This window comes from Mastigoproctus giganteus, chromosome 7 (assembly GCF_048544385.1).
Source record: "Mastigoproctus giganteus isolate SK-2022 chromosome 7, ASM4854438v1, whole genome shotgun sequence".
Taxonomy (NCBI): Eukaryota; Metazoa; Arthropoda; class Arachnida; order Uropygi; family Thelyphonidae; genus Mastigoproctus; species Mastigoproctus giganteus.
In genome coordinates this window covers 229663668-229735756 of record NC_143581.1, presented here as the reverse complement: position 1 = coordinate 229735756, position 72089 = coordinate 229663668, and the positions used below count along the sequence as shown (strand labels likewise).

Here is a 72089-nt window from a genome sequence, read left to right as displayed (position 1 = left end):
ATCAAGAAGCATGTGCTGCGCACTGCTGCTCCTGCCCACCTGGCTACAGAGGCTCTATGGATATCACGAGTTGTATTTTTGAATGTATTAAGTTAGGAGTAAATGATGGGAATTTGTAAACTAAATCTTCAAATGTTGGCAACACTGCCATCAGTCATTTGTTTCTTGATCTTGAGAGCATTCAGCAGTTTTTATCAGTGTGAGCTCTGTATAATTTTGAGGTCACCGTGTCAAACTTGTGCTGAAAAGTGAGTAGTTTACTCTACTACAAAAGTATTTTGTATTTTATTCACAGTCTTTACTTATTTTATTATAATTGTGGAAGTTATAGTTCTCAAGCAAATACAAGACATTACAGAATTTATAAAAAAAATATATTAATTTGGAGTGAAACTCTGTAAGCAAGATAAACAATGGGCTCCAGATACAGTTTGCCAAACGTGTATTGAAGCACTGAGATTTTGGAAAAAATGGTAAAAAGAAGGCTGTACCATTTGCCATTCCTGTGATTAGTCGGGCGCGTACAAACAACTGTGATGGCTGTTACTTTTGCTTAGTAAAGTAGAGGGATGCAATGAAAAGAGTAAGGACATTTTACACTGAAAGGACAGAATTCCCAGGCAATGCGACGCTGTCAACCCTCTCGGTAGTGGACAAACCCACCGCTTGGCAGGTATAGGTACACTGCATTCACATAGACGGAATGTCAGTATGAATAAACGTCGTGAGTTAGACGACAAAAGAGCGGTGATAGTGGGTGGCCGACACATGGGTCACTCTATCGCGGAGGTGGTATAGAAATTGCACTATCCCAGTTCGACAGTATCAAGAGTGTATCGGGAATACACAATTTCTGGAATAGCATCTCATCGTGGGCATCTTGACGTATGTCTCACATCGTTTCAGCCAACTGGAGAACGACAGTGGCACAGATCACAAACGACTTCAACGAGGGAGGTGCCAGAAACGTCTCCACCAAGACCGTCAGGGATCATTAGCCTCAATAGGTTACAGGAGCTGCTGACCCACCAGAGTCCCATTGCTAACACAACAACACAGGGCTCTATGCCTCAACTGGGTGAAAGAACATTAGCGCTGGACCTTGGATGATTGGAGACGGGTCTCCTGGTCCGATGAGTCCCGTTTGCAGTTATTTCGAGTGGACGAGAGGGTGCGTATCTTGTGGAAACGGCATGAAGCTGTGCACCCGTCATGTTAAAAAGGAACTGTTCAGGCAGGACAGTCGGTAATCGTCTGGAAGGTGTTCATTGGCACACGTCTAGACGGACCTCTGGTACGTCCAGACGCATCTCCAAATGGTCCAGGTTACGTATCCATCCTTGCAGACCATCTGCATCCCTTCATGGTCATCGTGCACCCATAGGGCATTGCACTCTTCCAGCAGGACAATTCGAGACTTGAATATTATTAAATAATATTAAAGTCTCGTAGTTCAAGTACAAGGCCAATTCACATTAAATTATTATGTCGTTCATTATATTATAAAATTTATGTAGAGCTTTATTCCAAAGCATTATAAATAAATGAAATATGAAGTAGCAACTTGTTTTAATTCATTTAATATTAATTTATTTAATTTAATAATTTGGTCTGGCCCTTGACTTGGAGACAGAATGATAATTTGGCCTCCGAACTAGGAAAGGTTACCCATCAGCCAAAAAAAAATCAAATTTCACCCATCCACTCGTTCAAAATGTTTGGCTAGTTCTGCCTAACTACGAGGCTGGTCTCATTTTTGAATATTCCAAACAATAAGTAGCCATAGATAATTAGTTTTTAGTAAGCTATTATAATGGAATCTACATAAATGATTTGAGGTTTTCTTCTTTTTTTTTTCACACTGGTGATAACTTTCCTTCGGGATTGCTACTGGAAGTCCTCCCCTCTATTTTGTGATCATCCATTTTAATTTCAGTTGATGACTGATGAGGATAATAGACATTTCAATATTTCGAGACATTACATTTTAATAGACATTTCTCAGAGTGACCATGCCTTCCTTTGTAACAAAGCTCAGAGGCTATAGATCTCTTGATCCTCCTTTGTGAATTGCGGTCACATTTGCACTTCTCCAGTCTATGGGTACCTCCCCTGAGTCCAAAGAAGCTGTCATAATTATGGCTAAGGGTTTGCTTACTTCCTTTGCTGCCTCCTTTAATATAACTGGATAGATCCCATCCACCCCAGGTGTCTTTTTTATGTTTATCCTCAACAATTTCACACAGATATAAGAAATGCAGAACTGGAATTTGGGGAGTACAATGTGTACAGAAAGGATAGACAGGATAGGAAGGGAGGAGGGGTTATGCTATTAATTAAGAAACACATAAAATCCAAGGAAGTGAAGCCAGTCGACATCGCTGGACAGTGCAGTGTCGAGTCAGTTTGGTGTGACATAAGCATTGGGAGATCAAAATTGAGAGTAGGAGTGTGCTATAGGCCTAATGACTCTGATGAGTATAATAAGAAACTGTTCGGAGAAATAGAGTGGGCCAGTAAATCAGAGAGTCTTATAATGGGGGATTTTAATTTCCCAGATATTGACTGGAATTTGGGGGCTGGTCACTCACACAGTAGCAAGGCTTTTGTGGATTTATTGGATGATTGTTTTCTACATCAGCATGTTCGGGAGGCAACTAGAGGGAGTAATACTCTTGATTTGATTATCAGTAGTGATTCTTCATGCATTAAGAATCTGCAGATAAATGAACCACTTGGTGGCAGTGATCACAGTGTGCTGAAGTGGGAGTTACTCAAAGAGGTAACTACCATTAGGGGTAAAGGGAAGGGGTATTGCTTTCGTAAAGGCGACTACAATGGACTGAGACAGTATTTAAATTCTATACAGTGGGATCAACTGATGATATTGCCAACAGCAAATTCAAAATGGGAAGCATTCAAAGAACTTATCTTGGAAGCTACTAGGCTTTACATACCAACTAAGAAATATTGTTCAAGGTTTAGGCCTAAATGGTTGTCAGATGAACTAATGAGGCATATGGCAGAGAAGAAAAATGCATGGGATACATACAAATTAACACGTGACACGGATGCCTATGATAGATACAAGTTGATCTGTAACCAAGTTACAAAGGAGGTTAGGCAGGCGAAGGCAGATTACGAGAGATCCTTGGCAAGGGATGCGAAGAAAAACAGCAAAGAGTTCTTTACTTATGTAAACTCTAGAAGGAAGGGGATGAATCAGATTGGTCCACTTGAGATCGATGGGTCAACTGTTGATGACCCTGCTCGGGTAGCTAACAAACTAAATGAATATTTTGCATCGACATTCACACATGAGGAGTTATTCAGCGAGGGGAATGCCAGAGGTGTATTCAACTCTAGCAGTAAGCTAGAGAATCTTGTAATAACTGAGAGCAAAGTGGAGGAGAAATTGTTGAAGATAAACACAAGAAAGGCACCTGGGGTGGATGGGATCTATCCAGTTATATTAAAGGAGGCAGCAAAGGAGGTAAGCAAACCCTTAGCCATAATTATGAGAGCTTCCTTGGACTCAGGGGAGGTACCCATTGACTGGAGATGTGCAAATGTGACCCCAATTCACAAAGGGGGATCAAAGGCTGACACAAGTAATTATAGACCTGTGAGTTTAACTTCTGTTCCCGGAAAATTAATGGAGGCACTGGTGAAAGAAGCACTGCAGGATCATCTAGACAAGACTTCAGTTATAGCTAGGACACAGCATGGTTTTGTTAAGGGGAAGTCTTGCCTGACCAATTTGATTGGATACTATGTGCAGTCACAAAAGAACTGGATGCAGGGAATAACTTTGATATTATATACTTGGATCTTAGAAAGGCTTTTGATACTGTTGCACATGGAAGACTGCTGCACAAATTGGAGCAGTGTGGCATTGGAGGCAAGTTGCTGCTATGGATAAAGGGGTGGTTGAGGGGGAGAAGACAGAGAGTGGTAATCAATGGACACTGCTCATCGTGGACTAATGTTATTAGTGGAGTCCCTCAGGGTTCAGTATTGGGGCCTTTATTGTTTTCTGTATTTATAAATGATATTGATGATGGTATATCAGGCTTAATGTCCAAGTTTGCAGACGATACGAAGGTTGGCAGGGTTGTCAAGGACACTACTGACACTATGCTGCTGCAACAGGATTTGGAAAGGTTGAGCAGATGGGCTTCGAGGTGGCAAATGAAGTTTAACATTGACAAATGTAAAGTACTACATATGGGAAACAGCAACCCCAGAGCAACGTATCAACTCTGTGGTACTACACTGACAGTGGTAGAGAATGAAAGGGACCTGGGGGTGGTGGTGCAGGCAGATATGAAGTTCTCTGAGCAGTGCAGACGAGCTGCAAGAGTAGCTCATGGTGTATTGTCAATGATATATAGGAATTTTTCTAGCAGGGATAAGGAGGTGATTATTCCCTTGTATAAGGCAATGGTCAGGCCACACCTAGAGTACTGTATACAGGCCTGGAGGCCTCATTTCAGGAAGGATGTAGAGCTGCTGGAACGAGTACAGAGAAGGGCAACTAGATTGGTGAATGGGACAAAGGGGTTCTCTTACGAAGAAAGGCTTAAGTTTTGCAAATTACAGTGTCTGGAAACTAGGCACCAGCGGGGTGATCTGATAGAGGTGTACAAAGCCTTGAATGGTTTGAGCATGCTCAATGCTGATGGGATTCTTCCTCTAGCTCAGAAAAATCACCTGAGAGGGCATAAATTCAAATTGAGGAAAGACAGATGTAGGATAGATGTGCGGAAATTTGCCTTTAGCCAGCGGGTGGTTGGTGGGTGGAACAGACTTCCATCCCTTGTCGTGGAAGTTGATAGCCTAAATAAGTTTAAGGCTCAGCTGGACAGGTATTTCGAACGAACAGAGGGGTGAAGTGGAAGTGGTTATTTTTATTTATTTATGTTACTTTTTTTTTTTTTTTTTTTTTGGCTGATGCTGCATAAGCTTGCTTTCTTGCATCAAATGCCTCTACTAATGCTAATGCTAATGCTAAAAAAATTTCTCCTCCACTTAACTCTCAGTTATTACAAAATCATCTAGCTCAATGCCAGAGTTTACTTCACCTCTGGCATTCCCCTTCTTGAATAACTCCTCATGTATGAATGTAGATGCAAAATACTCGTTTAGTTTGTTAGCCACCTGAGCAGGATCTTCAACTGTTGAACCATCAATATCCAGTGGACCAATCTGATTCATTCCTTTCCTTCTAGAGTTTACATAGGTAAAGAACTCTTTTCTGTTTTTCTTTGCATCCTTTGCCAAGGATTTCTCATAATCTGCCTTTGCCTGCCTAATCTCCTTTGTGACTTGGTTACAGACCAGCTTATATCTATCATAGGCTTCCATGTCACCCATTAATTTATATGTATTCCATCCATTTTTATTCTCTGCCATATGTCTCATTAGTTCATCTGACACCCATTTAGGCCTAAACCTTTAACAATATTTCTTAGTTGGTATGTAAAGCCTAGTAGCTTCCAAGATAAGTTCTTTGAATGCTTCCCATTTTGAATTTGCTGTTGGTAACATCATCAGTTGGTCCCACTGTATAGAATATAAATACTGTCTAAGACCATCGTAGTCGCCTTTACGAAAGCAAAAACCCTTCCCTTTACCCCTGATGGTAGTTACCTCTTTGAGTAAATCCCACTGCAGCACACTGTGATCACTACCACCTAGTGGTTCCTTTATCTGCAGACTCTTAATGCATGAAGAATCACTACTAATAATCAGATCAAGAGTATTACTCCCTCTAGTTGCCTCCCAAACATGCTGATGTAGAAAACAATCATCCAATAAATCCACTAAAGCTTTGCTAGTGTGTGAGTGACCAACACACAAATTCCAGTCAATATCTGGGAAATTAAAATCTCCTCTTATAAGACTCTCTGATGTACTGGCCCACTCTGTTTCTCTGTACAGTTTCTTATTATACTCATCAGAGTCATTAGGCCCTATAGCACACTCCTACTCTCAATTTTGATCTCCCAATGCTTATGTCACACCAAACTGACTCGACACTGCACTGTCCAACGATGTCGACTGGCTTCACTTTCTTGGATTTTATGTGTTTCTTAACTAATAGCATAACCCCTCCTCCCTTCCTATCTGTACACATTGTATTCCCCAAATTCCAGTTCCGCATTACTTATATCTGTGTGACACCACATCTTTGATATCCCAACAATATCTGCTTTTGATGTTTTGAGCAATACCTAAATTCATCAAATTTATTTACCAAACTCCTAGCATTGGTGTACATGCAAGTATACATGCACCTGTTCCTATTCTTAGCTACCCTAACACAACCCATGTGTTTACTTGTACCGTAATGACTTTCAGCAGTCTCTGAAATATCCTGCATCTTGTTTTCCAGGCTTCTGCTCATTCCAATAGAAGCAGTGCAAGAATCACTTTCACCTCTGCCAGTGGCTACTGTTAATCTATTAGTCCTTGTATCCCCCCAAGCTAGCAGTTTTCCGACCCACCTAACACTGCCTCGATAGCATCAGCAAATATTTCTATTTAAGTATTTCTATTTAACCTTTCTATTTAAGTGTATCCCATCCCTGTAGAAGCAGTCTCTCCTGTTAACAAGTACAGACCAGGCTGAAAAAAATTCTACCCCTTGAGCCTTGCACAATCTTTCCAGGGCCGAATTGATCAACAAGGCTCTCATCATATACTCCCTCCTATTTTGTCTGGGCAGAATTGCAGACACTTTCAAATTCAACCCTAATTCATGGCTTTTTTACAACAGTGACCTGTACTTGTTAAGTAATTCTGCCGGTCTCCTACACCTAATATCATTAGTGCCATCGTGTACAACTATATCACCTTTAGTGCCCTTAAAAGATGATATCCGCCCTACGTCATCAACCTATTTACTTGTTCCACTACGACTCCCAGCAGTCCTGGAAATCCCCATTGCCTTGCTTTCCAAGCTGCTGCTTAATTGCATTTCAATAGAAGCAGTGCAAGAATCACTTTCACCTCTGCCAGCGGCTACTGTTAATCTATTAGTCCTTGTATCCCCCCAAGCTAGCAGTTTTCCGACCCACCTAACACTGCCTCGATAGCATCAGCAAATATTTCTATTTAAGTATTTCTATTTAACCTTTCTATTTAAGTGTATCCCATCCCTGTAGAAGCAGTCTCTCCTGTTAACAAGTACAGACCAGGCTGAAAAAAATTCTACCCCTTGAGCCTTGCACAATCTTTCCAGGGCCGAATTGATCAACAAGGCTCTCATCATATACTCCCTCCTATTTTGTCTGGGCAGAATTGCAGACACTTTCAAATTCAACCCTAATTCATGGCTTTTTTACAACAGTGACCTGTACTTGTTAAGTAATTCTGCCGGTCTCCTACACCTAATATCATTAGTGCCATCGTGTACAACTATATCACCTTTAGTGCCCTTAAAAGATGATATCCGCCCTACGTCATCAACCTATTTACTTGTTCCACTACGACTCCCAGCAGTCCTGGAAATCCCCATTGCCTTGCTTTCCAAGCTGCTGCTTAATTGCATTTCAATAGAAGCAGTGCAAGAATCACTTTCACCTCTGCCAGCGGCTACTGTTAATCTATTAGTCTGTGTTTCCCCCCCCCCCCGCCAAGCTAGCAGTTTTCCAACCCTCCTAATTCTGCCTTGATAGCATCAGCAAATATTCTTGCACCGTTTCTATTTAAGTGTATCCCATCTCTGTAGAAGCAGCAGTCTCTCCTGTTAACAAGCTCAGACCAGGCTGAAAAAATTACAATACAAGAGTGCTTGCAATGAATCAGAAAGCTGAGTTGGTGTAGATATGCTGTGTACCTTACATACCATTCAGTATATCTAAAAAAATAAAATTAAAACAATTTGTAATTGTTTAATTTTAATTTTTATTTATTTATAATTATTTTAATTAACTTGTTAAAAAAATTTTTAATATTTGTTTCTGCCATAAAAAGTTGTACACAAACAAGATGAGGCAATGTGCACAGTACATCAACATTGAGAAAATTTTTTTAGCAATATATTTCTAGAATTTTAATATAACAATGCAAAATCCAGTCAAAAGTACAGTAAAGGAACACTAAAATTCATATTGTATTATACAGTAAAGGAACACTTTAAAAAATCTTTAAAAGTATTATTATTTTTATGTTTTTTGGTTCCAAATGTATATTAATACACCTGCTTGGTGGTACTGCATATGGCTAGCAATAACATTCCAGCTATGCGGTACCACACTCAGGTACTGGAGAATGAAAAAGACCTATGGGTTATTGTGCAGCCAGATATGACATTGTATGAGCAGCACAGATGGGCTGATAGGACAGTGAATGGTTTTGTCAGTGATATACAGGAATTCTGTTAGCAGAGATAGAGCTGATTATCAAGTTGTATAAGGCAATAATTAGTAATCTTGAGTAATGTTTGGAAGCTTCCTTTTAGAAAGGATGTGGATCTGTAGAACAGGTGCAGAGAACTGCAACAAGATTAGTGAGGGTAACAACAGGTGGTCTTACCAGAAAAGGCTTCATTTCTGCAAACTGCAGCATCTGGAGACTAAACACCTGTGAAGAGATTTGAATGAGGCTTTGAATGGTTACTCAATGTTGATAGCACCCCTTCTCTTTCCAACTATACATGGGGGGAGGGGGCATAAATTCAAACTGCGAAACGATGGCTGCAGGTTAGATATGCAGGAATTTGCCTTCAATCAGGGCATAGTTAATTGTTGTGGAAGTGGGTAGTTTGAATAAATTCAAGGAAGAACTAAAAAAAGTATTAGAGGGCATGGACAGGTATGGGATGTGGTTTTTTTTTTTTTTTTTTTTTTTTGCTGATGCTGTTTCTTGCAGCATTTGCTACTACTAATTCTAATACAAAACAATTACAACAAAAAAAATTAACCTTTCAACATTTGTACACCTAAATAAAATATAGCTACTCGTGTGGTGTCTGACAGTTTTTTTTTATAAAAATTTAATTTTTAGCCTTATTGTTGAATTGAAAATTGTATTTTATTAATCAGGATTTTCATAGTTTATCCACTTTTTATTGTTTTAAATTTCTTACAGTTGTATTTTATTTTTCACTCATCATTTTATATTATTCCCCCAACACAGCTTTCCTTCCAAATGGATGGGTGGGAAAGGCCAAATTATATTTACTGTATGAGTGGTGCTTGTACACTCACAGTAATTACAAAAACACACTCAACCATATGACATCTGTCAGACATTGAACAAACAGTTAAGCTCTCAAAACTCAGGAATAAAAACTAAAAATATCGTTTGGAGAATACTGGCGGAAAAAAATATAAGGAGTGATTTATTTAAAAAAAAAAAAAAAAAAAGAAAAGAAAAAGAGAAAAAAAGTGATTTCTATCAGACACCACATAATCAGCTAAGTATACAGGTAGTACTCAAATTTACAAGTTAATTCATTCCTAACGTGCTCGTAAAGCAGGCATTTATTTCCCATAGACGTAATGTTAAAATCAGGTGTTATGTTCTCAACAATGAAATTTGACCATAGCAATGTTAAATAAATGTCAACAAAACAGTAGTTTATGCTTAAACAATGATTTATTTATCTAAATAAATGAAAGCAGCCTTTGAAATCAAGCAAATTATAATAATTATTTATGTCATACATATATTAAAGAATGTTTATTCTTCATCATCATCGACTAAATGCACACTGGTTGGTTCTTCGCTCATTGTTGGAGGCCACCTCCACAGCCAGGTGGGCAGGAGCAGCAGTGCATAGCACACACTTCTTGATTAGACCGGGGTTCAAGCCCGTGACCACCAAATACGGAGGATGCTGAAAGGTCAGGGAATGACCACCGCATAACCCCGGAGCAATATGGCCTTAGTTGATAATGCTCCTAAAAACCAAATAACAACAACTCATTGTTGGCTCAGCATTCAGTTTATTGGAAGCACAAGAATGCTTCAAGAGTTGATTGTTTCCAAGACAGTCTTCTCTTTTCTTTATAAATTTTACAATAGCATGCATAAACATGTTTTAAAACTGTAGCAACTTTTCCAGCATGCTCGAAATTTGAGTCTTGTGACTGGAAAATCTCAATTGCTTTTCCAATGGGTAGAAAAGCTTTGTCAAGCACCTTGACAGTGAAGGAATGAACAGGCGTTTCAGCTGTTAAATCTGCTTCTTCACATTTTGCCATTTCAAGGAGGTCTTCATTTTTGAGCTCTCCATTGTGTTTGAAGCAGATCAGTGACATCAGTTGTAGAAACCTCAAGCTGCAATTGGTTAACAATATTAAATTAATTTAATTTTGTACGATCTCTGCTGGTTCTTGAAATCCTTCAAAATTATCAATAAACTGATGACAGAGTTTACTCCAAACACCCTTCCGGTTCTTCTTTGTAATTTTGTCCCAGTCTCATTTCATTATATTTATTGCATCTAAAATATGGAATTCTTTCCAAAATTCTTTAAGAGTTGGACCTCCCTCCCTCCTTATCTTTGCCTGAACAAATAAACACATGCACAGTAGTTATGTATTGTATAGCTACGTGCATGGTTTGAAATGCCATATTTATGAATGTTTAGCATTTATTAATTGCAATTAATGTTCAATTAATGATTGCAATTAATATTGCAATTAATGCTTAAGTTCTGCACATTGCAGCTCCTGGAGAGTAGGCACCTGCGAGGTGATCTGATTGAGGTATATAAGGCCTTGAATGGGTTGAGTAAGCTGAATGCTGATGGGATTCTTCCTCTTGCTCAGATTAAGAACCTGAGGGGGCTCAGATTCAAATCGAGGAAAGACAGTTGTAGAATAGATGTGTGAAAATTTTCCTTTAGCCAGCGGGTAGTTGATTGGTGGAACAGACTTCCAGCTTTTGTTGTGGAAGTTGATAGCCTAAATAAATTTAAGGCTGAGCTGGAAAGGCATTTGGAACGAATGGAAGGGTGAAATGGGAGGGGTTTTTTTTGGCTGATGCTGCATAAGCTTGCTTTCTTGCATCGTATGCCTCTGCTAATGCTAATATTTTTGATTCTGTTGATACTTGATATTTAAAAAAAAGAAATTGTAAAGCGGAACTGCCCGTACTGTATTACTGTATGGGTATCAGAAGTACAACACACCGCCCATTATCTTTTGCCTCCAATTTCAGGCATCGACCTCCTGATGCGGCAGGACTCGAGGTGTGGCGAACTGCAGTGCCCGGCTGCAATTTGATGCTTAATGTTCCCCCGACACACACACCTTTATATACAAGCTCTATCTGATATGTTATGTCACTCTTCTCTCCTGTTGTGCAGATTTGCATATTAAATTCCTCTCTGTTTTGTGCATGCACAGAACATACACGAAAACTCTTTAATGGAGTAATATGCCCACAACTGTTTTGAGTCATGTGCAAGTGTGTGTTGCATTTTGTAAATAGTATTGTGGATTTTATATACCAACAAAGTCAAGCATGACCATGATGTCATATTATTATTATTAGCCATATGCTGGAAGGAAGGCTGAGGCTTATGCTGCACCAGGCAAAAAAAAAAAAAAAAAAAAATTCCAGGAGTTCCCTGTGAGAGAGAGAGAGAGAGAGAGAGAGAGAGAGAGAGAGAGAGAGAGAGAGAGAGAGAGAGAGAATCAGAAGTAGAAAGGAATCACAAAGAAAGAGAAGAATGATGATATCCAGCTCAGGGCCCTGAATACCATTAGCATATGACACCTTCATCTGTATGTTGTTGTTTGGTTTTTAGGAGCATTAGCAACTAAGGCCATATTGCTCCGGGGATATGCGGTGGTCATTCCCTGACCTTTCTGCATCCTCCGTATTTGGTGGTCAGGCTCAAACCCGGGTCTAATCAAGAAGCATGTGCTACGCACTGCTGCTCCTGCCCACCTGGCTATGGAGGTGCCTCATCTGTGTGAAACTCTTAGTTTTAGAGAATTTAGCTTTTATTATTAATTGACCTTCCTTCACAATATTTTCTGATAATTAAAATCTATAGAAATTCAAGTATAACATCGACATGTCTTCTCAGTCTTCTAATTGTAGATAGTACTAAAGTATTGTAGCTTCTTAAACCTTCCATATAAGAAAAAGACAATTTAATGAGGTCGGTTCAAACATCTGTAATAAAGTTACCAACTAAGAAATATTGTTCAAGGTTTAGGCCTAAATGGATGTCAAATGAACTAATGAGACATATGGCAGAGAAGAAAAATGCATGGGATACATATAAATTAACAGATGGCACAGAAGGCTATGATAGATATAAGTTGATCTGTAACCAAGTTACAAAGGAGGTTAGGCAGGCGAAGGAAAGGATACAAAGAAAAACAGCAAAGAGCTCTTTACTTATGTAAACTCTAGAAGGAAGGGGATGAATCAGATTGGTCCACTTGATATCGATGGTTCAACTGTTGATGATCCTGCTCAGGTAGCTAACAAACTGAATGAATATTTTGCATCGACATTCACACATGAGGAGTTATTCAGTGAGGGGAATGCCAGAGGTGTATTCAACTCTGGCAGTAAGCTAGATAATCTTGTAATAACTGAGAGTAAAGTGGAGGAGAAATTGTTGAAGATAAACACAAGAAAGGCACCGGGGTGGATGGGATCTATCCAGTTATATTAAAGGAGGCAGCAATGGAAGTAAGCAAACCCTTAGCCATAATTATGAGAGCTTCCTTGGACTCAGGGGAGGTACCCATAGACTGGAGATGTGCAAATGTGATCCCAATTCACAAAGGAGGATCAAAGGCTGACACAAATAATTATAGACCTGTGAGTTTAACTTCTGTTCCAGGAAAATTAATGGAGGCACTGGTTAAAGAAGCACTGCAGAATCATCTAGACAAGACTTCAGTTATAGCTCGGACACAGCATAGTTTTGTTAAGGGGAAGTCTTGCCTGACCAATTTGATTGGATACTATGATGCAGTCACAAAAGAACTGGAATAACTTTGATATTACAGTCGATTCCGGTTATTTGGGACACATCGGGACTAGTGCATTTTGGCCCGATTAAGCGGCTGCCCCAATTATCCGAAGTTTCACATAAGTAGCTAAAAATACAATTTACCCCCCCCCCTTTACAATTAGTTCACTGTACAATCAAATCACGTTACGATGAACTCAACATAGTAAAGTACCGTTCACTATACGATGTGCAGTAAGCGCCGGTCATTGTGATCACGTTTGTGAATTGAATTTTAATTCTATTAAACAGCGATTCTAATGAGCGAAAATAGGAGGAATATTATCAGGCTATAAAAGTAAAGATATATTAAGCGCAAATTTACTCTTTATTACCTTACTAATTAAAAAAATTAAATGATACGTGAAAATCGGAAGAATATACGTGATAATAGGAAGAATTAATACGTACTGTAATATGTACATACTAACTAAACTAGTTGACACTTCTGTTCACTGACATTTGTTGGTGGGGGCTGAAATTTAAAACAGTAAAAAGATAAGCAATCAATAACAAAGAACACGGCACACACAAATTGCAAGTAACACAACACGCGCAAGTGAGAACGGAGTAACAAATTAGGAAGCTTTAAAAATAGGAATGTAGAGAAGATTCTGAAAATAATTTTTTTTTATATGATTGAAGATTCCATGGAAGTGTAAACATATTTTACCATAATAACCCACAGAATTCCAGCTGTCGGTATTACCGCAAATTCAGTAAGATCGAGTTTACTGTCCATTTATGATAGATTGCACTAACAGAAAAGCCCAATAAACAGGTGACTGCTAATTGTTTTTATTGTTTTATGGTCGTGACCTCCAGAAATCCGACCGAACTACATGGTACGGTCGGAGACAATCGTAGGGTAATCTCCAGTGCTGAGGTCTCCTGCCCCGATTAAACGGCATTTTGTCCCAATTAAGCGAAGTAAACTCTGGCTATTTTCTCGATTGGTTTTTGTTTTTTAAGATTTGCCCCAAATAAACGGCTGCCCCGATTAACCGGTGGCCCAAATAACCGGAATCCACTGTATATACTTGGATCTTAGAAAGACTTTTGATACTGTTGCACATGGAAGACTGCTGCACAAATTGGAGCAGTGTGGCAATCGAGGCAAATTGCTGCTATGGATAAAGGGGTGGTTGAGGGGGAGAAGACAGAGAGTGGTAATCAATGGACACTGCTCATCGTGGACTAATGTTATTAGTGGAGTCCCTCAGGGTTCAGTGTTGGATCCATTTTTGTTTTCTGTATTTATAAATAATATTGATGATGGTATATCAAGCTTAATGTTCAAGTTTGCAGATGATACAAAAGTTGGCAGGGTTGTTAAGGACACTACTGACACTATGCTGCTGCTGCAACAGGATCTGGAAAGATTGAGTAGATGGGGTGAGAGGTGGAAAATGAAGTTTAACATTGACAAATGTAAAGTACTACATATGGGAAACAGCAACCCCAGAGCAACGTATCAACTATGTGGTACTACACTGACAGTGGTAGAGAATGAAAAGGACTTGGGGGTAATTGTGAAGGCAGGTATGAAGTTCTCTGAGCAGTGCAGACGGGCTGCAAGAGTAGCTCATGGAGTATTGTCAATGATATACAGGAATTTTTCTAGCAGGGATAAGGAGGTGATTATTCCCTTGTATAAGGCAATTGTCAGGCCACACCTTGAGTACTGTATACAGGTCTGGAGGCCTCATTTCAAGAAGGATGCTGGAACGAGTACAGAGACGGGCAACAAGATTAGTGAATGGAACAAAGGGTTGCTCTTACGAAGAAAGGCTTAAGTTTTGCAAATTACAGTGTCTGGAGACTGGGCACCGGCGAGGTGATCTGATAGAGGTGTATAAAGCCTTGAATGGTTTGAGCATGCTCAATGCTGTTGGGATTCTTCCTCTTGCTCAGAATAATTACCTGAGAGGGCATAAATTCAAATTGAGGAAAGACAGATGTAGGATAGATGTGCAGAAATTTGCCTTTAGCCAGCAGGTAGTTGGTTGGTGGAACAGACTTCCATCCCTTATTGTGGAAGTTGATAGCCTAAATAAATTTAAGGCTCAGCTGGTGGTATTTCGAACGGAACGGAGGGGTGAAGTGGAAGTTTTTTTTTTTTTTTTTGCTGATGCTGCATAAGCTTGCTTTCTTGCATCATATACCTCTACTAATGCTAATGCTAAAAGTCACATAAATACACAAAAAAATGGGCATTTTATGCAATATGCAAATAGGCTAATATTGCTAGAATTTTATATTTTTTAGAATATTTACATGGTATGCCACTGCAAAATGGCAGTGGCCACTCCTCTGATTGCAAGTTGTACTTCTAAGAGAATGATAGTTTGAATATTATATAAGTAAAACATGTATGCTATTTTTCAGAATTTAAATATTCCTAAATGATAACCAGCAACCTGCTGAGGAAATGGAAGTCCAACACTGAGCTAAGAAATAATAATGTTGTTCAATAATTTCTTATTGAACGACAGCAACAGATGTAGAAGGAATTGATGGACCTACCTGCAAGGAAGCGAGTAAGGCAATAGATGCAGTGTGTGGATTTACTTGAAGGTGTTCCAGCTGTCAGAAAATTTCACAATAAATCATACTGAGAACTTTGAGGAATGGAAATCAATGCCTAAAATGCAACAGACCATTCTTACTGAATATTTTAATTAAAGTGAAGTTTTACTTTTTGCATTTAATAATTTAAGTTATTACATTTCATAATTGATGTTGTTACATTTAATAATTTAATTAAAGTCAGTTTTATTTTATATTTTCTAATTATTTAAATTTTATTTATTCACATTAATAATGTATCATATAATATAAGGTATTATGTGTGATATTTGTATACTGTATTTTTGAACTTTTGTTTATACTTATTTTTAATTAAAAAAAAAAAAAGCAGTAAATTTGAATAAACACTATAAATTTTCAATAACATTGTTATTTGGTTTTTTTTTTAGGAGCATTAGCAACTAAGGCCATATTGCTCCAGTGATATGCGGTGGTCATTCCCTGACCTTTCTGCATCCTCCTTATTTGGTGGTCATAGACTCGAACCCCAGTCTAATCAAGAAGCATGTGCTACACACTGCTGCTCCTGCCCACCTGGCTATGGAGGCACCCTACAGTAGTAGTGTTTTTCATCTCCCTTCAACTTTGAGTTACTGAGAGCCTACTACACTTTTAGTTGGGTATGGCAGGGATCACTGCCCAAGTCCATCCCAGCTCCTAAATCATGTAAGAATTAATAGCTTGCCAAAATTCATAAATGTTTCCAACATTTATAGTTGTTGGTTACCTTATATCTTTCATTTAAAGATGGTCTTCTTATTTTACAGACATAAAATCAAGTTAGTCGGAAAATCAAGTGGGATATCATTTCCTCAGGAAATAATATCTCAATGTATTTTTTAATATTTAGACTTACATTAAGTATTATGAGGGTTTTTTGATACACAGTCTTCTTCAGAATATGCATACATTCCTTGAGAACCAAACATTTCATAAATATCAATACCAGCACTATCTTGAATTATGAACTATACATAAAAAAAGCAAAAAGAAAAAAAATTCTTAGAATACTTTTAACTAAGGTTAAGTGACTGATTTGAATACACACTAATCAGAAATATCCACTAATTTCTATATGTAAAAAATAAAATGTATATACAAAATGTACATATTTTTAAAAATATGACCTGCATATTTATTACATAAAAATTTATAAAAAACAATAAGTAAATTTTCCATGACAGTTCAAATATATAATTAGAAATTCATCAGTAATATGAATTGTAGCAAAAACTCTGCTGCAGAGAAAAAAAAAAAAAAAAAATATATATATATATATATATATATATGTGCAACTTTTCAGAATGAGCCTCTTTTAGATTTTCAATATTTGAAATCATTTCACATAAAGATTCTATCCAGTGCAATCTTCAATTATTAATTTCTAAATGGGGACATACAAGTTACTTATGACAAAAACAAATGTCTCTCACTAGCACGAGCTCTTTTGTTGCTTTTAAAGTGTCTCTAAGGAAATGATTTGCCACATATAATTTTGCAAATTGATTTCTGGTACGTCTTTTAAGATGGGCAGTTCACAAGATCAACTTCGCATAGGTTTCACAGATGTTTTCTTAATTCTTCCTGTCACTCTCAAGTGTTCTTGGGTAAGTAAATATCACAAATTTCACAATTTTAGGTCTTGTTAGTGAAAATTTGCGTTAAAATTTGAAATTTGTGAAAATGATTTTGCACAAATTTCAGGGGCGAAAGGTTCCCTACTGGCATGAATTCTTTTGTGTTTTTAAAATTTCCTAATTGTGAAAATGATTTACCACACATTTCACAGGTAAAAGGTAACTTGTTACTGGGAATTCTTTTGTGTGCTTCAAGAGTTTTTGCTAACTATGCTAACTATGAAAATCATTTAGTAAAATTTCACACATAAAGAGATTTGTCATTATTGTGAACTCGGTTGTGTTTTTTAAGGTTTGAAGACTGCGAAAATGATTTCCCACAAGTTTCACATGTAAAAGGTTTCTCATTATTATGAACTCTGTTATGTTTTTTAAGGTTTGAAGATTGTGAAAATGATTTCCCGCAAGTTTTACACATAAAAGGTTTCTCATTCATATGAATTCGAATGTGTGCTTTAAGACTTACTGAATGTGAAAATGATTTACCACAAGTTTCACAGATGAAAGGTTTCTCGTTAGTGTGAATTCTCTTATGTGCTTTAAAGTGTGAAGGCTGTGAAAATGATTTCCCACAATCTTCACATGTGAAAGGTTTCTCGTTAGTATGAATTCTTGTATGTATTTTAAGAGTTACCAATTGTGAAAATGATTTTGCACAAATTTCACATGTAAAAGGTTTCACATTACTATGAAGTCTGTTGTGTGTTTTAAGATTTGAAGATTGAGAAAATGATTTCCCACACGTTACACATATAAAAGGTTTCTCATTGGTATGAACTCTTACATGTGATTTAAGATTTGTCGATCGTGAAAAAGATTTTGAACAAATTTCACAGGAAAAAGGCTTCTCTTTGGTGTGAGTTCTGTAGTGCTTTTTAAGGTTTAAACAAAATGAAAATGATTTTCCACAAGTTTCACATGTAAATGGTTTCTCACTGGTGTGAATTACTGCATGTACTTTAAGCTGATAAGAATATGAGAATGCTCTACCACAAGTTTCACAGATAAAAGGCTTCTCATTTGTATGAATCTGTTGGTGCACTTTAAGTTTTTGAGACCCTGAAAGAGTTTTACCACAAATTTCGCACATAAAGCATTTTGCATTAGGGGGAAATATTGCACGTTTCTTTTTTGCATTCCCAAAAAGAAGACATGCAATTCTTCTTTTTCCTTTTTCATTCTGGAAGCTTGAAACTGAATTTGTAACTGTTGCAATCAAAGAATTTTCCATATTATTCATTCAATTTGTGGAGAAATTAAAAATGCTTCAGTCTTATGAAAAATTAGCATATGAACATCTTGGTGAACTTCATTTTCCTCTAATAACAAAAGATTGCCTAGTGAAGAGAAAAAAAAAAATTAGTTTGCTATACAATTAATTCAGAAAACAGTTCACTATAAATTTTAAAAAAATAAATAAAATTATATATAATTTCTTAGTTTATTCAGTAAACTAATTAAAATACTTCACAAGGAAAAGTCAATTTATTAAATCTTTTTTCCTTTATACAAGCATGCCATATCAATATCAAAAAAAAAAAAAAAAAAACCCCTTCCATAAATACTGTTTTATGACCAATTTCATTCATTATCAGAGTGATATGTGCAAATAAAAAATTTAAATCTAAGCAAGGTCAGTAATGCCATATCCATAATATATATTTTGTGTGGCATTGTAGCAATGCAACAATGTCACACAAAAAAACTGTTATTGAATTTTAGAAGAACTTTGGCTGCTTTCAGCTCATACAGAGCAGGGTTTCCTCACAATGGAAGGTGAAATCCCGATGAGATATCAGTAAAATTATGCACAGGCTATCCCAGTCACTGAACAAATATACTTAATAATAGCTTTTGATACTGTTGCACACAAAAGACCGTTGAATAAAATGTAGCTATGTAGCATTAAGGGAAAGTTACTGATATGGATATAGGGTTGTTTGAGTGGGAAAAGACAGAGTGGTTATCAATGGACACTGCTCTTCATGGAGTGATATCATTAGCGGAGTTCCGCAGAGTTCAGTGCTGCTTTCCTATATTTATTAATGATATTGATGAAGTATATCAGGCTTAATGTCTAAGTTTTCAGATGGTACAAATGTTACCAGGTTAATAATAGTAATAAAGGTAAGCTACTGAGCATGACCTAGAAAAATTACACAGAGTAGCTGAGAAATGCCAGTTGAAGTTTAAAACTGACAACAAAAAGCAAGGTACTGCATATGGGTAGCAATAATACTACTCAATGTAGTGGAAAATGAAAGACTGGGAGTAATTTTACAGTCAGATATGAGTTCTCTGAGAGTGTAGATAGGCAGAATTGCCTGTCTACACTCTCTTCGACAAAACCCCATGAGCTGGCATAATAACTTATGGAGTTTTGTCAATGATGCACAGAAACTTTGCTAGAAGGGTGATTATCCCATTTTTTAAGGCAGTGGTTAGGTCATTTGTTGAGTAGTGTATACTGGTAGGGAAACTCATTTTAGGAAGGATATGAATCTGTTGGAACAGATGCACAAAAGAACAATGAGATTGGTGAAGAGAAAAAAGGTGGTCTTACCAAGACAGGCTTCACTTCTGAAAATTACAGCATCTGGAGAACTAGGCACCCTGCAAGTTGATCTGATTGAGGTCTCTAAGGCTTTGAATGGATTGAGCAAGCTCAATGCTGCTGACATTCTTCCTCTTGTTCAGACTATAACACATGAATGGGCATAAATTCAAATTGAGGAAGGATGGCCACAGGATAGATGCAAAGAAGTTTGCTTTCAGCCATCAGGTGGTTGATTGTTGGAAAAAACCTCCATCTATTTTTGTGAAAGTGGGTAGTTTGAATAAATTCAAGGAAGTACTAAACAAACTATTGGAGGGGATGAACAGGCGATGCGGGAAGTTTTTTTTTTTTTTTTGGCTGATGCTTAATAAGCTTGCTTTTTTGCAAGAACTTTATAGAAGAACTTTATGACATATACCAGCAAAAGCCCAGAAATACAAAGCAACTGCTTCATTGGACAAAGTCATTGGAAAAGTTTCCCAACCTTTTCCAATGACTTTGTCCCAAGGTGAGTAACATAAGCCAAGACATCAAGAGTGGTTGTGATTTTTGGTCAGATGAAAAGGTTTGAGATATTGTTTAAAAAAAAAAAAAAAAAAAAAGAGCCAAGATAAGGGCAATGGGATGACAACTGTAAGGAAGTGATTTTTCAAATTTTTTAGAAATTGGCTGGAAATAAGAATGGGCATGGGAAAGAGAGGCTCCATCATAAGAGAGAACATCACCACATTGTGTACCTAGCAGGACAACTAAGATTACACGTATACATTGAAGAGTCAATGACGAGGAAAAGATCAGGTCTGTTAGGTGTAGCTAGAATTGTTTGGAATCCTAGTTATATATTAAACAAGTTATAACAGTAAGTTAAGTATACAGGTTTATTAAGTAATTATAAGCTTACACAAGGTTTTACAGGTTATATAAGTAACAACGAATAGAAAAGTCTCAACATCTCTACCAGCTGGGTCAGCAGCTGAAAAACTGAAACCAACTGCAGTTTGATTTTCAGCTTCCTGTCTAGGGAGGTTGAAAATACCAAAGGACACATATTAAAGTATCCATATTAGGGAGTGTCCATCTTGAAGAGGTCATCTAACAAGTAATTTCTAATACTTCTGGCTGAGACAAACCTGAGTATTCACAACAGGAGGTTCCATTATTTCAACTGTTCAGGTAAAGTATTTATTACAAATTTTTAATACAATATCTTCAGAAATATCCATTTATTTTTCTAATATGTAAAAAAATACATTATTCATAACATGTTTAAGTTAAGAGAATGAGATTTCAAAACACTTTATTCAGAAATATGACTGATTTTCTGTGTCAAAAATAATATACAGTATATATAAAATATATTTTTATTTACTTGAACCTATATACAAAATTGAATATAAACAATAAAGAAAATTTATACAGCAATTGAAATGTAAAATTTGGAATTCATCAGCAATATGAAAGTAGACAAGTTGCACTAGTGAAGGAAAAATACTTGTACAACTTCTGGGCAAAACTTTTATAAAATTATCTGTATCTCAAATGACTGCACAAGTTCCATAAAAAGCTCTTAATGCTGTGAAATGTTGAACTATGAATTTCTAACATTAACTTATCACTTTTTGGAAAAATTACAAGATACTAAGGATAGTGTAGAAAAAGGAATTTGCAATATACCACAAAACTAATGCAGCAAATTAATGTTACAATTAGTGATATACAGCAAGGTGTGACTCCTGTCACCTGATTATACATATAATAAACAAAATAATAATAAAAAAAAAACCATAAACAAAGAAAGAAAGCAACATTCACCACAGCAGTGCAAAAGTAAGGCTCCCCCAAGGAGATTCACCTTCATACTCAACAAATTATATGTGCTACATTCACAATAAATGAACTTAATTAGGGAGCTCACAAATGCCACTTCTTCAGGAGAAGATCAACCCCTTGTACACTTGAAAAAATTATTTTTATGGTTTTATTTTCATTATAACTTAGTATTCAGGATGCATATAATTCAAAATTATGCCCATTCTGATACACTTATCAAGTATAAACTTAATTGCAGCATTATTTTGTTGAATATTTAGTGTTTCTTTAACCTCATTTCTCTTTACAATAAAATCACAGATGAAAACAATGCCTTAATGCACAAGTAATTATAGACCTGTTAGTTTAACTTCTATTTCAGGAAAATTAATGGAGCCACTGGTAAAAGAAGCACTGCAGGATCTTCTAGACAAGTTGTTATAGCTCGTTATTTCAGTTATAGCTCGGACACAGCATGGTTTTGTTAAGGGAAAGTCTTGCCTGACCAATTTGATTAGATACTATGATGTGGTCACAAAGGAACTGGATGCAGGGAATAACTTTGATATCATATATTTGGATCTTAGAAAGGCTTCTGATACTGTTGCACATGGAAGACTTCTGAACAAATTGGAGCAGTGTGGCACTGGAGGCAAATTGCTGCTATGGATAAAGGGATAGTTGAGTGGGAGAAGACAGAGAGTGGTAATCAATGATCACTACTCATCGTGGACTAATGTTATTAGTGGAGTCCCTCGTGGTTCACTGTTGGGTCCATTGTTGTTTTCTGTATTTATAAATGATATTGATGATGGTATATCAAGCTTAATGTCCAAGTTTGCAGACAATACAAAGGTTGGCAGGGTTGTTAAGGACACTACTGACAGTATACTGCTGCAACAGGATCTGGAAAGGTTGAGCAGATGAGCTGAGAGGTGGCAAATGAAGTTTAACATTGACAAATGTACAGTACTACATATGGGAAACAGTAACCCCAGAGCAATGTATCAACTCAGTGGTAGAGAATGAAAAGGACCGGGGGTAATTGTGCAGGCAGATATGAAGTTTTCTGACAGTGCAGACAGTCTGCAAGAGTAGCTCATGGTGTCTTGTCAATGATATACAGGAATTTTTCTAGCAGGGATAAGAAGGTGATTATCCTGTTGTATAAGGCAATATTCAGGCCACACCTTGAGTACTGTGTACAGGTCTGGAGGCCTCATTTTAAGAAGGATGTAGAGCTGTTGTAACAAGTATAGAGATGAGCAACCAGATTAGTGAATGGAACAAAGGGTTGCTCTTATGAAGAAAGTCTTAATTTTTGCAAATTATAGTGTCTGGAGACTAGGCACCTGCGAAGTGATCTGATTGAGGTGTATAAAGCCTTGAATGGTTGAGCATGCTCAATGCTGATGGGATCCTTCCTCTTTCTCAGAATAATCACCTGAGAGGGCATAAATTCAAATTGAGGAAAGACAGATGTAGGATAGATGTGCGGAAGTTTGCCTTTAGCCAGCAGTTGGTTGGTGGAACAGACTTCCATCCTTTGTTGTGGAAGTTGATAGCCTAAATAAATTTAAGGCTGGGCTGGACAGGTATTTGGAACAAACAGAGGGGTGAAATGGGAGAGTTTTTTTTTTTTTTTTCTGGCTAATGCTGCATAAGCTTGCTTTCTTGCATCATGTGCCTCTACTAATGCTAATGCAAATTTGTGTTAATCTTTTATGATTCTCATTCCAAAACATGATTTTACATAGGTTTTTGCCAGTAATATGATTCTCGCTGGTGTGAGCTTTGGTGTTTTTAAAAAATCCCAAAGAAAATGATTTATTAAACATAGCTTATGATTTCTGAAGTATCTTTTAAGATGACTGGTTTGTAAGAGTGACTTCATAGCTAAACAGGTTCCAAATAGTATGAACTCTTCAACATCTTTTAAGTGTTCCAATTCAGTAAATACATTGATCTGAAACATATCTTGTTAGCATGAATTTTTATGTTTTTAAAATTTGAAGTCTGTGAAAATTATTTTCCACAAGTTTCACATATAAAAAGGTCTCTTGATAGTAATTATTTATCTGCAGATTCTTAATGCATGAAGACTCACTACTGATAATCAGATCAAGAGTATTACTCCCTCTGGTTGCCTCCCAAACATGCTGCTATAGAAAACAATCATCCAATAAATCCACAAAAGCCTTGTTAGTGTGTGACTGACCAACCCACAAATTCCAGTCAATATCTGGGAAATTAAAATCCTCCATTATAAGACTCTCTGATTTACTGGCCCACTATTTCCCTGTACAGTTTCTTATTATATTCATCTGAGTCATTATTAGGCCTATAATACACTCCTCCTCTCAATTTTGATCTCCCAATGCTTATGTCACACCAAACTGACTCGACACTGCACTGTCCAGCCATGTCGACTGACTGTACTTCCTTGGATTTTATGTGTTTCTTAACTAATAGCATAACTCCTCCTCCTCCCTTCCTGTTCTGTCCTGTCTATCCTTGCTGTATACACTGTACTCCCCAAATTCCATTTCTGCATTCCTTATATCTGTGTGACACCATGTCTCTGATATCCCAGCAATATCTGCCTTTGATGTTTTGACCAACACCTCAAATTCATCTACCAAACTCCTAGTATTGGTATATATGCAAGTATACGTGTACCTGTTCCTATTCTTAACTACCCTAACACAGCCCATGTGTTTACTTGTTCCACAATGACTCCCAACAGTCTCTGAAATCCCTTGCACCTTGTTTTCCAGGCTGCTGCTAATTCCAATAGAAGCAGTGCAAGAATCACTTTCATCTCTGCCAGCGGCTACTGTTAATCTATTAGTCTGTGTATCCCTCCAAGCTAGAAGTTTACGAACCCACTTAACACTGTCTCAATTGCATCAGCAAATATTCTTGTACCCTTTCTATTTAAGTGTATCCCATCCCTGTAGAAGCAGTCTCTCCTGTTAACAAGCAGAGACCAGGCTGAGAAAAATTCAGTTTTTTCAACATTGACCTGTACTTATTAAGTAATTCCGCTGGTCTCTTACTCTTAATATCATTAGTGCCAATGTGTACAACAATAATGCCTTTTGTGCCATTAAAAGATGATATTTGCCCCTAGCAGATATACCCTGGTCCTGTTCCACCTATCCTTTTTGCCCAATATGTTCCCCGTTTCTCTGACAATAGAGTCACCGACAACAACTAGGTCCTGTGGGACCAGCACATTCTGCCTTGGGGATTACTGCTGTGTTGAGTGATGTTCAAGCGCAAGCTGTGTCGGTCGATGCTTATCTGGTGGCTCTTTTGGTTTCAAGGAAGAACTAGACAACTATTGGATGGAATGCAGGGTGAAATGGGGAGTTTTTTTTTTTTTTTTTTTGTTGATGCTGCATAAGCATCAAATATAAAATATAGTTTGTAATAGTATCATAAATTATAGTTTGTAAAACTATAATTTATGACACTATTTTTTCTGACTTTGGAAAATATCCGTTTATTATAATTTTTATTTTTCTATATTGCTTTAACTTGTCTGGTGTATTCTCTTCTAACTTTAACAATATTATTATAATGTGAATGTCATTAGTCATTTTATGTTTTGGCCTCAAGCCAAAAAAAGGATGGACACCACTGTCAGTCAAATGATACACATCACTTTTAATGTTAATTTAACTTCTAAAAAAATTTTAGTTTCAGTCGGGGTCTGATATTTCTGAATAGCAACTTTCAGCATTTATTTAATAACACTTCAAAGAAAATGCACAAATGAAGAAGAAAGTTGTTCAATTTACACACTGCTCTGAAACTTTCCCATGGTCATATAGTATATAATTTGCAACTGTTAAATTTTACATGAGTGAGTGCAGGATATACAAAAAACAACATTAGTGTAGACTTCTTATCTGACTCTTTAGAGACACTTCTCCAATTATAATGCAGTGAGGCAGAATGAAACTACAATGAAGGAATATTAAAATTCATATTAACCCAGAGTTAGCAGCAGGTCACACCCTCAAAAATGATGATCCTGAGTTAACTGTTAATTAGTAATTATAACCTGAAATATTCTCTACTTTCCTAAATATCAACAAACTTTCACTGCAATCATCTCTGATGTGATTTTTTGCAGTTTTCACGAAGTAACTAAGTAGCCTGTTATGTGACCTGCAAAAAGGTTTAAATTGCTTGTTTGCTTATAGTTTCAAACCATTTGTTTTACTCTCCCACCTAGTTCAGTAATTGTCTACAGCCTTCCCTAGTTGTTTTTGCAAGATTACTGTTTTCATATAGTAAAGATGAGAATATAATGAAAATATAATGAATATATTTTCTAATAATGAGAATATAATGAATAATGAAAACTACTCTGTGGAATGCAACATACTTAATTTGAAACTTTGTGCTGTGAAGTGCCCCTCATTTGAAATAAATTTTAAGAAAATTTGAAAATGGACCATGTAATACACGCACATATATATATACACACACTGTGCTGCCACTTAATTAGGTACACCTATATAGTAGTGTGTTGAGCTTCCTTTAGCCTTCAAAACAGCCTGAATTCGTCTAGGCATGGATTGAACAAGATGCTGAAAATGTTGTGCATGAATGGAGTACCATGCACATGAGTGTGTCACGCAGTTCCTTGAGATTCGACGGAGGTGTAGGCCTGCAGTGAACAGCCCTTTCCAGCTCATCCCAAAGATGTTCAATAGGATTGAGATCGCGGGACTGGGCGGGCCACTACAGCAAAGAAAAGTCATTGTCATGTTACTGGAACCATTCCACAGTGATTCAGGCTTTGTGCACTGGCGCATTATCCTGCTGGAAGTATCCATCTGACTGAGAATAAACTGTCAACATGAATGGATGCACTTGGTCAGCAACGATGTTTAGGTACGATGTGGCATTCAGATGTGAATCTATGGATATCAATGGACCCAACGTGTGCCAAGAAAACATTCCCCACACCATAACATTGCCTCCACCACCTTGCACAGTAGTCGTCAGACATGACAGGTCTATGGATTCATGTTGTTTTCGCGAGCCTTCCATCAACATCATGCACCATGAACTTCGACTCGTCAGACCAAGCAACTGTTTTCCAATCCTTGATAGTCCAGTGCTGGTGTTGCTGTGCCCACAGGCAGCGTGCTCTCTTGTTCTTCATTGATAACAAAGGTACGTGATGTGGCCATCAGCTGTTGTAGCCCATTCGTGACAAAGTGCGACTAGTGGTCTGTTGTGATATTTTGTTCTGCGCACTAAGGTTGTATTCTGACGTGATGTGCGACATTGTGGTCTGTCTGTTTGCTTGCACAATTCTAGCCATCCTCCTCTGACCTCTCTCATCAACAAGCGATTTTCTTCCACAGAGTGCCGTTGAGAGGATATTTTCTGTTCATTGCACCATTCTTGATACACCCTTGAAACTGTAGTGGGTGAAAAGTTCAGAACTGCCATTTCAGAGATGCTTTTTCCAGCACATCTTGCACCTACTATCATGCAACGTTCGAAGTTCGTTAGATCACTCCTTTTCCTCATTCTTGCTACAGTTTGTACACTTAACTGATACTAGAAAGGTTGTTCTGCTGCACTTATATCCACAATTGTGGTCAAGTGACTTGCAACGTTGTGAGAAAAACCATTTATGTGCACAGCAGGGGGTGTACCTAATAAAGTGGCAGCACAGTGAGTGTATATATATAAATATAAATTTTTAATTTTTTATATTTATTTGTACACACAATTAGCAGAAATATGTGCACAGAGAGTGGTAATCAATGGACACTGCTCATCGTGGACTAATGTTATTAGTGGAGTCCCTCAGGGTTCAGTATTGGGGCCTTTATTGTTTTCTGTATTTATAAATGATATTGATGATGGTATATCAGGCTTAATGTCCAAGTTTGCAGACGATACGAAGGTTGGCAGGGTTGTCAAGGACACTACTGACACTATGCTGCTGCTGCAACAGGATTTGGAAAGGTTGAGCAGATGGGCTTCGAGGTGGCAAATGAAGTTTAACATTGACAAATGTAAAGTACTACATATGGGAAACAGCAACCCCAGAGCAACGTATCAACTCTGTGGTACTACACTGACAGTGGTAGAGAATGAAAGGGACCTGGGGGTGGTGGTGCAGGCAGATATGAAGTTCTCTGAGCAGTGCAGACGAGATGCAAGAGTAGCTCATGGTGTATTGTCAATGATATATAGGAATTTTTCTAGCAGGGATAAGGAGGTGATTATTCCCTTGTATAAGGCAATGGTCAGGCCACACCTAGAGTACTGTATACAGGCCTGGAGGCCTCATTTCAGGAAGGATGTAGAGCTGCTGGAACGAGTACAGAGAAGGGCAACTAGATTGGTGAATGGGACAAAGGGGTTCTCTTACGAAGAAAGGCTTAAGTTTTGCAAATTACAGTGTCTGGAAACTAGGCACCAGCGGGGTGATCTGATAGAGGTGTACAAAGCCTTGAATGGTTTGAGCATGCTCAATGCTGATGGGATTCTTCCTCTAGCTCAGAAAAATCACCTGAGAGGGCATAAATTCAAATTGAGGAAAGACAGATGTAGGATAGATGTGCGGAAATTTGCCTTTAGCCAGCGGGTGGTTGGTGGGTGGAACAGACTTCCATCCCTTGTCGTGGAAGTTGATAGCCTAAATAAGTTTAAGGCTCAGCTGGACAGGTATTTCGAACGAACAGAGGGGTGAAGTGGAAGTGGTTATTTTTATTATTTATGTTACTTTTTTTTTTTTTTTTTTGGCTGATGCTGCATAAGCTTGCTTTCTTGCATCAAATGCCTCTACTAATGCTAATGCTAATTTAAAATTGAGAGCTTAGGTCTTTTAAAAACAGAAAAATGAAAGTGATTAATAGATTCCTGTTTTTATATTTGTGTCTAAAATATATATTTAGATTAATTTTTTTTGTTTTTGTTTTTTGAAAATAAAACAAAACAGACCTCAGCAGTCACCTTTACAAAAGCAAAAACCTTTCCCTTTATCCCCGATGGTAGTTACCGCTTTGAGTAAATCCCACCTAGTGGTTCCTTTATCTGGAGATGCTTAATGCTTATCTGTGTGACACCACGTCTCTGATATCCCAACAATATCTGCCTTTGATGTTTTGACCAGCACCTCAAATTCATCTACCAAATTCCTAGCATTGGTGTACATGCAAGTATACATGCACCTGTTTCTATTCTTAGCTACCCTAACACAGCCCATGTGTTTACTTGTACTGCAGTGACTCCCAGCAGTCTTTGAATTTCCCTGCATCTTGTTTTCCAGGCTGCTACTCATTCCAATAGAAGCAGTGCAAATTTTTGATATGTCATTGAATTGAATTACTGGCATATCACAAAGTTTTGTAGAATGCACAACACTAGATGCATATCAGTCTCAACAACAACGCTAAGGCCAACTTTAATGTCAAAATAGGTATAATAACTACTACTAAGCAAGAGTGAGATCACATACGATATCAGATGAATGTTTGGGATTCGGAACACAACACCCATCATACAAAAACAGAAATTATCATCTTCATTATAACACCTCTACATGTAGCTGCCGACATCAGACCTCACAGGCCTCAGACTAGTCAGTGGGTACATCCATGAACTTTATGTCCATCTAAAATGTTAACTAGCAACAGGAACACACTTTAGGGTTCTCATATCTCCATAATCCTGTCAATATATATACACTATATTCCACCATGTATTAAAACACCACACCCCTAAGGAAGTAATTGTTCACTTCTGGTCACATGGCAGTACCAGTTATTATTATTACTATAATTAGCCATATGGTGCAAGGAAGCCTGAGACTTCTGCTGCACCTGCCAAAAAAAAAAAAAATTGAGTTACCTTCAGAAAGAGAGAGAATCACCAAGAAAGAGAAGAATGATGATAACCAGGTCAGGACCCTGGGTGTTCCAAGCCAATACTCAACAGGTGTGAGCCCCTTGAATTAAAGTAGTTATAAAAGTCATGCACACTCAAGTACTAGTAGAGCAAACAAAATGGTGCAATAAAAGAACCACGAACCATTCAGAAGGGGCTTGATAAATTTTTGCATCACCTCAGCATCCAAATGTTTCTAAACAAAAATTTAGTAAAATGACAATCTTGCATTTTATTGGCGGAAGCCGGTTCAACAATATGTCAACAGATGTCACCACCATACTTGTCCTCAACTTTATAGTGTACATGTTCTGCTTTTCTTTATATACAGTATATTGATCTGAAAGATTAACTATATTTTTCAGAAAAATATAAAAATAATTAAATATCTGCACACATTAAAAAATAAATATCAAATATGGGAAATATGGGAAAACAAAGAACTCCTGCCAGAGCAGACTAAGCAGAATTCAACTTTCTTTGAACCAAAACGAAAAGATAACTATAAAAAGTTATAACAATTTATGAGAAATCTGAATTTTGCCATATCCCCCATAGGGTATATGACCACGATTTTTAATATTCCATTAATTAATTATGTGTTGTGTTAAGTTTGTTAATACTAGTTAGATTTAACGCAATTTATATATTCACCTATTAAATCCTATAAGCAGTTCAATCTTTCTCTACTCTCGCGTGCAAAAAAGACCGTGTGAAAACGAATGAAACGGTGTTGCATATCTAATTACTTACGAAAGAGTATTTAACTGGTTGACCACTAGGAGCGCTATAAGCAATTCATTTTCATATATGGAGGAAGCATAAGAATCACATAATGGTAATATCACACAGTATTTTACTACTCTGTGGGCAATACATAGCACAGATCACAGGATGTTAGTGCGCTTTTGATAACAGTAAATCATTGAATGGAGTAGTTTCATTTCTGAGAATATATTCTTTTCAGCATAAAAACGCATTTTCGGAAATATATAAATAACTCTAAATTAATAATTCTCTGGGTTTGCTAAATGTTAATAATATACAGTATACTCACCTAAATAACTAAGCAACCAGCACATTAGATAGGAACCTTATCTAATCTTTGTTAGCAAATATACTAACAAAAGATCAAGAGCAGTGAATAAAACAGAGATACTTTAATTTCATATCATGAAGAAACGGTACGTTACTTGTTTGGATGCTAGGAACGTTACCGGCATTGCATGCACAGTAATTTAGCCAAGGAAAAGTTCGGGCATTAGCATTAGTAGAGACATATGATGCACGAAGGCAAGCTTATGCAGAATCAGCCAAAAAAAAAAAAAAAAACCACTCCCATTTCACCCCTCCGTTCGTTCGAAACACCTGACCAGCTGAGCCTTAAATTTATTTAGGCTATCAACTTAGTCTGTACCACCAAACATCTACCCGCTGGCTAAAGGCAAATTTCCGCACTTCATTCCTACATCTGTATTTCCTCAATTTGAATTTATGCCCTCTCAGGTGATTATTCTGAGCAACAGGAAGAATCCCCCAGCATTGAGCATTCTCAAACTATTCAAGGCTTTATACACCTCAATCAGATCACCTCGCCTGTGCCTAGTCTACAGACACTGTAATTTTCAAAATTTAAGCCTTTCTTCGTAAGAGCAACCCTTTCTTCCATTCATTAATCTTGTTGCCCTTCTCTGTACTCGTTCCAGCAGCTCTACATCCTTGTTCAAATGAGGCCTCCAGACCTGTATACAGGACTCGAGGTGTGGCTTGACCATTGCCTTATACAAGGGAATAATCACCTCCTTATCCCTGCTAGAAACGTTCCTGAATATCATTGAAAAGACACAATGAGCTACTCTTGCAGCAAGTCTGCACTGCTCAGAAAATTTCATATCTGCCTGCACAATTACCCCCAAGTCCTTTTCGTTATCTACCACTATCAGTGTAGTACCACAGAGTTGATAAGTTGCTCTGGGGTTGCTGTTTCCCATATGTAGTACTTTACATTTGTCAATGTTAAACTTCATTTGCCACCTCTCAGCCCATATGCTCAACTTTTCTAGATCCTGTTGCAGCAGTGTACTGTCATTAGTGTCCTTAACAACCCTGCCAACCTTCGTATTGTCTGCAAACTTGGACATTAATTTATATACCATCATCAATATCATTTATAAATACAGAAAACAACAATTTTTCTGTATTTATATGCATAAATATCCTCATCGTGGACTAATAACATTAGTCCACGATGAGCAGTGACCATTGATTACCACTCTCTGTCTTCTCCCACTCACCACCCCTTTATTCATAGCAGCAATTTGCCTCGAATGCCACACTGCTCCAATTTGTGCAGCAGTCTTCCATGTGCGACAGTATCAAAAGCCTTCCTAAGTTCCAAATATATAATATCAAAGTTATTCCCTGCATCCAGTTCTTTTGTGACTGCATCATAGTATCCAATCAAATTGGTCAGGCAAGACTTTCCCTAAACAAAACCATGCTGTGTCCGAGCTATAACTGAAGTCTTGTCTAGATGATCCTGCAGTGCTTCTTTAACCAGTACCTCCATTAATTTTCCTGGAACAAGTTAAACTCACAGGTCTGTAATTACTTGTGTCAGCCTTTGATCCTCCTTTGTGAATTAGGGTCACAATTGCACATCTCCAGACTATGGGTACCTCCCCTGAGTCCAAGGAAGCTTTCATAATTATGGCTAAGGGTTTGCTTACTTCCTTTGCTGCCTCCTTTAATATAACGGGATAGATCCCATTCACCCCGGGAGCCTTTTTTTATGTTTATCCTCAACAATTTCTCCTCCACTTTGCTCTCAGTTATTAGCTCACTGCCAGAGTTTACTTCACCTCTGGCATTCCTCTTGCTGAATAACTTCTCGTGTGAATTTAGATGTAAAATACTCGTTTAGTTTGTTAGCCACCTGAGCAGGAAATCTGCCTTTGCCTGCCTAATCTCCTTTGTGACTTGGTTACAGATTAACTTATATCTATCATAGGCTTCCATGTCACCCATTAATTTATATGTATTCCATACATTTTTCTTCTCTACCAAATGTCTCATTAGTTCATCTGACATCCATTTAAGCCTAAACCTTGAACAATATTTCTTAATTGGTATGTAAAGCCTAGTAGCTTCCAAGATAAATTCTTTGAATGCTTCCCATTTTGAATTTGCTGTTGGTAACATCATCAGTTGGTCCCACTGTATAGAATTTAAATACTGTCTCAGACCATCGTAGTCGCCTTTACGAAAGCAAAAACCCTTCCCTTTACCAATGATGGTAGTTACCTCTTTGAGTAAATCCCACTTCAGCACACTGTGATCGCTGCCACCTAGTGGTTCCTTTATCTGCAGATTCTTAATGCATGAAGAATCACTACTAATAATCAGATCAAGAGTATTACTCCCTCTAGTTGCCTCCCAAACATGCTGCTGTAGAAAACAATCATCCAATAAATCCACAAAGGCCTTGCTAGTGTGTGAGTGACCAAACCACAATTTCCAGTAAATATCTGGGAAATTAAAATCCCCCATTATAAGACTCACTGATTTACTGGCCCACTCTATTTCCCTGTACAGTTTCTCATTATAGTCATCAGAGTCATTAGGCCTATAACACACTCCCACTCTCAATTTTGATCTCCCAATGCTTGTCACACCAAACTGACTCGACACTGCACTGTTCAGCAATGTCGACTGGCTTCACTTTCTTGGATTTTATGTGTTTCTTAACTAATAGCATAACCCCCACCTCCCTTCCTATCCTGTCTATCCTTTCTGTAGACGTTGTACTCCCCAAATTCCAGTTCTGCATTCCTTATATCTGTGTGACACCACGTCTCTGATATCCCAACAATATCTGCCTTCGATGTTCTGAGCGGCGCCTCCGTAGCCAGGCGGGCAGGAGCAGCAGTGCGTAGCACCGCTTCTTGATTAGACCGGGGTTCGAGTCCGTGACCAAAAAATAAGGAGGATGCGGAAAGGTCAGGGAATAACCACCGCATATCCCCTCAACAATATGGCGTAGTTACAAATGCTCCTAAAAACAAAAAAAAAAGATGTTCTGAGCAGTACCTCAAATTCATGAAATTTATTTACCAAACTTCTAACATTGTTGTAAACGCAAGTATACATGCACCTTATCCTATTCTTAGCTACCCTAACACAACCCATCTGTTTATTTGTATCAGAATGACTCCCAGTAGTCTCTGAAATACCCTGCATCTTGTTTTCCAGGCTGCTGCTCATTTCAATAGAAGCAGTGCAAGAATCTTTCACCTCTACCAGTGGCTACTGTTAATCTATTAGTCCTTGTATCCCACCAATTTCGGGAGGGACACAGGTGGACGCTTTCTCCCATTGTGAACGGCGATTAGTTTTGACAGATTACGCAAGCTATAAATTTAAATGTAGTAGTAGTAGTAGTAGAAGTGGCATGTGATGCAAGAAAGCAAGTGTATCTGCTTATGCAGCATCAGCCAAAAAAAAAAAAAAAAAATCACACCATTCCCTCCAAATGCCTGTCCAGTTCCTCCTTAAATTTATTCAACCTATCAACTTCCACAACGACAGATGGAAGTTTGTCCCAGCAATTAACCACCCTCTGACTAAAGGCAAATTTCGGCACATCTATTCTACATCTGTCTTTTCTTAATTTGAATTTATACCCCTTTAGGTTCGTTATCTGAAGAAGTGGAAGAATCTCATCAGAATTCAGCGTGCTCAACCAATTCAAGGCCTTATACACCTCAATCAGATCACCGCGCAGGTGCCTTGTCTCCAGCCACTGCAATTTGCAGAACTTAAGCCTCTCTTGGTAAGAGGATCCCTTCATTCCCCTCACCAATCTTGTTGCCCTTCTCTGTACATGCTCAAGTAAATCTACATCCTTTCTAAAATGAGGCCTCCAGACCTATACGCAGTACTCAAGGCGTGGCCTGACCATTGCCTTATACAGAGGGACAATCACCTCCTTCTCCTTGCTAGCAAAATTCCTATATATCACTGACAAAACTCCATGACCTGCCCTGGCAGGCTGTCTGCATTGCTCAGAAAACTTCATATCTAATTGCACAATTACTCCCAGTTCTTTTTCATTTTCTACCACCTTAAGTGTAGTACCACACAGTTGGTACGTTTCTCTGGGGTTACTTCTACCCATATGCAGTATTTTGCATTTGTAAAAGTTAAACTTCAGTTGCCACTTCTTAGCCCATCTGCCCAAATTATCTAGATCATGTTGCAGTAGCACACTGCCATTACTGTCATTAACAACCCTGCCAACCTTTGTATCATCTGCAAACTTCGACATTAAGCCTGATATACCTTCATCAATATCATTCATAAATATACAAAACAACAGTGGACCTAACACCGTTATTATTAGTGGTGTCCCCTGTGGGACAGCACTAATAACGGTGTTATTAGTGGACTAATGTTATTAGTGGTGTCCCCTGTGGGACACCACTAATAACATTAGTCCATGAAGAGCAGCACCCATTGATTACCACCCTCTGTCTTCTCCCACTCAACCATCCTTTTATCCATTGTAGCAACTTACCCTTAATACCATTCTGCTCCAATTTGTACAATAGTCTTCCATGCGCAACAGTGTCAAAAGCTTTCCTGAAATTTAAATATATGATATCAAAATTATTTTTTGCATCCAGTTCCTTTGTAACCACATCATAATATCCTATCAAATTTGTCAGACAAGACTTTCCCTTAACAAACCCATGCTGTGTCTGAATTATTGCTGCAGTCTTGTCTAGATGATCCTGCAATGCATCTTTAAACAGTGACTCCATTATTTTACCCGGAACAGATGTTAAATTAACTGGTCTGTAATTACTCGTGTCACCCTTCGATCCCCCGTTGTGAATTGGGGATACATTTGCACATCTCCAGTCCGTGGGAACCTCCCCTGAGTCCAAGGATGCTCTCATAATTATGGCTAAGGGTTTGCTTAGTTGCTTTGCCGCCTCCTTTAATATAACTGGATATATCCCATCCACCCCAGGTGCTTTTCGTATGTTTAACTTCAACAATTTGTCCTCCACTTTGCTTTCAGTTATTATAAAATCATTAAGTATCCTGCTACAATTTGATAACCTTCTGCCAATTTCAAACCTTAATCATTCCTCATGTGTGAATGTAGATGCAAAATACTCATTCAGTTTGTTTGCTATCTGAGCAGGATTATCAATAGTCGAACCATCGATGTAAAGTGGACCAATCAGATTCATCCCCTTCCTTTTAGAGTTTATATAAGTAAAGAAATCCTTGCTGTTTTTCTTAGCATCTTTTTGCCAAGGATTTCTCGTAATCTGCCTTCGCCTGCCTAACCTCCTTTGTGACCTGATTACAGACTAGCTTATATCTGCCATGGGCTTCTGAGTCGCTTGATAATTTATATGCATCCCATGCATTTTTCTTCTCTGTTACGAGTCTCATTAGTTCATTTGATAACCATTTAGGCCTAAACCTTGAACAATATTTCTTAATAGGTATGAAACTTTTAGTAGCATCCACGATTAATTCCTTGAATGCTTCCCACTTAGAATTTACTGTTGGTAACATCGTCAGTTGATCCCACTGTACAGAATTTAAAAACTGTCGGAGACCACTGTACTCACCTTTACGGAAGCAAAAACCCTTTCCTTTAACCCTGATGGTAATTAAATCTTTAAGTAAATCCCACATCAGTACACTGTGATCACTGCCACCTAGTGGTTCCTTTATCTGCAAATTCTTAATACATTATCTGGGTCAATATGGAAGGCAAATTATTAGGGTATAGTTTGTTTTTTTTTTCCAGTTTTTGTCAACTACGATTCTCCAGTCTGTATAAAATGGGATTAAATTCTATCCATTCCCGTCACCGGTGGCAGTGCAACAGCATGATAGTTTCCTGCATCTGGATAGTTTTTGCGGCGAGAGTTTTCTGCAACTCAATTTCTAATTCAGGAGGAGTGCATCTGGACCCAGAAACTGCTTAATATCCTGTTTCCGCACAGCAACTTAACTAAAAATTTGTAATGGTCCATTCTTTTAATTTATAAATTTTTGTTATTTTTATGTATTATATAGAATACAGTATTACACTGGTGTGCAAAACTTAAGGACCAACACTATTTCTAAAGGTTACAACCACAAAATCTTTACTTAAGGTACTCTTTACCGATGAGAGTAGATTCAATCTCAGCAGCAATTCTGGACGTCAGCTAATCTGGCAAGACGTTGGCACACGGTACAAAACATCACTGAAAGGGATCGATATGGCAGTCGAGGTGTTCTCGTCTGGGGAGGCGTTTCTTGGAGGGACGTACACAACTCTAGATACTGGAAGGCGGTACTGTAACCGGTGAACACTATGCTAATGTACAGAGGTAATCCTTCCCCATGTACGTCTGTTCCGAGGTACCATTGGCCCGAGTTTGTGTTTATGGATGATAATGCCACACCCCATCGCACTGCAGCTGTTGATATACTTTTGGAAAGTGAGGACACTGTTCGTATGGATTGGCGTTCCTCTACCCCGCCGATCTAAATCCCTTCAGACACATATGGGACGCTCTGGGGAGACACCTAGCGGCACGTCCACATCCACCAGAAAATGTTTACCAGCTGAAGATGGCGCTGACAGAGGAATGGATGATGTTACCGCAAGAACTTATCAACAACACTGTTCTAAGTATGGACAGGCGATGCAAAGCCTGCATCGACATTAGAGGTGGCCATATTAGTATTAGTATTAGTATTAGTAACGGCCGTATGGTGCAAGAAAGCCTATGGCTTATGCTGCACCAGCCAAAAAAAAAAATCCGAACAAAACAATGATAAAAACAAAAATTAAATAAATAAATAATAATAATTAATAAAGAAATAAAAATAATAAAATGAAATTAAAAATTAAATAAAAAGGAAATTAATCCTATCATCCTATGCGCTTCCCTTACCCGAAAGTACTATCCAGATGACCTTTGAATTTCCCCAAACTGTCGGCCTCTACCACCCATGAAGGCAACTTATTCCAGTAATTTATAACTCGCTGGTTAAATAAAACTTCCTGCAGTCCAATCTAAACATTTCCCCGCGTAACTTGAATTTATGTCCCCTAGTTCTAGCATCATTTATAATCTTGAAAATTTTGTCCTCATTCAGTTTACTGATGCCTCTCAGAGCCTTAAACACCTCAATCAAATCTCCTCTAAGGTGTCTAGTTTCCAAACTCTGCAACCCACATATTCGAAGTCTTTCTTCATAAGGACGCCCTTTTGCCGATCTCACCAGGCGAGTTACCCTTCTTTGCACCCTTTCAAGAAGCTCGATGTCTTTCTTTAGGTGCGGTCTCCATACTTGAACACAGTATTCCAAGTGTGGTTTAACATAGGCCTTATATAATGGGATTATCACGTCCCTATCTCTACTTGCAAAAGTTCGATAGATCATCGATAGGACACCATGGGCCTTCCTTGCAACCTGTTTACAATGCTCAGAGAATTTCATGTCTGACCGTATCATAACACCCAAGTCCCTTTCCTCCAGTAATGGGTTTAGTTGAACTCCACCAAGTGAATAAGTTATTTTGGGATTACTGTTTCCCAGGTGTAATACCTTACACTTTGTTGGATTAAAGCACAGCTGCCATTTTTCTGACCATTCTTGAAGTCTATCTAGGTCTCTCTGAAGAAGCTCAGCTTGACAGTGATCATTAACTACTCTACCAATTTTAACATCATCTGCAAATTTAGACATCACGCCCTCTATCCCTTCATCAATGTCGTTTATGAAAATTAAAAACAACAGTGGTCCTAATACTGATCCTTGGGGAACCCCACTTCTTACGTCAACCCAATCTGAGGAATAGCCATTTATCACAACCCTCTGCCTCCTGCCCTGAAGCCATCCTTCTATCCATCTAAGGATTTTCCCAGTGATTCCAACCTGTTCCAGCTTATAAAGCAACCGCTCATGTGGGACTCAGTCAAAAGCTTTGCTGAAATCTAAATAAACAATGTCGAAATTATTCCCTAAATCCAGCTCGTGAGTGACCCTTTCGAAATAGCGAACCAGATTTGTTAAACATGATTTTCCCTTTACAAAACCATGCTGAGTATCCTTGAGAATTTCAATTCTATCCAAATGATCCTGAATTCCACCCTTGATCAATGCCTCCATGATTTTCCCTACTACTGAAGTCAGACTGACAGGTCGATAATTTCCCACTTCACTTTTAGAGCCACCCTTATGTATGGGAGATACATTTGCACTTTTCCAATCCAAGGGAATCTCCCCAGAGGCTAGTGATGCTCGCATAACCAGCCTCAATGGTTCAATGCACTCGCTTGCCGCCTCTCTTAAGATTATAGGGTATATTCCATCAACTCCAGGAGCTTTACTGGTCTGTAGGCTCGAAAGTTTTTTCATTAAATAATCTTGCGAAATTTCAATATCATTAATTACATATTTTTTAACTACGCTCCCACAATTTCCCTTTGCCACAAAAGGCTTTTCATTTGTAAATATCGATGCAAAATAACTGTTGAGTTCATCTGCAACGGCAGCTGGTGTATTTATTACTATCCCCTTTCCCTTACGTAAAGGTCCGATCTGGTTTGTCCTGCTCTTCTTGGCATTTATATATGTGAAGAATTCTTTATCCCCCCTCTTTGCTCTGTTTGCTAGTGATTTCTCATAAACTGCCTTTGCCTGTCGAACCTTTTCTGTGGCTCTATTACACACCACCTTGTAGCTGTGATAGGCTTCAGTACTTTTTATTGCTCTGTAACGTTTCCATGCCACCTTTTTCTGCTCAAGTAATGTGGCAACTTCACTATTCATCCAACTTGGAACCCTTCTCGTGGAGTATTTTTTTTTAATGGTATATACGCATTCAAGGCATCTGTGATTAATGTTTTAAAAGCGTACCACAGTTCAATTGTATTCATTCTCTGCGCGATATCTACCCAGTTAATAGAGGCCATGTAGTACCTTAAGGCATCGTAATTTCCTTTTCTGAAATTAAAACCCATTCCTTTGCCTTTTACTTCTGCTACCTCTCTCGTCATCATCCACCGTAGAACTCCGTGATCACTTCCTGCTACTGGTTCCTCTACTGTCAGCCCTGTTATGTCATCTGATTCATGTGTGATGATGAGGTCTAGGATATTCTTTTCTCTAGTACTTTCCCCGACATGTTGATACAAATAACAGTCATCTAGTTGATTTAAAAATTTTGTTCCCCATGTCGAGTTTCCTTCCCATTTACTCCAATCAATTAGAGGCAAATTGAAATCACCCATAATAAGGCCGCCTCCGTAGCCAGGTGGGAAGGAGCAGCAGTGTGTAGCACACGCTTCTTGATTAGACCGGGGTTCGAGCCCGTCACCACCAAATACAGAGGATGCGGAAAGGTCAGGAAATGACCACCGAATATCCCGGAGCAATATGGCCTTAGTTGCTAATGCTCCTAAAAACCAAATAACAATAACCCATAATAAGGCATTGACGCTTACTTGCCCATTCCATTTGCATGTAGAGGCTTTTGTCATAGTCTTCACAATCACCTGGTCTGTAGATTACGCCTACTCGCATTGTACCTTTGTTTCCAACTATCTCACACCATACAGACTCTATACTAGCATGTGAAATGTCTGAATCTGGGAAAGCTATCGTCGCACTCAGGCTGCTTCTGATAAGAAGCATTACCCCACCACCCCTTCTATCTACTCTATCCTTCCTAAATACATTATACAAGCCGTACTGAAACTCATCATCTCCAATTTCCGGGTGGCACCACGTCTCCGTAAGCCCTATTATGTCCGCGTTACTTGTTTTAACCAGCAGTTCGAATTCGCTCATTTTATTGACGACACTTCTAACGTTACTGTATAAACAATTAAGATTTACTGTTCTTGTATATTTAACAACCCTAACACAACCCTTGAAGTTATTTAGGCTCTCTTCCCTGATATTAGCTACCTGCTCACGTGAAACGTCTTTGCCCCCAGAACATCTAGATAATACGTCCAGTTGGGGTAACAGATAAGAACTCTTAAGGTATGTGCAAGAGTTACATTGACCAATATTATCAGATAAACGCGTGTCAGTATTACCCACATCCCCCCTAACTAGCAGTTTCCCTGAGCCTTTAAGGTATCCTCAATAATACTGGCAAAAACTTTTGCACCACCTTTGTTTAAGTGTATCCCGTCTCTACAAAACAAATTCCTTCTACCTACAAGTGTGGGTCATATCTCCTACTGAGGACCACCTCTTCCCTTTGTTCCATCTCTGGCAGTAATGCATCTATGTCATGGCAGCCAGTGCTATGTTGACATTTTTGAATAAAGTCTCTCTGTACCTCACGAGGTTTCTTTGGTATGATTTTCCCATATCCAGGCCACTCCTATGAGAAGCTACAAGTGAAGACCTGACTGGTCCTTAAATTTTGCACACCAGTGTATTATTAACTGATTTACGAGTTTTAAAATTTTTTTAATTGAAAGCATTTTTATTTTTCATTAAATTAAATGTAACTTCGTATTTTAATTTCATGCTAACTGTGCATTTCTACTAATTGTGTGTAGAAAATTTAATAGAAATTTTTTTATGTGCTTTTTTTTGTGGGTGCGAGTACAAATAATGCAGATTGGGTTCATGTGTGGCTCCAATACAGCAAGTCTATGCAGGACCGTATAATGAATTACTCCTGAATACTTAGGCATTTATGCATATAGATCCTGTCATATGCATAAAAATATAGCCATATTTTTATGCATATAATAGGATCTAGGAAAGTTGAGCAGATGGCTGAGAGGTGGCAAATCAAGTTTAACATTGACAAATGTAAAGTACTACATATGGGAAGCAGCAACCCCAGAGCAACGTATCAACTCTGTGGTACTAAACTGAGATTGGTAGAGAATGAAAAGGACCTGGGGGTAACAGTGCAGGCAGATATGAAGATTTCTGAGCAGTGCAGACGGTCTGCAAGAGTACCTCATGGTGCCTTGTCAATGATATACAGGAATTTTTTTTAGCAGGGATAAGTAGGTGATTATCCCCTTGTATAAGGCCACACCTTGATTACTGTATACCGGTCTGGAGGCCTCATTTTAAGAAGGATGTAGAGCTGTTGGAACGAGTACAGAGAAGGGCAACAAGATTAGTGAATGGAACGAAGGGTTGCTCTTACAAGAAAGACTTAAGTTTTGCAAATTACAGTGTCTGGAGACTAGGCACCTGCGAGGTGATCTTATTGAGGTGTATAAACCCTGGAATGGTCTGAGCATGCTGATGGGATTCTTCCTCTTACTCAGAATAATCACCTGAGAGGACATAAATTCAAATTGAGGAAAGACCGTTGTAGGATAGATGTGCGGAAATTTGCATTTAGCTAGTGGGTAGTTGATTGTTGGAACAAACTTCCATCTGTCGTTGCAGAAGTTGATAGGTTAAATAGACTCAAGGCAAAACTTGACAAACATTAGGAGCGAGTGGATGGGTGAAATAAGGGTTTTTTTTTTTTGGGTTTTTTTTCTGGCTGATGCTATATGAGTTTGCTTTCTTGCATTATGTACCTTTGCTAATACTAAAGCTAAAAACGGCAGTTTCAAAAATTTGGCATTTGCTGTACGAGGCATGACATAATTGAGCTTCTGCTATATATCAAGTCCTTTTTGAACATGTCTCCACAACAGTAAATGCCCTATTGTCAATCTAGATTAATGAAAGGGAACAGGTGACACTCAGCTGTTCAATAAGTTAGCGAAACCAGGAAAAGCTAGCAATGGCTATGTAACATTATCAATCACACAAGGTCAGTTTTCCCATAGTGGGCTGTTTTCTGTAGAGGCAAAAAGATCATTGTAATATATATACATGGTGATTCACTACCAGTGCGACAAACTTGCAGGAGGCATAGGGGGCACAAAGACGAATCGGAATCACATAGCATTGTAGGGTCCAAAATGCCTTCGTCATGCGGTAGAGGACGTTGAACGGGAGGTCGCGTGAACAGCGATCCCACTGGAAGTCAGCATTTGCGTACCGTTTCTGTTGAAGAAACCAAGTAGCAAAAGTCCTCCGGAGTGGATAATCCGCTGGCTCCAATGATTGGACACGTTGCAGATGGACTCATTTGGTTTGTTGACAGTACCCTCCATACAGTGGTTTGGGAAATACCCAATCGTTAGCCTATCGCTCGAGTACTCGTACTCGGATTGCCTTCTGTAAGACGTAGGACATTCTCCTCATTGGCGTCCTCGTCGTTTGCTCTCGATTCATGGTACCTCTCGTGAAACAACCAGTCTCACTTAACCTTCTGTGCACACGTGCGAAAATCGTATGATGAGGAGCACGCCTGTGCGGGAAACGTTCCTGGTACAAGTGCAGAGCGGCGCGCCCATTACAGTCTGCAGCTCCATACGCGAGGTGCATGTCGGCCAGTTCAACGTTTGAATACTCGTCCATCCTACTGCCTCGGGAACCGGTTCGCAACTGAACTGCATACATTTGGATTGACTTTTATCTGGCATGTGATAGAGAACATTGTACTTTACAAGCTCAGGATACTTATATGGAGCAGTATAACTTAAGCCCTGTTTATTTGTACAAAGCCCAGTTTTATGGTAAGGTATTGTCTACCGTGAAGGATGTTAACTGTTATAGGAGCTATGCATATTTAGTATGTTTTATTTATTATTATTTATTAATTTATGTTATCATTTATTTTTATTTATTTAAATTTTTTTTAAATTTTATTATATATATATATATACATACATAATTTATTATTTTATTTATTTTTATTTTTTGAAATTATTTTTTATTATAATTTTTTTAACACCACGGGAAATATTTTTCTTCCCCTCCTCTGGAGTGGGCCCCTAGAGGAATCTGGCCCATCATTTGCCAACATCAGGTGGGTCAGAGTCTCGAACTGAGACAGTACAAGCTCCGTTGGGACTGGCCCACCTTCCCGTGGTGTGGATGAGTATCCGGAATCATCTGTCCAGGTGACTGATGCTTCTGGGTAGCCAAGTGGCCAGACACAACAGAACACACATCCATAATACACTACTCATTTCTGGCCCTTCTACAATGGTACTGTTTTTCACAGAGATACAAGGCGGCGACGAACTGACGTTCCAAGGTGCCACACATTACAAAACACGTCATGTGGCACAACTCGCTGGTAACTGGAATGCTGGTGACGGGAGTAATGTGTCACAACACAGTACATTGAACCCCACTGAAAATGGGGCTGCATAGCCGGAGGCCACTCTGAGTACCCATGCTAACCATGGTTCACTGGTGAGAGCACCTACAATGGGCACACGAGCATCAAAAGTGGACCTTGAGCGATTGAAAGGTCATCCGGTCCAATGAATCATGTTTGCTGTTGCACCATGTGGACGGCCAGCTGTGTGTATCGTTTACCTGGGGAAATGTACGTAAAGGTAACTTTATGTACATTTGACCTGCAACTATTTGTCCTCAATTTTAATTCGTGTCCTTTTGAGCATGGTCTGAGCAAGGGTAAGGATTCTGTCGGCATAGAGCTTACTCAGTCCATTCAAGGCCATAAACTAGGGCTCAATGAGATCTCCTTGTAGGTGCCTAGTCCCCAGACACTGTGGTTTGTTAAACCGAAGCTTTTCCTGGTAAGAGCACTCTTTCCAACAGATCCACTTCCTTCCTAAAATGAGGCTACCAGACCTGCATGCAATAATCAAGATATGGCATACAAGTGGAGTACCAGGTTCTGGTACTCCACCTAAATTAGAGAATACTTTGTAGTGCTCTACACTAGAAACAGCACTTTAGAGGGTGCATAAAATTCCATAATAATAATAGAGGGTACATGGTTTTTATTTTGCTGCTCAGCTTTTGTGAAAAGCAAGAAATAGTTTTAAATAAGAAACTTTCCAATAAAAAATCTGATTAAAAAACATAGATAAGAATCAAGTTTTTATATTAAAGAAATATTTCTCAGCCAATTATACATTCAAAAATTGGAGCTGCAAAGCCGGAAAAAAAAAAAAAAAAAACTCCATGTTAAATTTCCATGAAATGCTTTTGACATACATGTTGCTGTAACAAATTTTTACAGCTAAACATTTTAAATTCAAAAATACTTAATGGAGATCAAAAGTGATTATCATACTGAAGGGATACTACAATTCACAGTTAAGAAATTTCAAGTTTTACTTTTTTTTGGTGTACCAAATGCACAAATGTAATAGCTAGAGGATTAACCCTCAAGTGGGCATATTGGAAAAAAACATCAAACAATACAGAAAAACATCAGTGAATTTTTTATGAATTTTTAAAAAATGTGAAAATTTTAGTACACTTCAAGTATGGCTAAAGTCCCCCCCCCCCACCTCATGCATCTGTAATTACATTTTTTTTTGGATAAAAAGATAATTTCTAAAAGTAATTTATAAGAATCCAAAATAGTGTAAGCATTAAGCAGAAATTTTTGAACTTTTCCCATTTTCAGGTATTTCTTGTTTATCCCGAAAATCTGATGAATTCTATATACCTGCTACCATGACTTCCAAGGCAGCAGCAAAATGATCAAAATTTAAAGTACTTTCATTTGGAACATCTTAAGGCTGCATCCAAGACAAATTAAGTAATTACAATTTCCTATCTTTTAGATTTATTCTATACAGAATCAAATGATTCCTTTAATCAAATTTTGGATTCAAAACCCTCATTTCCAAATTTCCAATTTTCCATTTTTAAATCTGAGCCCATTAATTTAATGGGCTCAGATTTAAAAAAAAAAATTAATAAAATAAAGTACGAGAATACAAATGCAATGCAAATTCTGTTCTTTAATTTTTCAACTATGTTGAAAAACGGAGAACTTAACATTTCTTTTCACTAAAAGGAAATGTGAAACAGCAAGGCACTTGAAAAAAGAAAAACTTTTTTTTTTTTGTGAGAAAGTGAAAAATTCATAGAAATAAGAAGGCATTATTTATACATCCATTTAAAATGTAATCTTAAGATTTATGAAATGCCACAACTATTTCAAGATGTATAACTATACTCCACTGTGTGGGAAAAGCAAATTTATTAATTTGCATAACTTAATTTATATTTATTATTTAAGATAGAGCAGGCTTGGGTTATGATTTCTATCTTGAATTCTCTGTTGGAAACAAAAGTTATCTAAATTAATAAATTTTCTTGTTACATGCAATGATGTGTAGTTATTCCATGTTCAAACGATCTGCACAATAAAGAATGACATTCATCTCCCACACTGCAAATATTTTACTTATAAACATCCTTCTTATCTGTGATAATGTTCATTATCTCTGAAGATATTCACATTATTAAAAAGATTATTTTCTGTGATATGAAGCCAAAAAATCTCAGTAGTTCACAAGACTGATCCATAAAATCTCTATTAATCAGAATGAATTCTTGATTATGCAAGTTAAGCACAGTATAAAAATAACTTTATTAAAACATGTACAGTTTCTGCTTACTGGGAATATTTTGTGCAACAAGTTCAAAACTGTAAAGCTGTCAACATTTCAAATATTCAGGTACCACAAAAAAAAAAAAAATGCTTACATATCACAATGTTCTAACAAGTGTATAACATACACTTGATGAACAGTAGTATTTTAGGACATCAAATGTAAAAAACAGCTTTTCAGATAAAACTTATATATCAACTATTTTAAATGAGAATAACATAAAAAATGAATCCAGTAATATGCACTTATACAGTTGGTCGTCGACTTACGACCGACTTCTGTTCTGACTGACAGGTCGTAAGTCGATCTGGTCGTATGTCGGCCATATATTTATTAACAGTATTTTTTAACCTTTCTAATCTTTTTATTATCTTTATAATTTATTTTTATAATCTTTTAAATTTTTATCATCTTTTATTTTTCATTTTAAATACAGTAATGCTTTTATCTTTTACTTCGTTTCTACGCCTAGGCTATCTCTCTCTAGGAGGTTAAATTCAAACGCTCTGTACATTTTAATTGGTTTATTATTCATACTGTTTATAAAAAATACAAAACTACGATCTATAATTACATATACAGTATTGTCATAATTTGAAAAATAATACTGTACATAATGTACTGTAAACACAAAAATACAATCTAAAATTAATACAAATGAAATTTACAAAATCAAATTTTTTGTGGTCGTAAGTGCGGCCGGTCGTAAGTCGCATAGGTCGTAAGTCGACGACCAAGTGTATTGGTTTATAGTTTATTGAAATAATTCTCACATCACACAAAAGTTTTACTATTATCGTGAATTTCACGTGTGCTTTTAGATGATGACAGTGTCAAAATGACTTGCCATAAGTTTCACAAGTAAATGGTTTCTCCTTAGTGTGAACTCTTCTGTGACTTTTAAGAAAAGCAGCTTGTGAAAATGACTTACTACAATTTTCACAGATAAAAGGTTTCTCTTTTGTGTGAACTACTGTATACATTTTTACTTCCTGATTGTGAAAATGATCTCCCACAAGATTCACATATAAATGTTTCTCATTAGTGTGAATTCTTGTGTGTATTTTGAGATTTTTAATGTTTGAAAATGCTTTACCACAATTTTCGCATACATACAAATGGTTTCTCTTGAGTATGAACAGTTTTGTGCAATTTAAGACTTTCTGCCTGTACAAACAATCTCCCACAAGATTCACATATAAAAGGTCTCTCATTAGTGAGAGAATGCCATGAAAATGATTTACCACAAGTTTCATAAAGAAAACGTGTCTCCATAGTAAGAAATAATGTGAACTGGTTTAAAGATTCTAAAACTGTGATATATTTTCCAGATGCTTCCAACATAAAATATGCCCTGCTGCCTCATGTTATTTAGTCATCTTATGTGTAAACTACACAAGAACCAGTATTACAGTTTATAGGAAATGTTTCTCAAAAAAATATTCAAGTCACTTGACTCTGTTAATAACAACTGGCAGTCTGGTTAAATGATAGTGGGAAAATCATTAGTCTAGTGTTCATATAATGAGACTGTTAAAACATTTTTAATATAAATTATATACTGTAACATTATAAAGTTTCTAATGTTCATTGTTGTTCCACTGTTCTGTAAGTAGTATATATCTGAGCACATCCTTTTATCACAAACAATTGGTATTGTTGGTTCAAACCTGTAGTATTCACTGTCTTGTAGCCATGTAATTCAACTTTTTTTTACATAAACAGTACTAACTGTGGAATCATCACTCTAGGCAACATGACATGGAAAGGAAAACAGCAAGAATTTTTAAAAAGGCATGTGGTAGTTGTTATACTCCCATCCAGGGCCGTGTTAATGTTACAGCCATACCGGCTGTGTCCGGGGGAAGGGGGGGGCCCTCATCCAAAGAGGGGCCTCATTTTCAGTTAAAATATTTTATAAAGTAGTGATAAAAATTCCTAATAACAATAATAAACCAAGAAAACGTGAAATATAAAAGGATACTTAAACTTAACTTGTTAAGTGTTTAAATTTTATTCTTATACCTTTTTATTGTACAATAAATAAGTTAAAAGTTCTATTACAATTGTTTTTATTATTATTTTATTTTTAAAGTCAAAAAACAGAAAACATTTTTAACCTCTTAGTTTACATTTTTATCAAGGAATTATTATTCAAAATATAAACATAAAAATCTGTGTAGTATTTGCATTTATATGTATGTGCAATATATATATATTAAAGGGGCCTCAAATTTAAATATGGCCGGGGCCTATTTGATTCTTAATCCGGCCCTACTCCCATCACTGTAAGTTTTAAATCTAACCTAATGTATATTTATGTATCATTCATATATACTGATATATATTTATTTATATTGATTAGCAAACCAAAGGGCTCGAGCTAATGCTGTGGCTCTGGAGAGAACTGAGGAAGGAGACAGTTATCCTCTGAATCACAGCCTTATGAGATGTACAAGCTTGTTTGATGTTTGCAGAGCTATCAGGAATGGGTTATGAGATGTACAAGCTTGTTTGATGTTTGCAGAGCTATCAGGAATGGGATATGATATTGCCAAGGGGAGGGGGAGTGCCTGTGTGTGTTTGACGTAAGGAATATGAGAATATTAGATACCACAACTCAGCATTGTTATGGGTCTTTATGACAGCTTGAAGAACAACAGGGTGGATGCCCTTGAAAGAATTAAACTGGGGTGCTCATCAAACTCTCAGCTGCCCACATCAATGCCAGACCATGCACTTGGGAATCAAGCAATACAGCAGCAATCCCCAAGGCAGACTGCACTGGTCCCACAGGAATTAGTTGTTGTTGGTGACTACTGTCAGGGAAACGGGAAATATATTGTGCAAAAAGGATAAGTGGAACAGGACCAGGGTGTGTCTGACAGGAGCAAAAGTTGATGACGTTGTAGAGCAGATATCATCTTTTAAGGACACAAAAGGTCATATTGTTGTACACACTGGCACTAATGACATTAAGAGTAGGAAATCTGCAGACTAACTTAACAAGTACAGGTCAATGCTGAAAAAAAGTAGTGAGTTAGGGTTAAATTTGAAAGTGTCTACAATTCTGTCCAGACATGATAGGATGGAGTATATGATGAGGCCTTGTCAATCAATTTGGCCATGGAGAGACTATGCAAAGCACAAGGGGTAGAATTTTTTCCAGCATGGTCTGTGATTGTTAACAGGAGAGACTGCTTCTACAGGGACTGCATGCACTTAAATATAAAGGATGCAGGAATATTTGCTGATGCTATCAAGGCAGTATTAGGTGGGTTGAAAAACTGCTAGCTTGCGGGGGGGGGATACACAGTCTAATAGATTAATAATTGCTGCAGGAAGATGTAAAGTGATTCTTGCATTGCTTCTACTGGAATGAGCAGCAGCCTGGGAAGAAAGGTGCTGCGGATTTCTATGAATGCTGGGAGTCATCAGACATTGTTGGAATTTCAGACATGGTGTCACTCAGATATAAAGCAATGCAGAATTTGAATATGGGGAGTACAACATATATGCAAGACAGAGGGGAAGGGGTTAAGTGCTTAGTTAAGAAGCACATAAAATCTAAGGCAGTGTATTTAAATGGGTTGCCAGAGTAATGTTGAGTCAGTTTGGTGTGACATAAGCACTGGGAAAGCAAAAATGAGAGCAGCAGTGTGTTATAGGCCTAATGACTCTGATGAGTACAATGAACAGCTGTACTGAGAAATAGAATGGGCCAGTAAATCAAAATGTATTATATTGGGGGGATTTTAACTTAAGAGATTTTGACTAGAACTTGTGGGTTGGTCACTCACAGACTAGCAAAAGACTTATGAATATATTGGATGCATTTTCTACAGCAGCATGTTAGAGGCAACAAGAGGGAGCAATACTCTTGATCTGATTATCAGCAGTGATTATTCATGCATTAAGAATCTGCAGATAAAACCACTACGACAGAACCACTAGATGGCAGTGATCAGGTAATTACAGACCTGTTAGTTTAACTTCTGTTCCAGGGAAACTAATGGAGGCACTGGTTAAAGAAGCATTGCAGGATCATCTAGACAAGACTTCATTTATAGCTCGGACACAGCATGGGTTTTTAAGGGGAAGTCTTGTCTGACCAATTTCATTGGATACTATGATGTAGTTACAAAGGAACTGGATGCAAAGAATAACTTTGATATCATATATTTGGATCTTAGAAAGGCCTTTGATACTGTTGCACATGGAAGACTGCTGCACAAATTGGAAGAGTGGCATTGGAGGCAAATTGCTGCTATGGATAAAGGGATGGTTGAGTGGGAGAAGACAGAGTGGTAATCAATGGACACTGCTCTTCGTGGACTAATGTTATTAGTGGAGTCCCTCAGGGTTCAGTGTTGGGTCCATTGTTGTTTTCTGTATTTATAAATGATATTGATGATGACATATCAGGCTTAATGTCCAAGTTTGCAGACGATACGAAGGTTGGCAGGGTTGTTAAGGACACTAATGAGAGTACGCTGCTGCAACAGGATCTAGAAAAGTTGAGCATATGGGCTGAGAGGTGGCAAATGAAGTTTAACATTGACAAATGCAAAGTACTGCATATAGGAAGCAGTAACCCCAGAGTAACGTATCAACTGTGTGGTACTACACTGACAGTGGGTCGACTGGGCTAGCCAGGTGGGTAAAGTGCCTGCTTGGCAACCCAAAAGTTGCGGGTTCGAATCCTGCCTCGGGCTTGGGTCAAAGTACTAAAAAATCCTTGGGAGGTGCATTATGGCCACAGAAGCCGATGCGCCAACAACTAACAAAAAAAAAAAAAAAAAAAAAACTGACAGTGGTAGAGAATGAAAAAGGACCCGGGGGTAATTGTGCATGCAGATATGAAGTTTTCTTAGCAGTGCAGACGGTCTGCTAGAGTAGCTCATGGTGTCTTGTCAACGATATGCAGGAATTTTTCCAGCAGGGATATGGAGGTGATTATCCCCTTGTATAAGGCAATGGTCATGCCACACCTTGAGTACTGTATACAGGTCTGGAGGCCTCATTTTAAGAAGGATGTAGAGCTGTTGGAACGAGTACAGAGAAGGGCAACAAGATTAGTGAATGGAAGAAAGGGTTGCTCTTATGAAGAAAGTCTAAGTTTTGCAAATTACAGTGTCTGGAGACTAGGCACCTGTGAGGTGATCTGATTGAGGTGTATAAAGCCTTGAATGGTTTGAACATGCTCAATTCTGATGGGATTCTTCCTCTTGCTCAGAATAATCGCCTGAGAGGGCATAGATTTAAATTGAGGAAAGACGGTTGTAGGATAGATGTGCGGAAGCTTGCCTTTAGCTAGTGGGCGGTTGATTGCTGGAACAAACTTCCATCTGTTGTTGTAGAAGTTGATAGCTTAAATAGATAGGGATTTTTTTTTTTTTTTTTTGGCTGATGCTATATAAGTTTGCTTTCTTGCATCATGTAGTTTTGCTAATGCTAATTAGCAAAGGCACATGATGCATGAAGAATCCTTTTTGTGAGTTATAAAGACAGGGCTGGGTTTTAGAAGGATGAAGCTAATAAATTATCTTTGCCCCACTGGAGAATTATCTGGAGATCAGCCTTTACTAAATTAGTAGTGGATATTCTCCGTAGCCGAGTGGTCAGGAGAGGGAGTGCAGTAGCACACACTCCTTGAGTATACCGGGGTTCAAGCCCCTGACTGCTAAATACGGTTGATGTGCCAACCCGCACCAGACCAGCGTGGCAGATTATGGTCCATTTTCCTCAACATAGATAGTTTAAGAATTGGTGGTTAGTTCTCTATTACTTTAGAAAGAGTAGAAGTAATTGCAATGGGATGAGAACTGAATGGGAGAGATTTGTCACCCTTTTTATGAACTGGTTGGAAAAAGCAAATTTCCACCCAGACGGAAAAACACCTTTGGAATAATAAAGTGAGAAAAGGCAACACAGAACAGCCGTAAGTTCAGAAGCACAGGTTTTGAGAACCAGTGGAGCTTTCTTAGCATCGAGATTTGTCAAAATCCATCTGACATTCTTTTCACGGAAGACCACAGGAGAAGGCACCTCTGTAGCCAGGTGGGCAGGGGCAGTAGTGCGTAGCACACGCTTCTTAATTAGACTGGGGTTCGAGCCCGTGACCACCAAATACGGATGATGCAGAAAGGTCAGGGAATGACCACCGCATATCCTCAGAGCAATATGGCCTTAGTTGCTAATGCTCCTAAAAACCAAATAACAGCAATAACATAACCACAGGAGGAACTGAATGGAGTGTACTGGGAATGGTGAGAGGTGGTTTTCCAAGATCAATACATAAGTTGAAAGAAAAAGAGGATGCTTAGGATGAATATGATGTCTTACTCTATATATGTGTTGAAGTGCTTAGGCACTAAAAGAATTTCAAAATTAAATGAAGTTCCTTATATATTACACACACGTGGGCATGCATATGTATTTAATGAAATTTGCATAATAAAATTAACTGCTAATTAATGCAGTCAGTTAATCGCTTTGGTGTCTGGTGCAATGATTTACCAACTACCTTGATCACAAGATCCAACAAGGATACACCCAAGCCTGTGGGCCTTATTCTTCTTCATATCCCCCTCACATTTTGCTTCTTTATCCTTTTCTACCTGCAGTATTTTATCATTCCTCAGCGATTAGATGATGGTTTTGTAAAGTATGTTACTTACTATGGGGAATAAACTGGGACCTTTTAGCTCATGCTATCTTATCACTGGGAGCAGGGAATGTGCAATTGCACGGGCCATTTCTGTGTAAATAGAGCTGGTGCAACTAAAAATGATTATTGGAGGAAAATGGCACGTGCTAAGAAGACTACTTTTATTGATTGAATAACGGGTTAGAGTAGTTTGTTTAAAGCAGCTAACCCACGTTCTTTCTCTTTCTTTCTTTGTTCCGCTTTATTGCTTTTCATCTTCTTCTTCTTCTTCCCAACCTATCTGAGCACATTCTGTGGCCTTTGATTGCCCTTACCATAGCCTGCTATCCTTCCTTCCTGGATTTCAATTTATGTCCCCTTGTGCATGCATGTAATCTGAGCAAGAGGAAGGATTCCAATCAGCTTTGAGCTTATTTAACAAATTTAAAGTCTTACCCACTTCAAATCAGGCCACCTCACAGGTGCCTAGTCTCCAGATGCTGCACTTTGCAGAACTGAAGCCTTCCCTGGTAAGAGTACCCTTTTGTTCCCCTCATTGCTCTTCTCTGCACCTGTTCCAACATTTTCCTAAAATAAGGCTTACAGACCTTTATGCAATACTCAAGATGTAGCCACACAATTGTCTTATATAATGGGATAATCACTTCCTTATCCCTGCTACCAAAGTACCTGTATGTCATAGATAAAACCCCATGATCTGTCCTGATGGCCTGTCTGCACTGATCACAGAACTTCATATCTGACTGCACAATTACCCCCAGTGTCTTTTTCATTTTCCCTGAGTGCAGTACAACACAGTTTGTATGTTAATCTGGGATTGCTGTCACCCATGTGCAGTACTGCATTTTTTGATGTTAAACTTCAACTGCTACTTCTCAGCCCATCTGCTAATTTTTCTAGATCTTGTTGCAGTAGCATATCCTGATTACCCTCATTAACCACCCTTCCAACCTTTGTATCATCTGCAAACCTAGATATCAAACTTGATATGCCTTCTTCAATATCATTAATAAACATTGAAAGCAACAATAGATCCAGCAATGAACCTTGTAGAACTTCACTAATAACATTAGTCCACAAAGAGCAGTGCCCATTGGTAATTACTCTCGTCTTCTTCCGCTCAGCCACCCCTTTATCCATAGCTGTAATTTTCCCTTAACAGTACCCTGCTCAAGTTTGTACAGGAGTAACGGCAGTGTTTGTACATTTAGAATAATTATAAATGTAAATTAAGTTGCGTAAGGCTGCCTTATGTTATGACTTCTCTTTTGAGATATTTGTTGTAAGTGAAACAACATGATGTAACAATTCACAAGCAAAATCATAATGAATAGTTACTAACAGTTAAATTTTAAATGTAAATTAAGTTATCCAAATTAATCAATTTGGATAACTTAATTTATCCAAATGAAGTGAGTATCAATGACATGCCACTCTGTGGCTGAGTGGCATGTCATTGATACAAAGAATGTTATCTATCTCCTGCATTTGAAATATTTCAGACATTTTACTTGTAAAATATTTTCAATCTGTTCAAGTTGGTATCTCTTAGATGTTCACGTTTAAAAGATTAGGAATCAGGAACATTAGAAATTAGTCCAAAATTTTTGGTAGCTTATAAGATTGACACGGTATATCTATCTAATATTAATAATAATGAATTGTTGATTATGGGAGCAAAGCTCATTAAGATTATTATCAATTTGAAAACTGTAAATGTGTTCAAAAACTCAATTTTAAAGGATATGGTTGCACAACAAATTAAAAAGGGCACATGTTCACAATGCTCTCTCAACTGTCCCACTTGATGAATAATAATATTTTAAGATGTCCACTGCATAAAATTAATTCTCATAAGTTTCTTATGTTAATGATATACAGCTATTTTAAATGAGAATGGAATAAAAAAATGCTTAAATGTTTAAGAAGTTTTTCCAATAATGTGATTCATGTTTATATATACAGTTTGTTGTTATTGTGAAGTTTTGCATGTGTTTTTAGACGATGATAGTGTGAAAATGACTTACCACAAGTTGTACAAGTATAAGGTTTCTCTTTAGTGTGAACTCTTCTGTGACTTTTAAGATATACAACTTGTGAAAATGATTTACCACAAATTTCACAGATAAAAGGTTTGTCATTTGTGTGAACTACTGCATGCATTTTGAGATTTGAAACTTGTGTAAATGATTTACCACATACTTCGCAGATAAAAGGTCTCTCATTAGTATGAAGTCTTACATGTGCTTTTAGACAATCAGATCGTGAAAATGATTTACCACAAGTTTCACACATAAATGATTTCTTATTAGTATGAGTAGTTGAGTGTCTTTTAAGAAGCTGTGATTGTGAAAATGATTTTCCACAAGTTTCACAAGTAAATGGTTTCTCACTGCTGTGAATCTTTGTGTGTTTATTAAGATATGTAGCATCTGAAAATGATTTACCACAGGTTTCACAATTAAATGGCTTCTCGTCAGTGTGCAGTCTAATATGTGTTTTAAGACTCTGAGAGCGTGAATATGATTTACCACAAATTTCACAAGTAAATGGTTTCTCATTAGTATGAAGTCTTGTATGTGTTTTTAGATGGTGAGATTGTGAAAATGATTTGCCACAAGTTTCACATATAAAAGGTCTCTCTTTAGTGTGCACTCTAGTATGTATTTTAAGATTTGAAGCTTCTAAAAATGATTTACCACAAGTTTCACAAGTAAACGGTTTCTCATTTGAGTGCACTTTCTTGTGATTTTTAAGTTTGTAGGATAATCTAAATGATTTGCCACAAATTTCACAGATAAAAGGTTTCTGATTATTGTGAAGTCTTAAATGAGTCTTAAGCTGTTGTGTCTGTGAAAATGCTTCACCGCAAGTTTCACATGTAAAAGTGTTCTTGTTAGCGTGAATTTTTTCGTGTCTTCTAAGATTTGAAACAAGTGAGAATGATTTGCCACACATATCACAGATAAAAGGTCGCTCATTAGTGTGAAGTCTTGCATGTGTTTTAAGATAATCAGCTCGGGAAAATGATTTACCACATGTTTCACAGCTTACAGATTTCCCATCATTATGGGTAGCCTTGTGTCTTTTAAGAAGTTGCAACTGTGAGAATGATTTACCACAAGTTTTGCATGTAAAAGTTTTCTCATTGGTGTGAAGACTTATGTGCTTTTTAAGACTGTCAACTTCTGAAAATGATTTACCACATGTTTCACAGGTTAATAGTTTCTGATTTGCATGAATTCTTGTGTGAATTTTCAATTTATAAGAAAATATAAATGACTTACCACAAGTTTTGCATATATAAGGCCTCTGATTACTGTGAAGATTTGTATGTGTTTTTAGATAATGAGAATGAGAAAATGATTTACCACAAGTCTTACATGTAAAAGGTTTTTTGACAGTAGAAAATAATGTAAGTTTCTCTATAGATTCCCAATATTCTAATATCTTTCCAGATGTGTCACACACAAATTGTGTCTCATTAGGCTGAGGTCTTGTATCTTCTTTCATATTCCTAGACCTTGAAAAGTGAATTTGTAACCTTATTTGTCTCACTAGAGATTACGTTACACTATCCATCAATCTTGTGTGAAAATTGCAAACACCAGTAGATCCAATGCTTCAAAAATATTCTGCATAAAAAACTGGATGACAGATGGTAAGAATTCCGCTGGCTCTATCAGTCACTGCTGGGAAGGAAAAATAAATAAATTAATAACTATTAGCACACTTATTCATAAATTATATTACAGTAAACCCTCGATTTAACGGACCCCGATATAACAGATTTCTGACTTAACGGACCGGACAAATAATAATACAGTAATGTACATATTAATCTCAACCATATTATTTTTTTAGGTTATACAAAATTTCAGTGTTATTATTAATTAAAAATTAATAATAATTACCTATTTCCATTATTGTTTTCATAATAATTACCTACTTTTATTTTTATAATCAAATTCAGGAAATTGTTTTTTATTCTTTCTGAAAAATTGTTCAAATAGCTGTTTTCCCAGATTACAGATAAGAGCAGGTGGTGACTTGTGAGCTGAAGGTGACTCGGGACACTAAACTGCAGGTCTACCGACTCGCTTTGTTTCGGTCTGAGTCTGCCTCAAGCTATCGTGCGGTCAGGTTGTATACAGTGTTTCTGTGATTTCCGAATTGTGACTTTATTTATTAAATAATTTTGCAATCCTCACAATTTCAATGGCATCAAGTGATAGAGGAATTAAAAGAAACATTTGAACTTAAATGTGGCACAGAAATTAGAGCTAATTGAGAAATTAGAACAAGGCATCTCAGTAGCATGTGTTTGTGAAATTTACGGCATAAAAAAAACAAACTGTTTCTGATATCCGTAAATCAAAGGCCAAATTGCAACATTTTTTTTTTTCAGCCTGGACTGTACTTGTTAACAGGAGAGACTGCTTCTACAGGGATGGGATACACTTAAATAGAAAGGGTGCAAGAATATTTGCTGATGCTATCGAGGCAGTGTTAGGTGGGTCAGAAAACTGATAGCTCGGGGGGATACAAGGACTAATAGTTTAACAGTAGCCGTAGGCAGAGGTGAAGGTGATTCTTGCACAACTTCTATTAGAATAAGTAGCGACCTGGAGCGAGGGGTGTTGGGGGTTTCAGGAACGGATGGCAGTCATCGTGAAACAGGTGGGTATATGAGATGTGTTACAGTAACTAAGAATAAGAATAGGTGCATGTATACTTGCATGTATACCAATGCTAGAAGTATAGTAAATAAATTTGATGAATTTGAAGTGTTGGTCAAGACATCAAAGGCGGATATTGTTGGGATAACAGAGACGTGGTGTCACACAGATATAAGGAATGCCGAACTGGAATTTTGGGAGTACAATGTGTACAGAAAGGATAGACAGGATAGGAAGGGAGGAGGTCTTATGCTGTTAATAAAGAAAAACATAAAATCAAAAGCAGTGCATCCAGGTGATATAGATGAACAGTGCACTGTTGAGTCAGTTTGGTGTGACATAAGCACTGCGAAAGCAAAAATTAAGAGTAGGAGTGTTTTATAGGCCTAATGACTTGAATGAGTACAATGAACAATTGTACAGAGAAATAGAGTGGGGTAGTAAATCGGAATGTCTTATAATGGGGGATTTTAACTTCCCAGATATTGACTGGAACTTGTGGGTTGGGCACTCACACACTAGTCAGACTTTTGTGGATTTATTGGATGATTATTTTCTGCAGCAGCATGTTCGAGAGACAACCAGAGAAAGTAATACTCTTGATCTGGTTATCAGCAGTGATCATTCATGTATTAGGAATTTGCAGATAAAAGAACCACTAGGTGGCATTGATGACAGTGTACTGACATGGGATTTACTTAAAGATTTAATTACCATCAGGGGTAAAGGAAAGGGTTTTTGCTTCCGTAAAGGCGAGTACAGTGGTCTCCGACAGTTTTTGAATTCTGTACAGTGGGATCAACTGACGATGTTACCAACAGTAAATTCTAAGTGGGAAGCATTCAAGGAATTAATCATGGAAGCTACTAAAGGTTTCATACCTATTAAGAAATATTGTTCAAGGTTTAGGCCTAAATGGTTGTCAAATGAACTAATGAGACTCGTAACAGAGAAGAAAAATGCATGGGATGCATATAAATTATCAAGCGACTCAGAAGCCCATGGCAGATATAAGTTAATCTGTAATCAGGTCACAAAGAAGGTTCGGCAGGCGAAGGCAGATTACGAGAAATCCTTGGCAAAAGATGCTAAGAAAAACAGCAAGGATTTCTTTACTTATATAAACTCTAAAAGGAAGGGGATGAATCTGATTGGTCCACTTGACATCAATGGTTCGACTGTTGATGATCCTGCTCAGATAGCAAACAAACTGAATGAGTATTTTGCATCTACATTCACACGTGAGGAATTATTAAGGTTTGAAAATGGCAGAAGGTTATCAAATTGTAGCAAGATACTTAATGGTTTTGTAATAACTGAGAGCAAAGTGGAAGAGAAATTGTTGAAGTTAAACGTAAGAAAAGCACCTGGAGTGGATGGGATCTATCCAGTTATACTAAAGGAGGCGGCAAAGCAACTAAGCAAACCCTTAACCATAATTATGAGAGCGTCCTTGGATTCAGGGGAGGTTCCCACGGGCTGGAGATGTGCAAATGTATCCCCAATTCACAAAGGGGGATCGAAGGGTGACACGAGTAATTACAGACCAGTTAGTTTAACTTCTGTTCCGGGTAAAATAATGGAGTCACTGGTTAAAGATGCATTGTAGGATCATCTAGACAAGACTGCAGCAATAATTCAGACACAGCATGGGTTTGTTAAGGGAAAGTCTTGTCTGACAAATTTGATAGGATATTATGATGTGGTTACAAAGGAACTGTATGCAAAAAATAATTTTGATGTCATATATTTGGATTTCAGGAAAGCTTTTGACACTGTTGCGCATGGAAGATTATTGTACAAATTGGAGCAGAATGGTATTAAGGGTAAGCTGCTACAATGGATAAAAGGATGGTTAAGTGGGAGAAGACAGAGGGTGGTAATCAATGGGTGCGGCTCTTCTTGGACTAATGTTATTAGTGGAGTTCCACAGGGTTCGGTGTTAGGTCCACTGTTGTTTTGTATATTTATCAATGATATTGATGAAGGTATATCAGGCTTAATGTCGAAGTTTGCAGATGATACAAAGGTTGGCAGGGTTGTTAATGACAGTAATGGCAGTGTGCTACTGCAACAGGATCTGGATAATTTGGGCAGATTGGCTAAGAAGTGGCAACTGAAGTTTAACCTTGACAAATGCAAAGTACTGCATATGGGTAGAAGTAACACCAGAGAAACGTACCAACTGTGTGATACTACACTTAAGGTGGTAGAAAATGAAAAAGACCTGGGAGTAATTGTGCAGGCAGATATGAAGTTTTCTGAGCAATGCAGGCAGGCTGCCAGGGCAGGTCATGGGGTTTTGTCAATGATATATAGGAATTTTGCTAGCAGGGAAAAGGAGGTGTTTATCCCTCTGTATAAGGCATAAGGCAATGGTCAGGCCACGCTTTGAGTACTGCGTACAGGTCTGGAGGCCTCATTTTAGGAAGGATGTAGATTTACTTGAGCGTGTACAGAGAAGGGCAACAAGATTGGTGAGGGGAATGAAGGGATCCTCTTACCAAGAGAGGCTTAAGTTCTGCAAATTGCAGTGGCTGGAGACTAGGCACCTGCGCGGTGATCTGATTGAGGTATATAAGGCCTTGAATGGGTTGAGCACGCTGAATTCTGATGGGATCCTTCCACTTGTTCAGATTACGAACCTAAGGGGGTATAAATTCAAATTAAGAAAAGACAGATGTAGAATAGATGTGTGGAAATTTGCCTTTAGCCAGCAGGTGGTTAATTGCTGGAACAAACTTCCATCTGTCGTTGTGGAAATTGATAGGTTGAATAAATTTAAGGAGGAACTGGACAGGCATTTGGAGGGAATGGTGTGATTTTTTTTTTTTTTTTTTGGCTGATGCTGCATAAGCTCATACATTTGTTTTCTTGCATCAAATGCCACTACTACTACTACTATTTTTCTTTAAAATACAATGTTGATTGCTCTAAATGTGGTTCTACAGGGGGGGGAGTAGAAAACACATGAAAGTTGCATAGAGCCATTTAGAAAATTTATAAATGAACTTATTCAATCTGAGGGCCTTATTTTATCACAGGTTTACAATGCCATGAAACTGGCCTGTTCTGTTGTGCTGTTCCTGAAAATATGCTGGCCTACACAGCACTCCTGGTCACAAGTTAAGTAAGGAGTAAATTTCTGCAAATGCTGATGGCTTGCATCGCTTGAAGCTCACGGTGGTAGGGAAATCAAAGAAACCACGCACTCTTAAAGACATTATGAATCAGTTGCCTGTTGTTTACACTAGCTCAAAGAATGCGTGGTTTACTTCAGAGATTTTTTCTAACTGGTTCTTCAACCACTTTGTCCCTGATGTGAGGCGCTTCCAGGCAGATGTTCTGAAAATTTTCCCCTAATAATGTAAAGGCATTGTTGCTTCTTGACAATGCCCCTGCTTATCCTGGTGCTGAGAAGTTAGTTAGTATGGATGGCAGAATTAAATATCTTTTTTTGCCTCCTGACACAATTGGAGGATGAAGAAGATGCAGAAGACACAAGAGGAGCCAGAACACTTCAGAATCTACGAGCCTACAACATTAAGTCTGCGCTCTTTAACTTTGCAGATGCTTGGAAGTAAATGAAGAATACAACTTTGGCAAATGGTTGGAAGGAGTTGTTGTACAATATTGAACCAGATTTAGATTTTGAAGAATTTGAGGCAAATGACTTTCTGCACACCCTTGTAAATGCTGGCAACCAGGAAACAACTGAAGATGATGTTCTGAAATGGCTTGAAAATCATGAAGGTGATCCTGGCTACCAAGTCCTCACTGAACAAGAAATTGTGGATGAGGTTCAGTATGGCAAGGCAGGGGAAGAAGACGAAGACATTGATGAAGAGCAAATTACACCAGCACGGCCTACACTGAAATGAGAAATCTCATGGACATCGCCATCTACTACATAGGGACATCTTCCGACCCTGAAATTGTCCCTTACTATGAATGTGTTCGGCAGTTCAGGGTGATCATTATTAAGAAACAACATCAGAGTGGCAAACAATGAAGCTGGAAGCTTTCTTCAAGTGAACTTCACCGACTCCCACTCCTATTTCACCTCCAACTGCTTGTACATCTCAACCATCTACAAGCAAACAGATGACACCAGTGCCTCCATTTGTGAACATTTCAGAAGAATCTGAAGCTGACGATTCCCCTTTACCTCTACCTTCAGATACCGAATAACAACTACTGTACTACTACCACTATGGTCACGGCAAAATACTCTTCAACTACCTGTCAAAAAGGTGAGTAAATATTACATATTCTTTATTATAATTTAATAATTTTATATTGTACAGTACTGTATATTGTATTAAAGCTTTTTTTTTTACATTCAGAACAATAAAAAATGTCCCTCCCCAGGTTACATTCAATTTAATGGACTTTTGGCATTAACGGACATCCCTTCTCCTCTATTAGTCCGTTAAATCGAGGGTTTACTGTACTATTATACATAAATATTTTTATATGCAACACAAAAATTATTTTGGGGCTGTACTTTCGAGATAATGAAGTGTGGCATGTCACTTGCACACTCCATCAACAGTGAGACAGGCATGGCACACTGAAAAATGACACTGGATTGTTTTATGAATGAAAAAATGTTTATCTTTTAAGTGCAAATTAGAAATGAAAATTTTATTAACTTTTCCTCATTTTCTTAACCCAACTGGACATAACATTTTCATTAAGATAAGTTAGGCTAAGGAAAATAAGAAACAAGAACAACAAATGGCATTTGATCATTTGAGGGAACATTACCAATGAACACATAATACAAGTAGTTCTCGACTTTACAAGTTAATTAGTTCCTAGCGCGCACTCGTAAAGCGAGAATTTATTTCCCATAGACATAAGGTTAAAAATAGGGTTTACGTTCTCAACAATGAAGTTAGTTAGCTAAGTAGTTTATGTTTAAACAATGATTGATTTATCGAAAGAAATGAAAATGCAGCCTGTAAAATCAAGCAAATTATAATTATAGAGAAATTATTTATGACTTGCAAATGTTAAAGAATGTTTATTCTTTAACATTTGCAAGTCATAAAACATTTAGTCTATGAAAACTGAACAGAGCAACAAGGCAGAGATGAACTTTTGTTCTAGGAGCCGCCCATACAAAAACACAAAAATAAAAAAAAATAGCATTGTAGCTCTAAGTCAGCTTCATCCTAGGATGCCGAAGTTCTAATTAGTCCAATTTTGGTCCGGTTTGATTTAAAAAAAAAAAAAAAAAAAAACTTTGCTTTACTGTAATTGTTTTAGAGAACAATTTTTTGCATTTTTACTTTCAAACATTGTTTTGCATTTTTAGTTTCTAACAATATTTTACATTATGGCTCTGTTACAATGTTTTGCTTTGTTGCTTTACGTTATTGCTGTAGCCAACAATATCGGTGTGCACGATGTTTCATCACAGATGCTGAAGTTCTAATTAGTCAGTTCATCCTAGAATGCGGAAGTACTAATAAGTACGATTTTGGTCTGGTGCGCATTTGAGAAAAAATCCACAATAATCCCTCAGGAAATATTAGCGAGTGAACTGCATTATACATTTCAAACATTGCTGCATAGCTTGTCTTTTAATGCAAATGACTACGGTTACTTTCCTTTGAGTGACCGCATGTTTTCGCCTTGTACAGTAGAAAAATAATAATTTCAAATCAATAAATAAAATTCCACTTAGAAGCTTCAGAAAATCATGTAGCTCTCTTGGCCTCAAACAAAGGAGATTTTCAAATATCTGTTTTCAAATATTTATGTTGGCCTAAGGACAACATAAATATTGCTTCCTATGCATTAAAAAAAAATGCTTTCATTTTTGCACTCAGCATTATTTTTCTTGTAAGCAATTACTGACTTTGTTCAAATCTCAAATTCATGGAATATTGTTCCCAAATCTGGTATGATCACACCCCTACCCTAAAATGTATCTAGCTCCAGGACTCCAATGAAAAGAGGACAGTCAGAATAATTAATGACCTCTTTCTTACGAAGTCTTCCCACTCTATCTCGCAGATTTTAAGTTTCCACCACATGCCTTTTCCATAAATACTTCCATAGGCACTTTCTTCTGAATTAGCATCTGTAATTCCATCACTTGTCTTTCAAACCAGACCAAACATTCATGTGCCACAACCAATCAGCATCTATTTACTGTCCAACTCAAAACACACTGAAATCACTTTTCCACTTCTTCATTTAACCCTTCTATTTTGTGGAACAGGCCGTTTGCATATTTCCTGAAAATTACAACCTACAGAAATTCAAGTCAACAAATATCTTGTCTTCTCAATCTACAACCCTGCATAATACTAAGTACTATAGGTTCCAATAACTTTTGTGTTGAAGGTTTTTTATAAAAATAAATAAATAAACACAACATTTAAAATTTTCCTTTGTTATTAATTTTATTACTTATTTTTAATATTTGAATCTGGTGTTCAGTCATTCTTTTATAAATTATGTATGGTGTGAATTCTTACCATCACTGAAGTGGGGATCCTTAAATTGAAGGCCCTTGGATAACTAGAACTTGTTAATGTCAAGTCAAATCCTGTAGTTAAATCTAAGGAAACCACATACAGCTCTTTATTGGCCTACTAAGCTGTCTGAACCTGCAACATAAGAGTAATATTAGCCTGTTTACCCTTTTTTACTGATATTCATTCAGTGATCTCACAAAAAGAGTAAAATGAAAACAAATCAACTTATGCAGAAAAAAATCAATTTGTTAAAATTGGCAGTAATGTATTTTTAAGACTGATTTCTAAAGTTGAAATAAAAATTGGTCGTTAAAAATTAATTATCCAAAAACTATTTGTTCTCATGATAAGGCAAACAGCAACTATTCGAAATCTATAAATATTTTTCTATGCTTATCATTTACAATAATCTAAAAAAGTTGATGAGACTGCTAAAACTGATTAAAAAATTTATTTTTATGAGTGAATAATAAAGGAGAAAAAAAATTGTAACATGGTGGTTTATATAAATTATTACTATAAACTGAACAGTTCAGTCAGAAACTTAAAACCTTTCAAAAGAGATACAAGTGATCTGTACTGATCACTTGCACGAAGAACAAATCTGTTAGTATTTCTTCAGTAATAAGCAGATTCTGCTATTTTATTGCAGATAGAAAAATTTTCTTTGCAGTTCTTTTCAGACCTTCCAATTATATGAGATTTATATAATGTTCAACTGCTGAGTTTGCCATTAGTATCTGCAACTTTAACCATTAACACAGATTTTAATCTTAAAAATTCAACAAAAGAAATATTTTCTGTCATCCAAAAATTTTAAATTTACGGAACAGCTGATTAAAATGTGTACTAATTCGTAGAGACATATAAGCACTCTCCATTCTAATTCATTATATATTATAAGAGCATTTAGATGTCATTATAAGTGCACTTATAATGACATCTTTTTTTTGTTTGTTTGTTTACTTATTCTGATACTACAGGGTTATCTATTTATCATGCAATACACCAGTCCAGTGTGTGTACCGAGGTTACTGTGATGATGGAGTGAGATATTATTAGAGAGGTGGCAGAAGACAGTTTCACTGTGGTAGTAGTGGTATTTGAGCAGCAGAACAGAATTTTAATGCACTTCAGGGCATGGGGTTTCCCCCAAAACAATTTGCATTGCAAACTATGCATTCATTCTGGAACATTAAACTTACACTCAGATTCTCTATTACTCTGAAAGAACTAAATTAAAGTACAAAGAACTTCTTTTGTGTCACTGACAAACATGTTCTTTGTACAGTTAAATCAGGTAGAATAACAAGAGCGAATGTAGCCGACACTTCTAGGATATTCTGTAACAGTTTTAATTAATAACAGTTTAATTTTTTTTGGCTGATGTTATATAAGCTTGCTAATATAACATCATACTAAAAAAGTTACTAATACTAAAAAGTCTGTGTGGCATGAAGTATGAGTTCAAGAACTCTTAGCAACTAAGATGGCATCAGGTCCTGTCAGCTTAGTGAAATAACAACAATGCTTTTCAAAAAGCCCGTTGATTGTCTCTTCTACAAATGCTTCAAAGAACTTAATCCCCAATTCTTCAGTGCTTAAAGGCAACAAATAATTACTATTACTAGGATAAATTCAGCTACATATCTGTCCCTACATCCATACCAGCTCCTAAATCTTATAGGAACTTTTAACCCTGTGTTCATTATGCAGAGTCAATTTGCCCTTGACAATATTTCTGCAATTTGTTCTTTATCTACCCTTTCCACACAGATGAAACTTCTAATCATCCTCATCAGCCATTTTCAATCCACTGCAGGATGTTTTTTTTTTTTATATATATATATTTTGTTAGTTGTTGGCGCATCGGCTTCTGTGGCCATATTGCACCTCTCAAAGGTTTTTGCATTTTCAACTCTGATCCAAGCCCGAGGCAGGATTTGAACGCTCTACCTTTGGGTTGCCAGGCAAGGCAACTGCAGGATTCTCCAGCAACTTTCCAGTTCCTTCTGTTTTGTGCAATGGCCATCCATTTACTACCCACAAACTCATGAATTTCATCTGTCTATCTCCATCATTGTCTTCCAGGATTTCATCTGATGAGATCCTAAAAAAAAAAACTAAAAGCTTACTTGGGTACCATTGTTATTTTCTTAGTCCATCTGTCATCATGTCTTCAAGCTATGTTTCCTGCCCAAGACCATTTTAGTTCTTTAGTTTTGATAAGAATGTCCTTTACTTGAGTTTGCTTCCTAATCCATGTGTTTCTCTTCTTATATAACAGTCTGATTCAAAATATAATTCGTTCCATTCTTCACTGTGTAGTTCTCAGCTTCTCTTCTATTCTTTTGGTGAGTGAGGGCCCAAGTTTCACTTCCATAAGTCATGGTGGGGAGTATACATTGGTTCATTATTTTACGTTTCAGACAAATTGGGATATTGCTCCTCAGTATGTGACTATATTTCCTGAATGCTATCCATCCAAAATTTATTCTTCTCTTGACTTCCAGCCATTTATCCTTATTATAGCTAATGACTTGTCCCAGATAAGTATATGACTCCACCTTTTCAATTACTGCTCTTTCAATCATTATATCCCTTTCTGTAACATACTTGTTCAACATTACTTTTGTTTTAATCATATTCATCTTTAGTCCAAAATCCTTACTAATTCTATATAACTGATTAAGATTTTCCTCTAATTCTTTGGGATCATTGCTTATGACCACAATATCATCTGCAAATCGTAAATGGTTTAGGTACTACTTTCCATTCACATTGACTCCTTTCTGCGACCAGTCTAATTTTCTGAAAGCTTCCTCATGGGCAGCAGTAAACTTCAGAGATATTGTCTTCCCTTGACGAACTCCTTTCTCGATTATAAATTTCCTACTGTCTTTGTCTAGTCTAATAAAGGAGATAGCGTTCTCATATATTTTCTTCAAAATCATAATATATGGGGTAGCTATGCCTTGTCTTTCCAGTGACCGAAACATTGCCTTTTCATAATCCACAAATGCCAGGCATAACGGTGTTTTATATTCATTTGCTTTCTCCATTAGCTGTGATATTACGTGAAGGTGATCCATAGTTGAGAATCCTGTCCTAAAGCCAGCTTGCTCTTTCGGTTGATTCTCATCAAGTATTCTTTCTAATCTGTTAGTAATGACCCTTGTTTGTGAACAACTTGTAGATGTGAGATAAAAAGCTAATTGGTCTATAATTTCCAATTTCTGATTCATCTCTTTTCTTATGCAGCAAAACTGTGATTGTATTTTTCCACTCCTTAGGCATCACACCTTTTCTAACACATTTTGTGAAGAGTCTTGCCAGTTTTTGTGTCATGTCTCTTCCTCCCAAGTTTAACAACTCTACAGTAACTTCATCTTCCCCCAGACTTTCTGATTCTTCAAAGCATGTTCTACCTCATCAGGAAGGATATCGGGTATGTCGTATGTATTACTAATTTGCGATCCATCTTCCCCACTGCTGGCATCATTCCCTCACTCCTCGTGTAATTCTCTATAGTAGTCTTCTGCTATTTATAAGTACACCATTGCTATTCTTCAGTTTCAGTATCATTTGTCTTTCTGTATTACTGCTCATGGCTGCCGATTTAAGTCCTTTGTTTTACCTTAATGCTTGTTCTACTTTTCTTGCGTTAAATCTTCTTATGTCCTCTCTGAGTCTCTTTCTAATGGCTTTGAATAACTCAGTATACTCAATTTTGTCCTTGTCAGTGTTTATCTTGCCCTTCATTTGTTGTCTTCGGTTCATTATGACAAGTGTCTCTTGACTAATTTTTCCTTCTTTGAGAACTCCTAATACCTATTGTTAAAATTTTTTTTTTTTAAATTCTTCACAGAAAATTCCAATGTCTCTTAATTATTGAACAATTAGGAAAAATTCATGATTAAGTTAAACCTAATTATATATTAGCATTAGCATTAGTAGAGGCATATGATGCAAGAAAGCAAGCTTATTCAGCATCAGCCAAAAAAAAAAAAAAAAAAAAACAACCACTATTCCCATTTCACCCCTCAATTCGTTCGAAATACCTGTCCAGCTGAGCCTTAAATTTGTTTAGGCTATCAACTTCAACAACAAGCGATGGAAGTCTATTCCACAAACCAACTGCCCGCTGGCCAAAGGCGAATTTCCGCACATCTATCCGACATCCGTCCTTCCTCAATTTGAATTTATGCCCTCTCAGGTGATTATTCTGAGCAAGAGGAAGAATCCCATCGGCATTGAGCATGCTCAAGCCATTCAAAGCCTTGTACACCTCTATCAGATCACCTCGGCGATGCCTAGTCTCCAGGCTCTGTAATTTGCAAAACTTAAGCCTTTCTTCGTAAGAGCAACCCTTTGTTCCATTCACTAATCTTGTTGCCCTTCTCTGTACTCGTTCCAGCAGCTCTACATCCTTCTTGAAATGAGGCCTCCAGACCTGTATACAGTACTCAAGGTGTGGCCTGACCAATGCCTTATACAAGGGAATAATCACATCCCTGTCCCTGCTAGAAAAATTCCTGTATATCATTGACAAGACACCATGAGCTACTCTTGCAGCTCGTCTGCACTGCTCAGAGAACTTCATATCTGCCTGCACAATTACCCCCAGGTCCTTTTCATTCTCTACCACTGTCAGCGTAGTACCACAGAGTTGATACGTTGATCTGGGGTTACTGTTTCCCATATGTAGTACTTTACATTTGTCAATGTTAAACTTCATTTGCCACCTCTCAGCCCATCTGCTCAACCTTTCCAGATCCTGTTGCAGCAGCATAGTATCAGTAGTGTCCTTAACAACCCTGCCAACCTTTGTATCGTCTGCAAACTTGAACATTAAGCCTGATACACCATCATCAATATCATTTATAAATACAGAAAACAACAATGGACCCAACACTGAACCCTGAGGAACTCCACTTAACATATGCACATGTTAAGTGACACACATCACAAAGATTACTGATAGTAAGTTCGTTTTACTGCTGTGCACTTTCCTCCAATTGGTAATGCTCTCTGGCTTCATGACATTGATGCATTGTTTGGTATTGAACTGTTTACATGTTTGCTTTGCAATTCATGCAGCAGATACTTCTGTTACTGACATACTCTTGTCTAATGAAAGCATAGGTTTGAAGGGCCAGTTTTCAAAATTTGCATAGGCTCGCTGACATGCGTAAAGGGAGTTTTAACTTTCAAAAATTAATTAAAATTTTATGTTTTTAATGTAGAATGTGGATTTTACACCGTTGTGTTCAGAAAAAGAGCCTGATCTTTAGAATAGGTCCCCCCTCCAGACTGCCTCAGTCTTAGAGTGTTCCCCCCCTTCCTGCTGTTCTAAAATAGGAAAACGAGTTCCCGATTTAAAAACAGTGGCAGGGGGATAAACACTCTAACACTAACCATAGTGGGTTAGGCATGTCAATCACTGCCTTCTTCCTCTTCTTCTTGCTGCTATTTTGGAAGGGGGGGGGGGGACCCTGTTCTAAAGTTTTACCAAAAAAGATTGAAAATATAGATGGAATAAAAAAAAAAAAATGACTAACTGTGAATTATTTTTTTGCTGATTTTTCAAATTTTTGCAAAGAGGAATTTCAAATTTTTGTATGCCTAACTTAGGGTTAACAGAATTCTGTTGTATGGCAAACTCTGCTGTTTTTATTTAAATAATCCATTTGAAAGTTTTTATGACCATATAGCTCATCTTGCCATAATAAGCAATCTTACAATTTTCATATTTATCTGATACCTTGTCTGCCATTACACACACTTAAATTCAATATATGTAACATGCACTGGCATGTTACATATTTTGATTTATTATACTTTGTGTGCAAAAAAAAATTACTGTCTCAAAAAATGTAAAGTATTAAATACTGGATATAAATTTGAAAGTATTAAAAGTTTTGGCAAAATTTGTTTCTGACATGGATTAGGGACATCAAAAGAAGCTGAACATTCAAAAGATAAATGGATGTTCTGATTTGTAGTTATAGATTAATTTTAGAAGATAGAGAGAAAAGAGCAAGCTAGATGACTGACCCCACATTTATTCTTTAAAAAAACCAACAAGAAAGCAAAAAAAAAAAAAAAAAAAAAAAGTTGGAACCCATTTACATGTCTGATCAATAAGATCAGCAAAATAAAAAGAGAATTCTTATCATGCATTAGAAACATGCCACAGGGAAATTTTTGGGATTTAAAAAAAAAAAAAAAAAAAATGTGTGCAAATGGTTAACAATTTTTCAAAGAACTCCAACAAGGAAGAAGTGATGCCTGCAGATATAAAAATAATTATGGTGGTGAATGCAAAGCCATATACATTTATGTATAAAACTTCAATAAAAACCAAATAACCACTGGAATAAAAACATTCAACCTATCAGGCTGACACGCTAGACCTTGAGAACAGTAGTTTTCTGGTACTATCTAGCTTTCTTTAATAATTTATAAATTTCTAATAATAATTGTTTTAATTGCAAAAGTAGTCTTTTGTAGGCACTATACAACTTTCTTTAATCATTTACACTTTAGTATGATTAAATGAAATGTTTACAAATATAACAAATGCGGAAATAAATACTTTTATGTTGCTACAATGTATTTATTGTCATCATTCCGTCTAAAATCTGAAAATTATTTACAGGGTCAAGAAATAAACTGTCACAGCTCAAAACAGCATCTGTAAATTCCCGTAGTCAGAGGACAAAACACGGGGAAATGAAAAACACGGGGAATTGATGTTATGGAAGCTCATACTATTGCAAACCAATGTGCTATCATTATAAACCTAAACCTGACGCATTAAACCTAAACCATTTAGCAAGTAGTGTTATTATCATAAAACTACTTGCTGAATAAAAGTTTTCAAATTCCATTTTCTCCAAATTTTCTCTTTGGACTTGGTACGGTTTTTCTAGGACAGCGCGCTTAATGCGAATATGTTATCCACCTGAAAAATAGTCCTAGGTATAAACAAGCAAATAACTCTTGTCAAAAATCAACAAATTATTCAGCATATGGTTATCTCCATCATTCGAATTCCTTACGAAACGTCACCCACTTCAATAGAAACGAAAACAAATGGCACTAATAAAACCCACGATCTACAGTATCATACATACCCATTTCTCCAACTTTTCCACAATTTAAGGGAAATTAAATGTACACACTTTCTCCACGCTCGCGTACAACTAATTGAATCCTAAAAATAATTTCATCAATCCTAAATATGAATGTATGAAGCTAATACTTACTACTCTGTGGCTCATGCTCTGCAAATTTCCCCAATATTTCTTATCATTCTCTGCAAATTCCCCAATATTTTTTTTTGTCCTTAGATTCTTTTTTTTCTAATCATAGAATGGGGTAAGAGACATCTCCGGAAATTCCATCGGGTTTTAGAATTCCGCAGAGCAAGACCAGAAAGAACTTTAATCCATGGGCTCACATCTGACGGGTATGGGCTAGGCACACCCAGAGTCCTGAGCTGGATATCATCATTCTTCTCTTTTCTTGGTGATTCCCTCCTACTTCTCTCTCTCTCTCTCTCTCTCTCTCTCTCTCAGGGTACTTAGATTTTTTTTTTTTTTTTTTTTTTGGATGGTGCAGCATTAGCCTCAGGCTTCCTTGCGCCATATGACTAATAATAATAACTATCATCAATGCAGGAAAATCTCTTTTCTTGGCTATATTGTGCGAGGAGAGAAATATGATCTACCTCAGTTGATAATAAAAGGCAAGATTGAAGAAAAACGAGGATTGGTAGGAGGCGAACGTCTTGACTGCATAACATTCAAGAAAAAGAAAAAAAAAAAAAAAATATTATTTTTAGGTCACCCGAATAATTAAATTCATCTTCCGTGCTGTGTTTTATGTCTGTTAATTGCGTGTGTTCTATGGTCGATTTGTTTGTTTTCTGGAGGAAAAACCCCAGTTTCTGGGGGGGAAACCTTGCTATCTACGCCTGAACTCAGCCACGGAGTGAAAAAAGTCCATTAAAGTTCCTCGCGTCATATACGGGATTCGAACCGGGCCTTTTCCACTCGGTGTGGGGAGAACAGTAACGATACCACTGTGCTACCGCGCAGCGTATAACATTCAACAATGGACTGGCATACAAAATGTAGAAAAACTATTCAGACTAGAGGAAGAGAGAAATAGAAATTAAAACCTACTTTTTCTCCTTAGTAA

The 72089-nt window shown here is 37.3% G+C and overlaps 1 protein-coding gene across 1 annotated transcript; it reads right to left on the bottom strand.

The window, feature by feature from the left end:
- Positions 1-18456: 18456 nt before the first annotated feature.
- On the bottom strand, positions 18457-56221 carry LOC150083763 (uncharacterized). The gene is made up of 3 exons (XM_090378597.1): positions 55683-56221; positions 54736-55514; positions 18457-18557 (listed from the first exon to the last, which is right to left on the bottom strand). The coding sequence occupies exons 1-3, from the start codon at positions 56219-56221 to the stop codon at positions 18457-18459; spliced, it is 1419 nt and encodes a 472-aa protein (XP_090234723.1).
- Positions 56222-72089: the final 15868 nt, after the last annotated feature.

Bases quoted from the DNA above. Each gene is read 5' to 3' on its own strand.
- LOC150083763 (XM_090378597.1), bottom strand. From the start codon at position 56,221: ATGAAAGAAGATACAAGACCTCAGCCTAATGAGACACAATTTGTGTGT. The intron at 55,515-55,682 runs ACCTTTTATCTG...CAATAATCAGAA, and splicing joins AGACTTCACACTAATGAGCG to ACCTTTTATCTGTGAAATTT. The intron at 18,558-54,735 runs GTAAGTCATTTT...TCTCTTCACTAG, and splicing joins TTATACTTGTACAACTTGTG to GCAATCTTTTGTTATTAGAG.